This window comes from Cetorhinus maximus, chromosome 12 (genome assembly GCF_964194155.1).
Source record: "Cetorhinus maximus chromosome 12, sCetMax3.hap1.1, whole genome shotgun sequence".
NCBI classification, from domain to species: Eukaryota; Metazoa; Chordata; class Chondrichthyes; order Lamniformes; family Cetorhinidae; genus Cetorhinus; species Cetorhinus maximus.
The window spans coordinates 7708582-7780670 of NC_135890.1; positions in this window are offsets into that span (position 1 = coordinate 7708582).

Sequence of the window (72089 nt, forward strand, 5' to 3'; positions counted from 1 at the left end):
AAGATCCTTGCCTTCCTGCACATGCATGATTCCAGCAATTCACCAAGGCTCCTTACTCAGCACCTTCCAAACCCATGACCACTACCATCTAAAAGGACAAGGGCAGCAGATAGATGGGAACACCAACACCTGGAAGTTCCCCTCCAAGTCATTTGCCATCCTGACTTGGAATTATATCGCAGTTCCTTCTCTGTCACTGGGTCAAAATCCTGGAATACCCTTCCTAACAGCACTGTGGGTGTACATACATGACATGGACTTCAGCAGTTTGAGAAGGCAGCTCACCACCACCTTCTCAAGGGCAACTAGGGATGGGAAATAAATGCTAGCAAAGCCCACATCCCCTGAATGAATACAAAAACATAGACCCAGCCTGGGGTGTGGCCCTGAAGATGAGGAATATTGGGAGTGGGTGGGGTGCACAGGCTTAACAAGTAAGAACCACAATTAAACCACATCAGACCTCGTTAAAGTGCAAGTGTAGCCTATTTACAAAAGTATAATAACATTGACAATCATACTACGCCTGTGCGACCACATGTGAAATTATAGCTTCTTAATTTTTCGTTCACTACTATTCTGGTGCTTCCCAACTGTAATGAAGAGATATTAATGTGTATAATGTGATTGGAAATTATTTTTTAAAATAGAATTCTAGTGGTGGTCTGTGCCCAGGCGTATCTTAATTGAATTAAAGCCAACTAGTCTGGGTGCTTTGACGTATGGTGGTTTTGAGATGCTAATTGGGTGAACTGTAAGGGGAACAGTAAAGTAAAGTGTTCATTTGCATTTGTTGAATAAACCATTCAAGACTGCAGGTAAAATCTTGCACCTAGCTAGAAGAGGCCAAACAATGACTGGGATTTTCTGGCCCCGTTGCGGGTGGGACCCACTGCGGGCGAGGCCATGCCCCAGCCAGAAGTCCACTGATTTGCGGCGGGACAGGAAGATCCCATTGGGGGGCGGGTGTGGAAAACCCCACCCAATGTGTTTTTTTTTTCAGCTTTACTAATAAAATTGGTGCCATGAAAAGGGTTTTATTGTTAGGAGAGCTGAGGTTCAAAAGACCTAGTGACACAATGGAAAGCTTACATTCAAAGGGAAAGCTAGCTATATAAAGAAAGGAGTTTGTGTGTGTGTGAGGTAGAGGCAGTTAAGATCTAACCAGCCTGTATGTCTCCAACCAACTTGCAAAGGAACCTCATTTGGAATTCATAAGGTCAAATGTGCTTTGCCTGGTGTCTATTTAAAGTCTATGGGTCACTGTTGCCTTAGTGGAGATTTACAATGGGGGTGATTAATTTGGGGATTTGTTAAAAAGTTATTGTAGTAGTGATTTGTAGCCATGTGTATGTGTTTAATTTGTTGTTAAATTAATGAGTGTTTAATTTAGTTTTATATAAAAACCACAAGACTCGGTGTCTTATTTCGACTGAATTCAAAGTCTGCATCTCGAAATTACAAACTGCGAAACGGGTTATGACAGTTGTTTCAAGTTTCCCTCTGGGGTTTGAACAACGCAGCCTTTACCTGTGCCGTAATACTGACGCCCGCAGCAGGGTGGAGGCAACCTGCCGACCAGTTTCCCTTGAATGATCTTGGAGACCCTCCTCTAGAAACCCAAGGCTTGGGGGGACCCCTGCTTACTTTGACTGTCCTGCTGTGGGGCAGCTGCTCCCTTTGCGATCACAGAGGACAAAGCTGAAGGGGTCACAGGTAAGGGGGTTCCCAAAGGGCTGGACCACCCCTAGGGATTCTTGAGCGGAGGTCCCAGTGGTGTCCAACAGCCGCTCCTCCTCTCTTTGGGTGCACATCTCTGACAGAAGCTGGGCGCACTGTTGGACGAGGTTCTCCATGGCATTCACCATCCTCCCCATGGAGATCTCCATGTGTGCACATGTTGGAACCACTTCATCAGACAGTAGGTGAATGGACTCTTCTGCCTCATGTGCCACTCTGTTGTGGGCCTCTGCCACCTCTGCCTAATGTTCCCCCTCCTCTCACTGCATCTCATGCATCTCATGCAGGGCTGATCCCAGAGGCTTGTCATCCAACTTGGACGTCGCAGATGCCTCTTCCCCAGCAGCCCTTGGAGTGCCAGTTGGCTTGGCTGACCCTTCCTCCTCCTGCTGAAGACATGTGTCTATGCAGCGACCACCAGAATGTGAGATCCTGCCTGAACTAGACCTCGTGCCCATTGAGGTGTGTGTCTCTGGGCTAGTGGGGGGTGCGGGCGACTGTTATGATGGCTCTACAGGTGCACTTTCCTCCTCCTCCCCAATGTACTCAGTCCTCTGTGGTCAGAGTTGCTGCTGGACAGGGCTTCTTCTACTGGCCTTCCCCTCTTCTTGCTGGCATTTGTAAGCGAGAGAGGAGAGAGTGAGTGACTGCATGATCGGCCTCCAACCTGGAGGAACCCTCAGGTTCCTATGTGACTACATTATGCATGGATGCTTACTGAATGGACGCCGCCCGCTGACCTCTCCATCTGCACAGGCTCGGTCCAGCTCATCCCCTACCAGCTCAGCTACCCGCTCCTTGGACTCTGAAAGGTTCCTCAGTTCAGGCGAGCCCTCTCCCACCTTCTCTCTCTCTCTCTCTCTCTCTCTCCTGTTGTGCCATAACCTTTCCTGTGCAAAGAGTGAAGATGGGATTGAGGGCAATTGGGTTTCAGGTACCTTTCTCATGCTTCTACTCTTAGATATAAGCCATTCGATCACGTACTGCACTGCAGGTTGTCCACAAGTGTTCTGGAGCAACATCCTCCAGAGCAGTGTGCCCATGGAGATATATGGATAAGGCTCTCACAGTCATGACATTAGCAGCACTTTCTGGTGCCCTCAATGCCTAACCCCCTCCTCACCCCTCCCCAGACAGCATGTGAGCTCCCTGTGTGGAAGTGTAGGGAACCCACAGTGGCCTCTCCACCTGCAGGCTAGATGGACTGCAGTGGGGCTATGAGGCATCACCTTATCACGTTGAGTGCATGGGCTACACAGATGGTGCCCTTGCCACTGAGGCTCATGTCCCCTCTACCATTCAGTGAGGTGAGTGTGAGCAGTTGAGGGTTCACTTAATCTGGATGAGATCATTCATCCCATTTCCAGCTCTGCCGGGCAGCTCTCCGAAGGAGGCCGCGGGCGCTTGGTGCCCTGGTGACTACCTCCCATGCCGGGCTGGTCACATGACTCAGCTTCCTCCTGCCATCCTTGGGGTACAGGATCCTGGCCTCCATTGCATTGAGCAGCACATCGAGGGAAAAGTCACTGAATCTGGGGGCCAGAGCTCCCTGAGATCACTGGGCTGTTTCCTCCTTCCATGGTGTGTTCGAGACAAAGAAAGTGATGCCCAGGCGCCTTTTAAATATGGCGCCCAGGTATGACGGCGGGGAGAGCATCACCCAGCCTGCCCCGCCGCACAACATCTCGGGAGACCCCCGACTGCATAATTAATGAGCCCAGCATCGAATTCCCATCGGGCTCTGCACTCCCGGTTCCCACCCCCACCACGGGGTTTAGGTCCTAAATGGAAATCCCGCCCAAAGTAAATAAATTCTACAGGTAGGCAGTCCTGGCTGGAAGATGACAGCAGACTTTGGGAATTCTGGGGGAGGGTTTTTCCCTCGTCGGGTGGGCTCAGTGGGGGTGGGGTGGGGGCGGGAAATCTCCCGCGATTGGGGCCGAACCGCAATTTCACGCTGGGTGGGCCAATTAAGGCCCGCCCGGTGTGAAAAGCGAGCGGCAGTGCTGCCTGTGTGGGGAGAGGGGGGAGGGAGGGTGAGTGCAAACTCCGCGCATGCGAGCGTGTGGGCGCTGGAAAAGCTCCCTGAGGCACGGAGCTGCCACAGGGAAGGTGAACAGTTCAAAACCTCAAAAATAAAGATGTTATAAAATGTTATAAAACATGTCCCCTCACACGAGCACAGACAAGTTATAAGATGAAATTTTAACATTTTCTTTTCTTTTTATTTGCTGTTGGAAACCTCATCCCCCCTGTGGATGAGGTTTCCTAAAAGACGCAAAGGCCACTTGGCCTTTTCACCTGCCCGCCCAGCTTAAGGTTGGATGGGCAGTGAAAAGTTTGTTTCAATGGCCTTATTAATGGCCTTAACGGGCCTTTTAATTGTCGGCGGGCGCGCTGCTGACTCCGGCGTGTGCCTGCTAGACCGAAATATCACGCGAGCGCGCGACGATGTCGGGACGCTCACCCGACGTCACCGCGCGTCATCTTACGCTCGGTCAGGTCGGGCGCCCGCCCGCCCGGCCAGCTAAAAATTCTGGCCCTGGCTATCGGAGGTCAGCACATCTCATTCACAGGCACGCCATTTGCCATCCGTTAACAACAACCCTAAAAGTGCTGGGCCTGGATGGAAAAAAGAGAGAATACAAAACACAATAGACTATTCCCTAGGCCATCAGAACACTTACATGGTAATTATCTCAGTCCCGAAACGATTCACTAAAAGCAGTGGGACTGTCTTTTTCTGTTCTGTGGGGATATAGAGTGCAACAAAATGACAATGAGAAGGGTTGTAACAAAAGAACTTGCTGTGATCAATATAAAAGTGATAAAAGCTTATAAAAGCTCCCAAGGTATATGGAAATACATTACACAACAAATCTATTAATTCAGGAAAAGTACTGTGTAATAAGAGCCCATCAGTACCTTTTTGTCACTGTCACAAGACATTTGTAGACTTTTTGTGAACATGCTCGCACATCAACATCCTGCATGCACCCACAGCTGATGACAGGGATGACCAGCACAGAAACAAATCAGAGGAAAAACACTTCAATAAATACTCAGGACAAGACCAAGGCTATTCTTGTCAAATCAATAATCCTTTTGCCTTAATAATTCATTCATTTATCGGGGGTAACTGCGGTGAAATATTAATGAGCTTTCTATTTCACCATGTTCTGCATAATTATAGCGTGTAATCTTGCAAAATGCTAATGTTTTCATACTTTGTTTCTTGCTTCAATTTATTAATAATAAAACGTAGGAGCAAGACAAGGCAATTTAGTTCAACTGGCTAACCCTGTCAAGTTAGGTTCAATTCCACTGGTACTTTTTCATCTCGGTAGGCACAGTGGCTACTGCTGATAACTGATCTGCAGTGGTCCTGAGGTCCTGCGTTAACCTGTGCCATTGTGGAGTGCCGCACATCTTAGTATGCCTCTTCAGCCCCGTAGCTCTCCATTTTCCAGCTGCCCCTTAGACACCAGGAGGCACTGCTATTATAACTCTGCAGAGTGTATCATAACTTATAATCACAGCCAAGGTCTTGGTAGCAAGCACATTGTTATGTTTTACTGTGGGGTCACTTTGCTCGCAAACCGACTGCACACTTATCTGTCGGTAGGTAAGTCGATTACAATATACTGCAGACACAGAGAGCAATACGAAATGAAGCAAACGCTATTTATTTATACAAACAACAGAGCACTAATGCGACGTATGTTTCTCCAACCAGACCCGACCCTAGACTAACATTAACATGGTAGACTTGCTACACAGCTATTGGGTCGTATAGTCACATGGTCAATCTGCTCACAGTCTCTTAAAGGTGTATTACACATCCCTCCCCCTTTACTTGAAAGTAGGTTTTACAATATATTAACTATTTACAAAAATGATCCATTTACAAATTCAGTCCCTCTGGAGGCTTTATCAAATGTGTCGACTGTCATAGTTCTACGACTTCAGATGGTTTATCTGAGGCCTCCCTCTCAGGAATTATCTGTCCACTAGGCTCCCCAGTAGTTACCTGTAAGTTTGCCTCTTCGACTTTCAGGTTGAACGAATCCTACAGGTAAATCCAAAGCAAGAGGACTTCCTTCTACCTGTGGTGTAGACTCCAATGGGAATGATTGGTGCACCTTTTCTCGTGAATCTACTTCCCTTTTCCTGAGGTGATGTCTCCTGATCATCTAACTTCAACCGATATAGAATAGGACAGGCGTCCTGTCACTGCACTGACTTCACTTGATAGCCATTTGGGTCCATCTCCAAAATTCTTTGCAAAAACTGCTTCTCCCGCAGTGCAGTTTCTCTCACGACTGTAGTAATCGTGTTCATTTTTCTGGGCCTCCTGACTTCTCTCTACCCGCCCCCACCCCCACTCCCCCCACTTTAAATTTGGCACCATGAGGCTTAGCCATGTCCTGAGACGTCTCTTCATTAATAACTCTGTGGGGGAAATACTGGTGGCCATATGTGGCATAGTCCTGTAGCTCAGCAGGAAGCATGATAACTTCATTGCTGTAGAGTTCCCCTTTAGTTTTTTCATTCCCGCCTTGACGGTCTGGACTGCCCTCTTGGCCTACTCATTGAATGCAGGTTGGTATGGCGAGGTCTTGACCTGTGTTATGCCATTGAGACTTGCAGATCTTTGGAATTCCCGGCTAGTGAATGGCGTTCCATTATCAGACACAATTATCTCTGGTAAACCATGAAACTCTGATGCAGTCTGTTTATGGTAGCGGCAGATGTGGGTGATCGCACCTCGTATATACATTCCTCCATTTGGAGTGAGCGTCGATAAGTAAGAGGAACATTGTGTCCAAAAAAAGGCCCATGTAGTCAACGTGGAGGCGGACCCATAGCCTTCCTGGCCATTCCCAAGGATGCAGTGGGGCAGAAGGAGGCAATTTCTGCACCTGTTGGCACTGCATGCAGCTCTTGACCATGTTTTCAATTTCAGTGTCCATCCCTGGCCACCATAAGTAGCTGCGCACCAACATTTTCATTCTGGAAATGCCGGGATGAGCACTATACAATTTTCTCAATAATGGTTGTCTTCCTTTGGGAGGCACAATGACTCTCGCTCCCCACAGTAAGATGCCGTTCTGGCAGGTGAGCTCATATCTCCTGTTAAAATAGGGCTTCATTTCGTCCGACTTTGGCTCGTTAGACCATCCCTGCAAGACTTGTTCCCTGATGTGAGACAAAACTGGACCACGGTCTGTCCATTCTCTGATCTGTCTGGCATTCACTGGTGATGAATCCAGAAAGTTTAATAACAAGACAAGTTCTTGAGGGATGGGGATGTTCACATCGCTGTCCTTTAGAGGTAATCGGCTCAGTGCGTCGATGTTTGCAATCTGGCTTCCCGGCCGATGGGTAAAAGTATATTCGTAAGTAGCTAGAATCAGTGCCCACCTTTGGATGCGTGCTGAGGCCATTGGGGGTATTGCCTTATCTTCCCCAAACAAGCTTAGTAGTGGCTTGTGGTTGGATACGATGATGAAGTGGCGACCATGGATGTATTGCTGGAATTTCGTAACGTCAAATACGATGGATAAGCCTTCTTTCTCTATTTGTGAGTATCTTTGTTCTGCCACACTGAGTGTTCTTGAGACCTAGCCAATGGGCTGTTCAGAGCCATCCACCATCCGGTGGGAGAGTACTGCCCCTACTCTGTAAGGGGATGCATCGCATGATAAAATCAATTCTTTCTTTGGGTCAAAGTGTACTAACAGGGCCGATGAATGTAGTATCTGCTTTACTGCCATAAAACCTGTTGTTGGGGAGCTTGCCAAGTCCACCTGTGGTTTTTCTTGAGTAACCTGTATAATGGAGCCAGTACCGTTGACAAATTTGGGAGAAAACGACCGCCATAGTTAACCATTCCCAAGAAGGACTTGAGTTCTTTGGCATTTTATGGGGCAGGCGCATCACAAGTAGCTCTCACTTTGTCTTCTACTGGGTGAAGGCCCTGCGAGTCGACCCTATGACCCAGGTAAACCACTTCTTTTGCTTGGAAGACATATTTTCCCCTTTTCAAGGATATTCCGACTTGTGAGAAACTCTTCAATACCCTCTTCCAGGTTAGCCAGGTGTTCTTCATCAGTTAGTCCTGTTACTAGGACATCATCGAGATAAACCACCACATGGGGTAGATCTCGGAGTAAATTTTCCATAGTCCATTGGAAAATGGCACAAGCCGATGAGACTCCAAAGGGTAAGCTGGTACACTGGTATAACCCTCTATGTGTGTTGATAGTCACAAAGTCCCGAGAGGCCTTTTCTAGCTCGACTTGCTGGTACCCGTGGCTCATGTTGAGTTTTGTACATGTGGTTCCCCCTGCCAGTTTTGAGTACAATTCATCAATTTATGGTATAGGGTGCCTATCAAGTCCGGCTACTTTGTTAATGGTCAACATGTAGTTCCCCGAATATTCGCACACTCTGGTCAGGCTTTAGTATCAGAACTGTGGGCGTTGCCCATTCGGAAAGTTATACAGGTTGTAAGACTCCTAACCTTTCCAGCCTGTCCAATTCAATATCCACTTTTTCTCATAATGCATAGGGGACTAGATTCGTCTCCAAATATTTGGGGGTAGTTCCAGGGTCCATGTGGATTTTAGCCTGCTGCCCCTGAATCTTCCCAAGCCTTTCCCTGAACACAGAGCATATTTCTGTTATAATTTTTGCAGATCTTTCATTCTGAGTTGAAAAATCTCAGTCCACTCCAACTTTATTTCCTTAAGCCAATTCCGACCAAGTAGAGTTTGACTCTCCCCTACTACCACTATCAGGGGTAGGTTAACAAACTGGCTACCATATTGTACTGGAACCTTGCATATATCCTTTGCTCGTATGTTTTCACCAGTATATGTTTTCAGTCTAGCATCTGAATTTTCCAGCTTTAATGAGTGGCCTCGTCCATTCAGGATCTTAAGCGTGTGTTCCCCTATGACTGTCGTGGATGTGTCTGTATCCACCTCCATTCAAATGGGTTTTCTGTTGACCTCTCTGGTCACATGGATTGGCTCTGTTTTACCCATTTTTAAGTTGTGTAGCGAGTAAATATCTGACTCTGTTTCTTCTGGGTTCCGCCGTTATATAAATTTCACGGCTTCTGCCTTTTTATTTGAAATTTTGCCTTAATTTTTCTTTACAATATTGCATAATGTGCCCATTACGATGGCAGTAGAAACACTTGGTTCTTTTAAATTGACATTTGTTTGTACGCTGTCTGGTTCCAATTCTGCTATTGGAGCCCTGCACTTCTGCACCATTTCTAGCCGCAGCCTCCCGCCCGACATGAAGAACGGCGCTATTTTGTGCTCCCTTGATCTCTTCTGAGTCCCTGACTGTGTCTCCATTGCGAGCGCCAACTCCAGCGCCTCGCTGAAGCCTAAATTTGTTTCTGACAACAACCTTTTTTGAATGGCATCTTCATTAGCGTCCATCAGTTGTGGAAAGCTGTGTTGCCCCTGGGACAAACTATAGGAGAATGACCAGCCTCTTATCAGGATCCAACAACTGAGGGAAAGAGAGGGAATGATGAATAAAAGTTAAAGGAGCAGGCAGAAAATATGTCTGCTGACCTATGATTGTGTTTGTAGTTTGAATGCAGATTGCTGTAAGTGCTAGGCACTGGAGCTCCATTCAACATCGTTATAAGGAATACTTCTCCAAACAAAATTCAAGTTGTAAAACACATCGGCACTCAATTCCATGTAGTGCCAGTCGGTGGTGTTTGAATTATTGGATGCCACTTCAGGCATAGGATCAGTGTGGAAATCTATGCATTCTGGCCACTTCACTTCAATTTACAATTTGCATAATTACAAATTTGATTAAATTTCCATACATACATTACTTTGCTTGCTGTATGGACCAAATCGTGGTATGAATTTCACTGAAGTCCTAAGCAGTAAGGGAGTAATTCCTGCAGTTGAAGGAGCAGTGGTTGGGTTTCCATCTTTTCATTTCACAATATTTTCCTCCCCTCCCTAACTGAAGGCAATGACTCCCTGCAAGAATATGGTTCAATGGATACCCTTCATCTGTGGTACTTCATCCAATGGTCATTCTTCACGCCTAAGTCCACAGAGTGAGTGTTGGCATGCTACGTTACCATGAGTGTCACAGATGAATCAGATCCTGCCCTCTGCTGCCCTCATTCTCAACAGGGATCTCAGGTTAATTGGCAGTAATGATAATCCCTTACTATTCCCTTCCTTAACTGAGAGATTCTGGGGTGAATGGTCACATCAGTACTTCTGCCTCTACTGAGCTCAGCTAACTCAACATGAATTTTCCTTGTCTGTATCCTTTAACCTACTCAGCCATCTAGGACTCTCTGAGTTTCCACATTGCTGGAGGCCAGTCTATCATATACAATTCCGTGCTTTAAAAATTGGCCACCCTGTTTCTATACTGAAAACAAACTAGGCGCCCAGGATGGAAATACGTAAGAGAGCATCTGATTTTCATTTCCATTTCAGCACCCCAATGGCTTCAGTTCATGCTTGGAGATTGGAGTTGGCACATTGGGCTTGAATGAAAAGCAATTATTGAATATTTTAATTCCTACGTCAGGAAATTTCTGCCTAGAGCAACATCTTAAAAGTGTTTCTGAAGGCTTCGCTATCTATTTCTAGGCCACTGGTAAACAATCCTTCCCAAACAATCACACTCCAAAAGAATACACTTGCCTTGCTTTTTTCATCTGCAGCTATAAGCTGATCTATATATTGGGCAATGGTCACTTCTGAACGGTAAACAAATGCCAGATTAAGAGCAAACTCTGGAGCCCCCATGGGGAGTTCCAAACCAGTTCAAAGACTTGCTCCTTCATCTGTATTATGCAAAGAAACAGCAATGATAATAGGCAATTTTAAATGAACAAACTCAGATATGTATCTCTTTTGTAAATATGTAACCCCTAGGGTAGGAAAGCAGGATCTGTTGTTTTTGTATTTTGCCTATAAAGCAATAGCAATTTATCACAGTTAGACAATAAATTAGATAAGGTACAGCTCCTTGTGACTCTGTGATCCAAGGAAAAGCACTCATAAATTAGGGATTTCAGCATTAAATATTTGCATATTTGAATGTTCACTCAAAACAAAGATTTAAAAATTAATTCCTTATAATGATTCAATATTTCATTCTGCCTTTAACTTTGTGTGTTCCTAATTAGCTTTCTAATTATTGAGGAACCAGGCATGTATTAGACCACTAGAGGCAAAATGTTTGAATTCTAGATAGTATGCTCATTAGTTCAGTCCTGCTCCAGAGACATATCAGGTGCTTGACTGCTGAGAGATCATAAGATGATATAAGTATTGAGCAGAGATCTAGTCTATGCAGGTTTAACATGGATAACCCTCAAACACTTTATTTTGCACTAAGCAGCCTATTTGTGGAACAATTAGCAGAAACAGTTAAGGCAGGTACAATGAAATTCCTTTAAAAAGAAGTTGGATAAATATCAGGTTGGAGATGGAAGGACTCCTCATGTGGCTTGAGCATTTTCAAAGTTGCCATGGAGATTGTGGCCACCTCAAGGCGTGTAGTTTTGCACTGTTAGCTACTGAGAGGATCCTGTGTCGCATTAAATACAATGGTTCCTGTACGGTGGAGAAAGAAGGCAAAGCAAAAATGATTTAATGACCGAAGGACAGACATGAATAGAGAATGAATTGTTCTGGAGTTATCCTTAATGGCCTTTATCCCTCAGTAAGATTATAATTAGGAGTTTAAATGTAAGTTATAGATTCCATGATAGGTGTATTGTCTGCAATCCTTGGAAAGAGATGGGATTATTAGGATGAATAGCCATTTCTCTTTCTATGGTTTTTGATGTCCCTACCAACATATGCCCCATGCAGGCATAGTGATGTATCTCCGACAGTTCTGATTGTTAAATGTCATCATGAATTTTGTGCAAAACACCTTTTATTGTGATGATACAAAGCTACGTTTTGTTTGTGTAGAAACACCAAATAATATTTGCTACGGATACAATGGATTTTTCAGTTGAAACTGGAAGACTGCTGTTTATCAGCATTTTGAGAAAAATCTGTTCTTTGTGTTTGTAGATGTGGCAAGCATGTGCTTGAAAAGGTAGTATTTTTTTCATTGATCTTCCTGGTTTACTGTAGTCTGATTCTTTTTTTTTCAACTTGCTAGTTTGCTTTTCTTCTCCTTTTTTGATGGTGTTGCCTCTAAATGGAGAATGCTTCCATCAGTTCCGGGAGATCCCTGCTACCTTACCCATGTGACCATTCGTCACATGTGGATGCTGACTACATAGAGTCACAAGGTACTTTCAGGTTGCTCAGTGGATGGGGGTTCAAGAGAGGGAAGACAATTCCATTTTACTTATTCTATATTGTGGACATGGAGCCCAACACTAACATCCCTACTGCTGCCCCAACTGAGATCAGGTACCAAAACACCTGGGATAAGGAACGCAAACCAATCCTAATTTCTATGACTCCATTATTGGATTGGGCCCTGCAAATCCATTGAGGGAATATATCTGATTAACTTTTCTTTTTAAGATGTTCACCAAGTGCCAACATTCCCATACTTAATGGGAAGCAGCTGAAATGAGGCATTGTTGGTTGAAGTGATAGAGCACTTTTGTAAAGAAACCATTGAAATTGGGATTTACCAAAATGTAATTAATAGAAAGAAATAACTTGCATTTAAATAGCACCTTTCAAGGCCTCAAGCCAGTGAAGTGTAATCACTGTTGTAATGCAGAAAATGGAGCAGCCATTTTGCACACAGCAAGCTCCCAGAAACAACAATGTGATAAGGACCAAATGTGTTTTAGAAATGTTGGTTGAGGAATAAATATTGGCCAGGTCATCAGGCATAATTCTCCTGCAGTTCTTCAAATAGTGTTTTGGCACCTCTAACATCCACCTGAACTTGGTTTAATGTCCCATCAAAACCCATGATTTGGAATTTGACCCTGAAGACAATTGCATCCTTGAGATTGATTAACCAACGCTTGGAATTTCCTCCTGGATTCTCCTATTCCACCAGTGGAAGATCAGCAGAACACCTATTTAGGCACAATTGGGGAATTTCACCATACTTCCACCAAAGGTACACTGGTGGAGCAAGGAAATGCCTGGCGATTGTTTTCACAAACTGTTGGATTTTATTGATATTTATCAATGAATTATTGCTGCCTGACCAATTGTTCTCCTATTTCTTGATCAGGAGTGAACCAATCAAATTTAGGTGGCCATTAATGACTATCTTTAAACAGCTTTTGTTGCGATGTCTTGAAGATAGTTAAATGTTGTCCATAAGATCAACTGATGTGACAGAACACTACAATGAGAGGATAACTGCCAACATTTAAATTATTAGCACCTCGCCAAGAATCGCTACATTAGTTTGTTAACTAGTTTGTTGCTCTGGGAATTGATTCTCTTCCATGTTCTAACCCTGAATGGTTTCTCTGCTGCCACATTGACCTACCTTTCTTCAAAAGTGGCACAACTTACTTTATTTTGTCGTTTTTGATGGAAGAACAAATTGAGATTGAGGCTTAGTGAATGTTCATTTGATTTGCCCTTTCGTAGCTGTTGTAGAAATATTAGCTACGTGATGTTTCAGTTAAATAAGACCTTGTTTGTCGTTACAAGGAATCTGTTTCTAAAAGTCTGAGGGAAAGAAAATCAATCTAGATTTTTAAAGAAATAAAAATCAATACTGGGGTACGAAGGTTAAGAATAAAAAGAACCTTCTCCAAAAGAAAAAGTTAGAACTCTTGGGCTTAACGTGTCAAACTTCTCAATTGAATTCACTCACTTTATTGCAAAATAAGTACATTTTGCATGTAGTATACTTTTCAAAGACTGCCCTTTGAATAGCATACTGATATGTTTCTGCCTTGCCACCGACACTGTCAATATACAACGCAAACACTGTCACCAGTACATAAATATCAACGCACAAGCATCGATACAACAATTTAAATTTATATAGCACCTTTAATGTCCAAGCACTCACAGCAACTTAATGAAGCAAAATTAGACACCAAGCCACATAAGGTGATATTAAGGAAATTGGCCAAAAGCTTGTTCAAAGAGGGAGGTTATAAGGAGCGTCATAAAGTCAAAAAGTGAGGTAGAGAGTTGAAGAGGTTTAAGCAGGACGTTCCGAGTTTAGGGGCCCAGGCACCTGAAGGCATAGCCACTAATGGTGAATCGGGGATGCTCGTGAGGCGAGAATGAGATGTGTGCAGGTCTCTTAGAGGGTTGCAAGGCTGGAGGAGATTACAGATTTAGAGAGGGGAAGGATCACGGAGGGATTTGAAAACAAGGATGACAATTTTAAAATAAACTGGGAGCCAACGTAGGTCGTCAAGCTCAGGGGTAAAAGCTGAATTAGACTTGATGCAAGTAAGGCCGTAAGATGTAAGAGCAGAAGTAGGCTATTCGGCCCATCGAGTCTGCTCCGCCATTCAATGAGATCATGGCTGATCTGATAATCCTCAACTTCACTTTCCTGCTTTTTCCCATAACCCTTGGTTCCCTTACTGATTAAAAGTCTGCCTATCTCAGCCTTGAATCTACTTAACGACCCAACTTCTACAGTCCTCTGCGGTAAAGAATTCCACAGATTCACTACCCTCTGAGAGAAGAAATTCCCCCTCATCTCTATTTTAAATGGATGACCCCTTACTCTGAGATTATGCCCTCTGGTCCTAGACTCTCCCACAAGGGGAAACAACCTCTCAGCATCTACCCTGTCAAGCTCCCTAAGAATCTTATATGTTTCAATAAGGTTGCTTCTCATTTTGCTAAACGCCAATGAGTACAGGCCCAACCTACTCAACCTCTCCTCAAAAGAAAATCCCTCCATCCCTGGAATCAACCTAATGAACCTTCTCTGGACTGCCTCCAATGCCAGTATATCTTTCCTTAGATAAGGGGACCAAAATTGTTCACAGTATTCTAGGCGTATTCTAGCTAGTGCCTTGTGTAGTTTTAGCAAGACTTCACTATTTTTATATTCCATTCCCTTTGAAATTAAGGCCAGTTTTCCATTTGCCTTCCCTATTACATGTTGAACTTGTGTGTTAGCTTTTTGGGATTCACGCACAAGGACTCCCAAATCCCTCTGTGCTGCAGCTTTCTCCAGTCTTTCTCCATTTAAATAATATTCAGCTCCCCTTCTTCTTCCGGCCAAAGTGCATAACCTCACATTTTCCCACGTTATATTTCATCTGTCACTTTTTTACTCACTCACTTAACCTGTCTGAATCCCTCTGTATGCTCCTTGTGTCATCCTCACCTCTTGTCTTTCCACCTATTTTTGTGTCATCCACAAATGTGGCAATAATACATTCACTTCCCTCATCTAAGTCATTATTATATATTGTAAATACTTGAGGCCCCAGCACTGATCAAAGATATGGGCAGTAGTGTTTTGGATGACCTCAAGTTTACTAACAGCATGTTGTTGGAGGCCACCCGGGAGAAGGTTGGAATAAACAAAGTTAGAGGTAACAAAGGCATGAATGAGGGTTTCAGTAGCAGATGAGCTAAGGCAGGGGCGGTGCTGGGTGATGTTACAGAGGTGGATTTAGGTGGTCTTTGTGATGGTGCGGACAAGTGCTTTGAAGCTCATCTCAGGGGCCAAATGCCGACATTAAGTAAGTGAGCTGTCTGGTTTGGTCTCAGGCAATTGCCTGACAGAGTTGATAACTAGGGAATAGAATTTGGAATGAGGACCAATGACAATCGCTTCAATAAATAATGGGAGGAGACCTCTGCACATCCAGTAATGGATGTCAAATAAGCAGTCTGATACTTTAGCAATGGTTGAGGAGTTGAGAATGATGATGGTGATGAGGTAAAGCTGGATATTGTCAACATACATGTGAAAGCTAATGTACTTTTAGCTGATATCAGTGAGGGGCAACATGTAAATGAGAAATAGAAGGGGGCCAAGGATAGATCCTTGGGTGCCACCAGAGTTAACCATGCAGAGGCAGGAGGAAAAGTCATTGCAAATGACATTATGGTTACAATTAGATAGATAACAATAGAACCAGGCAAGTGCAATCTTATTCCGCTGGATGACAATGGAGAGGTTTTGGAGGATGATGGTGTGATTAACACAATCAGACCAGTCACTAATATGTAGTCATCAAAATGCAATTGCTAATACAGAATTGGAACACAGTCATTAATGCATAATAACAAATACACAATCGCAGTGCAATCATCAATAGTGGTGTTACAAATCACTCAGGAAGTTGCTGTGGTCTGGAGTTATGGTTAGTGATGGTAGAGGCTCCAACATTCTTTCCATCATATGGCTGACCAGGAATGTCTCCCACTCTTACCATCTGCCATGTGTTGGCAAGTGTTATAAGGATTTGTAAATTGATGCTCAAATTGTTTGGCCACATTATAAACACAACTTCCTTGGCCATCAGGTCCTGGTGTGAGACTTGAACTCAGAGCTTATGGCTCAGAGGCAGGGACACTACCCACTGCACCACGAGATCTCCTCATAACTCACCACCTGACTCCCCAAAGCCTGTCCATCATCTACAAGGCATAATTCAGGAGTGTGATGGAATATTCTGGATGAGTGCAGCTCCAACAATACTCAAGAAGCTTGACACCATCCAGGGCAAAAGCAGTCTGCTTGATTGGCACCCCATCCACAAATATTCACTCCCTCCACCACCGAGGCACAGTTGCAGTGTGTACCATTTATATGATACACTGCAGGAACTCACCACACCTCCTTAAGCAGCACCCTCCAAACCCAAGACCATTACCACCTAGAAGGACAAGGGCAGCAGATACATGGGAACACCACCACCTGAAAGTTCCCCTCCAAGTCATTCACCATCCTGACTTGGAAATATATCGCCGTTCCTTCACTGTCGCTGGGTCAAAATCCTGGAACCCCCTCCCTAACAGGACTGTGGGTTTACCTACACCACATGGACTGCAGCAGTTCAAGAAGGCAGCTCACCACCACCTTCTCATGGGCAATTAGGGATGGGCAATAAATACTGGCCTAGCAAGCGATGCCCATATCCCATGAATGAATTTTTAAAGATCACCAATATACGGTTACAAAATCAGTAATATCCAATCACAGCAGAATCATGAAGACCGAATCAGCAATGTACAATCACAGCAGTCTCAAATCAGCAATACAACCACAATACAATCACCGAATTCCCAATCATCAATTCATTCACAGGCACCATGCAAGCACAACATAAATAAGTAAATTAGATTCATGAAGTATTTCACACACAACTCCATCTGCAGGATTGTGTAATTATCCTTGTTGGTTCCCCATGAACCAGCCAGAACCAAACTGGAAGTAGAATTCTCAAATATTAAATGCAGTCACTTCTGCAGTGAGTAGCAAAAAGAGGAAAAACATCCCTGAAGGGATTGTTAAGATCACCTGAAATACTGTATCCTGATGCCTTAGTCAGTAAGCATGTATCTGAGCATAGGGTTGTGAAGGCTTTATAAATAGTATGAAGTAAAATACAAAAAGGCAATTAATGTGAGCTCTCGGGATCACCTTTAATATAGGCTACCTGTCAAAACTGAAAATACCGACTTTTAAATTATAACAAGTATAGCATGTGTTCCTCCTGCCTGACTGACAAATAACATTAAAGGTGAAATCCACTTTACAGGACTCAATTACAAACATAACACAAAATATATTTGCTGTGAACTGAATTGGTTTTACAGAATACAAGATGGTGGACAAGCCAGCAAACGTATATAACATTCCTAGGTAGCCCTTGTAGGCAAGTGCAAACACCTGCCTTGCAGTGACATTCTCCTTCTCATACGATGGATGGGAGCCTTTGGCACATACATCTCATTGTGTGATAACATCCTTTCACTTGTCTCATTCAGCAATATAGCCAATTCACACAAAGATATTACATAATCCAAAACTGTTAACTTTGCATGCAACATGCCACTGTACAAAATGTGAAAAAATGCATTCAAAATGAATAAATAATCACTAAAATGACATCAGTGGGAACTCTGAGCATTTCGTTGAATACCATGTTAGAGGTGTATTTGTGCATGAATAGGCTTTGAAAATGTTTGTCCACAAACTTTTATTTACAGGGTAATTAGGCCATTGCGAATGAGAAGTCGTAACTGCAAGTGTGAGCTGATAACAGTGCAACGAGGGCAACAGACCATCCTGGTGAACAATGGGACAAACAATATGCTTTACTGTTAATCAATCAGAATTAAGAACTGAGTAATAGACAGCAGATGTATTAAAAAGAAAGATGAATTAGAGGGGGTGAACTCAATATCAAATCAGATACCGAAAATAAATAAAAAGAGGGGAGGAGAGACTGGATAAAGAGAGAAAAAACAGAGGGTTGTGGATGCTCCATCACTAACTATATTGAAAGGTGGGATAGACAGATTTACAGTCCCTCAGGGAGTGAAGGGATAAGACCATAAGACAAAGGAGCAGAAATTAAGCCATTCGGCCCATCAAGTCTGTTCCGCCATTCAATCATGGCTGATAAGTTTCTCAACCCCATTCTCCCGCCTTCTCCCCGTAACCTTTGATCCCCTTACCAATCAAGAACCTATCTATCTCGGTCTTAAATACACTCAATGACCTGGCCTCCACAGCCTTCTGTGGCAATGAATTCCATAGATTCACCACTCTCTGGCTAAAGAAGTTTCTCCTCATCTCTGTTCTAAAAGGTCTTCCCTTTACTCTGAGGCTGTGCCCTCGGGTCCTAGTCTCTCCTACTAATGGAAACATCTTCCCCACATCCACTCTATCCAGGCCTTTCAGTGTTCTGTAAGTTTCAATCAGATCCCCCCTCATCCTTCTAAACTCCATCGAGTATAGACCCAGAGTCCTCAAACGTTTCTCATATGTTAAGCCTTTCATTCCTGGGATCATTCTCGTGAACCTCCTCTGGACCCTCTCCAGGGCCAGCACATCCTTCCTGAGATACGGGGCCCAAAATTGCTCACAATATTCTAAATGTGGTCTGACCAGAGCCTTATAAAGCCTCAGCAGCACATCCCTGCTTTTGTATTCTAGTCCTCTCGGAATAAATGCCAACATTGCATTTGCCTTCCTAACTACCGACTCAACCTGCAAGTTAACCTTAAGAGAATCCTGGACTAGGACTCCCAAGTCCCTTTGCACTCCAGATTTCTGAATTCTCTCCCCATTTAGAAAATATTCTATGCCTCTATTCTTCCTACCAAAGTGCATGACCTCACACTTCCCCATGTTGTATTCCATCTGCCACTTCTTTACCCATTCTCCTAACCTGTCCAAATCCTTCTGCAGCCTCCCCGCCTCCTCAATACTACCTGTCCCTCCAACTATCTTTGTATCATCTGCAAACTTAGCCAGAATGCCCTCAGTTCCTTCATCTAGGTTATTAATGTATAAAGTGAAAAGTTGTGGTCCCAACACTGACCCCTGTGGAACTCCACTAGTCACCTGCCGCCATCCTGTAATTTCCCATCTTTTGCCTCACTCCCTTCTTAAACAGGGGGGTTACATTAGCGATTTTCCAGTCCTCTGGGGCCCTCCCTGACTCCAGTGATTCCTGAAAGATCACCACTAACGCCTCCACCATCTCTTCAGCTATCTCCTTCAGAACTCTGGGGTGTAATCCATCTGGTCCAGGTGATTTATCCACTTTCAGACCTTTCAGTTTTCCTATCACCTTCTCCTTGGTAATGGCCATATGGGGAGTGGGTGGGAAAGTAGAGTTGAAGCCCATGCTCGTACTGAATGGTGAATCAGGCTTGATGGGTATAGTCTACTCCTGCTCCTTTCTCTCTTGTCTCTTGTCTTATCTTAAAGTAAAAAGTGTCCCTTTTTTAAAAAAATTGACATTTTTGAAATTTCCTAAAACAATTCACCACCTGAAGGAATGAGATTCTGCACTTTTAATTCTTCACTTTCTGGGCAGGAGAGGTTGCTAGGCAGTAATTGACAATTATTGTTATGCTAAAAATGTTAGTATTAATTGGGAAAGGAAGGAATTTTATATGAATGAGGCAGTTATATACTCATACCGGAATTTAGAGTTCTTTGGCTTTATCCCCCTATTATGGTCACAAGTCCTTCAAAGGCACATATAAAACTTTTTCATGGTAGTCAGCTCACTGGCTACAATCTAGAGCAAGTCTGAAGAACCAGGAATATCTCACTTGCCATGGACAAGATTCAAATAGAATGATCGATAGTTGGAAAAGCTATGTACACCAGCCAGCACAGCACTACAGTTCAGGTCACGTGTGAGAGCTGCTTCTAGGCTCCTTTGTGCTTTCAGACTGTGTTGCAGCCACTGTCCAACGTGCTTGTACTGTATCAGTTCCTACAGGGTAATTAGGCCATTGTGAATGAGAAGTTGTAGCTTTATATATTTAATGCGGCTTACTCATTGCAGCACTTGGGTAACAGGAAGCATTAAAATAGACACTGGTGTGTACAAACCTACAAAAGAATGAAGCTCTTTTGAGTAACCACTGTTAACAGTGTTAAACTGCTTAAAGGAGAGAGGTAGGCACGTAGGCAATTTTTGCTTATTGTTAATTTTAGCATTGATATCATTTTTTTTAATGGATGCACACACAGATGTTACATGTATTGAACTCAATTTCCCAGGCTACATTTCAATTGTGTTCTTAGTTCCACAAATTTAACATGTATTTCAGGTTAGCACAACCGTTACAGAAATCGAGCAAGACCCTTTACCACTAATCACTGACTTGGCTATTTCTGACAGACTTCTACCAAGCTCTGTCACTCACCTCAAGCACTATTTTGGGATGGTCTATCAGCTTTAGGAGATGTGATTATAATTTTTCCCTGCTTTGTACTCGTTTCTACTTTTCACTAATACTAGGAAAGCCAGGAAAATATTGGCTTCTCCTTCCTTTGCTTCTGTGTTTTGATCGAATGATGAATGGCCATATTACATTTTTTACAATGTGCTTGTTTTCAGGGCATGGGTGATGTTGGCAAGGCTACATTTAGCACCCACCTTTTGTTGCCCAGCGAAGACGCTGATGGGCTGTCTTGTATTGCCGCAGCTCCTGTGCTGATATCCTCACAATGTTGTAGTTGAGGAATAACAATGATGTTGATGGCACACGTCCAAGACAGGCTGGTGCACGATTTCGAGGGGATAATGTCCCCACAATCTTGCATTTTCCATCATGTAACTCCACCAGCAAACCATTCGCCTGTCCATTGTGCATTGTTGGCAAATTCCACCAAAATGTACAATGGCATTGACCTCCACAAAAGCAACGTAAGGCAGCAGTGTTGCATTGCTATCTTTAATATCTTGACGTGTCGTTGACATGTTACGGGTTTCTGACACGTCATGCTTGAAATGATGCTGACATGTCACTGGGCTCCTGTCATGTCACGGGGTTCCTGACACACCTCTGAGTCATGCTGGTCCTTGGATCTGTCCCCAGCTGCAACTGGCCTGCTCAACTGGCTGAGTCACCAACTGACCTCCTGACATTCACCCCACTGGCCTTCTGACATTCTTAAAATTTATTCTTTCATGGTTTGTGGGCATCGCTGGTGAGGCCAGTGTTAGTTGCCCATCCCTAACTGCCAACAAACTGAGTGGTTTGCTAGGCCATTTCAGAGGGCAGTTAAAAGTCAAGGTTTGGAGTCACATAGACCAGACCAGGTAAGGATGGCAGGTTTCCTTCTTTAAAGGACATTAGTGAGATAGGCTTTTATGACAATCAATGGTAGTTTCATGGTCACTATTACTAAGACTAGCTTTCAATTCCTGATTTTGTTAATTTAATATAAATTCAACCAGCAGCCATGATGGGGAAGCCCATATCCCGTGAACATTAGTCTGGATTACCAGCCCAGTGACATTGGGCAGAATCTTGCCCTCTTCCGCCGATATTTAAATGGGGCAGGATGACGTCGGGGGTTCCTCCTGATGTCATCCCGCGTCATTTTCGTGTCGGCGAGCGGGCCCCACCCCCAAATCGCCGACAGGAAAATTCTGGCCATTAGCACTATCTCCCCAAGGTCATGACCTGACTCTTGCTTGGCTCAGCTCCCATTGTGGGCCTGAGGCCTAGTGGCTCCAGACTAGACTCGCAGATGTAAACTTAACCTAAGCAATTAACCATTAAAAATAGGTTAATTTTAAATAAGAGAAAAACAGTCAGGGAGCTCAATTCCTTTCAATGTCCAGGAAATGGCACAAAACAAGTGAGAACTAAATAATCACTAAGCCCTGTAGAATCTTGACAAAAGATAAGCTTTATTTTGAAACAAGAATACCAATTAAATATCTGGATTTTTGCTATTGTGGTTATGGGTATTCCATTGGATATTTATATTTTAATTATCCAATCAGGTGAGCAGATTTTCACACTCTTGCATCAAAATGTAGTTGTTCGCAGGTGAGTAATATTTTACTTTAAAGACCTCCCCAGGATATATTTGAAAGTCAATGGTAGAAATTATAGTCGGATTTGGGTGATTTTCCCTCAAATACTGAATCATCTGCAAGCTTGATCAGCTGTGAGCAAATTATCTCAGTCCAACTAAGATCTAAAGGCCAAATTTGCATAGTAAGTGTGATTACTTTACATATTTTTCTTGGTGACATTGGCCCCAAAGCTACAATTTAAATGTCATTACTACAACTGTAATGTTGAGAATTGCTGAATTTCTCATCTTAAAGACCATCAAGATCTTTTGGCATTTATGCTCTGGCCTTTCTGTTCCATCTTAAAACAGTCATAACCTTCAAAACACTACCGCAGCACAGAACTAATTTATAGCCTCATAAATTCAAATCATGCAATAACACAGTCTGAATTTACGATGGCGTGCACGCTCCTATAAGCTTTGAATTTCTCTTTGCAATTAAAGGTTGTTGCTAGATAACTTCAAAAACTCTTGCCAGTGCAGGAATCCTTCTCCAATTTCAAACTGTTGCATTAAGAAACCAATATTCAGAATTAAAACGTCATTACCCATGCGTCCAATTGAGCAGGGAGTCTCATATGGTCCCAATGTCAGAAAACTTTTATATAGAATTTTGGCACAGCTGGTTTATGAAGCCTTTTCCTGCCTGTTTTCATTAAATCCCATATCCTTCTAATAAGTCGGGAGTGTGATGGAATACTCTCCACTTGCCTGGATGAGTACAGCTCCCACAACACTCAAGAAGCTCAACACCATCCAGGACAAAGCAGCCCTCTTGATTGGCACCTCTTCCACAAACATTCTCCCTCCAACCACCACAGATGCACAGTAGCAGCAGTGTGTACTTTCTACAAGATGCACTGCAGGAACTCACCAAGGCTCCTTAGACAGCACCTTTCAAATCCACGACTGCTACCATCTAGAAGGACAAGGGCAGCAGACACATGGGAACACCACCACCTGGAAGTTCCCCTCCAAGCCACTCACCATCCTGACTTGGAAATATATCACAGTTCCTTCACAGTCGCTGGGTCAAAATCCTGGAACTCCCTTCCTAACTGCACTGTGGGTGTGCCTATGGACTGCAGCGGTTCAAGAAAGCAGCTCACCACTACCTTCTCAAGAGTAATTAGGGATGGGCAATAAATGCTGGCCCAGCCAGCGACACCTGCACCCTATGAACGAATAATAAAAACAAATATCTTTCCAATAACTGCTGCTCACCATGCCCTGGGTTCCAATTACACATAGATTTTTAAATTCTTTGCGGAATCTTAGATGATGATAATTGACCACTTCATACACTTCACCTAGGGCATTGAACCTATAAAGTGGTAAGACTAAATCTCACAAGCCACGGAAACACAGAATCACAGGATTGTTACAATGTAGCAGGAGGTGATTTGACCCATTGTGTTGGGACTGGCTCTCTGAGTGAGTAATCTGCCTCGTGCCATTCTCCTGCCTTCTTCCCGTAACCCTGCACATTCTTCCTTTTCAGATACCACTCTAATCCCTTTTGAATGCTTGATTTGAACCTGCCTCCACCACACTCTCAGGCAGTGCATTCTAGACCTCACTCACTCGCTGCGTGATAAGGCTTTTTTCACATCTCACTTTTGCTTCTTCTGCCAATTACTTTAAACCTCGTTCTCGATCCTTTCGCGAGTGGGAATATTTTTTTCCCTATCTACTCTGTCCTAGCCCCTCATGGATTTGAATGCTCTACCAATTCTAATACTGCTGGAGGACGCTCGACAAGCATGTTCCTATGGGTAGCTACGCACACTAGCAATGTCGTCAGAAAATGATCCTGTTCAAAGTACAGTTTATGTAGTTTGCGCCAGTGAACACATCTGATAATTAACCTGATGATTATGGTAACACAAAAGCAGACAAGGCACATTCACTTAGTGGAGAAAAATGCAGAGTTAATGTTTCAGGTCAATGACCTTTCATCAGAACTTGCTTACGTTAAATGTTAACAGTGTTTTATCTTTTTACAGATGCTGCCAAACCTGATTGTTTCCAGCGTTTTCTGTTTTTACTTCATATTTCCATCATCGGCAGTATTTCACTTTTGCAAGGCACGTTTAATAGGACAAATTCCCTCCCTAAACCTCTCTGCTTCTCTGCCTCTCTCTGACTCTTAAATGCTCCCTAAAGCCTACCTCCTTGGCTAAACTCCTTCTGAGACTGGATGTCAAGTTTTGCTTCAAAACGCTCCTGTGTAGTGTCATTACATCAAAGGTGCGATATAAATACTGTTTGTTGTTGTAGATGTTGTTGTTGTGAGCAGTTTGTAGAATGCATTCTGTCCTTTTTGTGAATGGATCTTAAAACTCTGTAAATGCTGGAAGTCGGAAATAAACAGATTAAAATGCACAACAGGTCCAACAGCATCTAACATGGGAAAGGGTGGGATAACTTTTCTTTGTGGATCCTTTGACGGAACCAGAAACTGACATTCCTGGGCTAGAGAACCAGGAAACTAGCCTGGTTAGGATTAGTGTCTGATGTGGCTCAGTCAATAGAACTCTTACCTCTAAGTTGTAAGAATGTGGGTTTAAGTCCCACAACAGGACTTCAGTGCAAAACTCAAGGTTGACACTTCAGTGCTGCACTGTCAGAGGTACTGTCTTTCAGATGAGATGTTACACCAAGACCCCACCTGGCCTCTGAGATGGATATAGAAGACCCTCTGGCACTCTGGCCAATATTTATCCCTCAATCAAAACCAGATTATCTGGTCATTATCACTTTGATGATTGTGGGAGCTTCCTGCACCCAAATTGGCTGCTGCCTTTCCTACATTCCCTCTCTGTTCGGGTACCGAGCCCTAAAAGTGCTTTGGTAGCCATGGACTTCCATGTGTTGGTCTAGCAAGGTACTGTGTTGGTTTGGTGTTGTCTTCTACAGATTCTGGCTGACCAGGAAACTCTCCTGCTCTTACTGCCTGCCAAAGGCGTGTTGGAAGTATTTACAGGTTTGGCCATGTTATGAGCACCCCTTCCAAGGCCATCAATTCCTGGAGTGGGACTTGAACCCAAAGCTCCTGACTCAGAGGCAGGGACACGACCCATGCACCACAAGACACCATCATTTCTTACATTACAAAAGTGCTTCATTGTCTGTAAAACACTTCAGAACATTAATTGGTCATGAAAGGCGCTATATAAATGCTAGTCATATTTTCTTTAAGTTTATGGTTACAAAAAAGCCACAGCTGAAAGATCTACAGCCAGTATTTTAAACATATCCTTCTTTTACTGGGTTGGTAGACGTGCAGCATTTCCTGTTATTACAAATCAGTGGATTATTTCACAAGACAAATGGTCATTATACAGACCAATGAGGAAGAGTTCTCCTACAGCATGTACCATTTCCCAACTGTTACTCGCTTTCTTCACACAAACTCACCAATCACACACATAGGACTGGTAAACAATAACATGGCTTCTTTTATTTGAAGACTAGTACTAATAAATACAAGATATAGGAGAGCTCAACAAACAGGTTCTATTAGGGTGAAAGGGGAAAGGTTTAGGGGGAACATTAGGGGGAACTTCTTCACTCAGAGAGCGGTGAGAGTGTGGAACGAGCTACCATCTGACGTGGTAAATGCGGGCTCACTCTTAAGTTTTAGGAATAAATTGGATAGATACATGGATGGGAGAGGTCTGGAGGGTTATGGACTGGGTGCAGGTCAATGGGACTAGCGGAATAATATTTTGGCACAGACTAGAAGGGCCGAATGGCCTGTTTTCTGTGCTGTAGTGTTCTATGGTTCTATGGTTCTATGTCTAACTTACGGATTCAATACATTGCAGCCTGCTGGTCACATAACTTCCTTCAGCAATGACATATTCTCTTAAAGCTATATCACAAAAACAAGTGGTTAGTTGCTCCCATATCTCAGTGCTTCAGCTGTTAGGAGCAGCCAGGAATACAGCTTTCAATTCACCCTGTCTACCCCTATATCGCATTCGCTAACTAACTTCCAAAGGCTGGGAAATTGTCACGTTGGAATGGGGGTAAAGCTAATCTTACCACTTGAAAACAGAGTGCCTTGGGAGTTCAGTGCACCCACAAAACCTCCTGACTGAGAGTTTATGGAAAGGGAAGAGGCAGAATTCAAAGTACATAAACAGGTTTTTAACATTCAGAAATGCAAAAGTTCTTGTTGGTGACCTAGAGAACAGGAACCGGAGAAACATGAACTAAACAGGACTTAAGGATTAGCTATTATGTGACGCACATACAGTTGATAACCTATGGAACAGACTACCCACAGATACTCAGTTAAAGCATTAAAGAGAAGTGGACAGTTTCCAAATTTAACTCTTAAACTGCCAGCAAGCCCAAGGAATTCCTATGTGCCTGCAGCAGCCAAGTTTAGATCACAAAATATTAACAAGCAACAATATAGCAAGAGGATAAGTCAGGAGTACTTTGATTATTGTAATATTAACACGATACCAAATTTATTTTATTTCAATTTTCAGTAGAGGTTACAATATGCAAAATGGGACTTTTTGCCCAGTCAGATCATGTTGAGATACACCCTTCATACACCCTTGAATCTCATGTACATGTTCCTTTATCCCTGCAACCCATTTTCCTACATCTATCTATCTGATCTGATCTTGAATATTGACATAGTTCCTGCCTCAGCCAACAACCCATTTCGGATGTCAAATTGGCTTCCAGTTAATTGTAAGAAACATCAGGTTGTATTGTGGACATGACCAGGTCAACATTTTAATGTGTTTTAAAGCAAGGCTTGGTGCAGGAGAGCTTGGCAATTCACCTTATTGGCTGTCCTGGCAGTGCAATCACACTTAGACAAGGTAACTCATTGTCAATCAGTTAGACAGCCAATCGAAAGACTAAGGGGGTGAGTTCGGTAACAAGGAGGAAATCCGAAAATACTTTCACCCCATCTTGTGCCTAAACCTAAGCAATGGTATGATCCAGATGGGCAAAACGTTTCTTCTCACTCCTGTCACCTTATGTAAACTGCAGTTTAAGGACATAAGAAATAGAAGCAGGAGGAGGCCATACAGCCCCTCGAGCCTGCCCCACCAGTCAATAAGATCATGGCTGATCTTTGACTTCAACTCCACTTTTCCAACAGATCCCCATATCTCCAAGGATCTGTCGATCTCCATCTTGAGTATGCTTCAGAACTGATTCAGAGAATGGGTCAGAAGATCACTAATTTAAAGAAGTTGCTGCTTTTCTTGTTGCTTCAGGATGACCTGAAACTCACCGACTACTTTGTAAAGAAAGGATTTTGAAATATGTAAATGGGTGGACCAGTAGCAGATGAAATTCAACATGCATAAATGCAAAGTTTTGTACATAGGAAGAAGAAAATCTGCAATATGTGTCATGTTATTATAATGATATACTAGGCAGGGGGAGATGGTGGTGTAGTGGTATTTTCACTGGACTAATAATCCAGAGACACAGGGTAACTCTCTGGGCACCAGGGTTCAAATCCCACCTTGGCAGATGGTGAAATTTGAATTCAATATTAAAAGTCTAATGATGACCATGAAACCATGGTCAATTGTTGTAAATACCCTTTAGGGAAGGAAATCTGCCATCCTTACTTGGTCTGGCCTACATGTGTCTCCAGATCCACAGCAATGTGGTTTACTCTTAAATGGCCTAGCAAGCCGCTCAGTCCTCAAGGGCAATTAGGGATGGGCAACAAATGCTGGCCTAGCCAGTGACACCCCCGTCCAATGAATTAATTTTAACAAATGCTCTTAAGAGATTGGGTAAACATGTTGTCGGTTCATTTATTAAGACTAGGCACATAAGAACAGTTGTATATAGGCATAAACTTTGAAGACATCAGAGCTGTATGCTGAAAGCAAAAATGAAACTGAGTTGGGATCACATGACACACTTCCCTTCTAGTGATGTCATGCTGATATCCCCTAAAGGCATCTTACAACAATATGCTCATTCAAGAATAGTGTTCAAAGAGTTGGGGTGAAGTTGAAATAGATGTGGGGTGTTAGGAGACTTTATTACTCCATGTTTCCAGTCACTGCACAGAAGCAATCAACAGTAAAGTACACAGCAGGTTATATCATGGTACAACTGAAAGACGTTCCAGTCAGACCATACCTTGAATACTGCACCCAGCTTTGACCACTGAGAGGAGTTCAAGATCTGAAAAAAGAGAAAAACTTGCATTTATATAGCGCTTGTCATGATTTCAGGACATTCCAAAGTGCTTTATGGCCGATGAAGCACTTTTGAAGTGTGGTCACTGTTCTACCATGGGAAACACGGCAGCCAATTTCTACACAACAAGCTCTCACAAACAGCAACATGATAATGATAAGGTAATCTGTTTTCGTAACATTGGTTGAGGGATATTAGCCAAGACAATGAGGGTTACTCCCCTGCTCTTCTTCAAATCGTGCCACTAGATCTTTAACATCTGCTGTGGAAAGTAGATAGAGCTTCGGTTTAACGCCAGATCCAAAAGGTGGTACCTCTGAAGGTGCAGCATGGCCTCGGTACTGCATTGGAGTGTCAGCCTCGGTTTATGTGCCCAAGTCTCTGCAGTGGAGCTGTGCCCACAACCTTCAGACTCAGAGGTATAAGTGCTAGTCACTGAGTCACCGCTGGTACATAAACCCCTGGGGCAGAATTTTCAGTTTGATGTGCAGGGGGTGGGCCCCACATGTCCACGCGTAAAATGACGCACGGTGACATCAGGCAAGCGTCCCGACATCACCGCGCACAATCACGGTATTTCGCTGGGTGGGCGCGCGATGAAGTCTGACGTGTGCCTGCCACTAATTAATGGGCAAGTTAAGGCCCTTTAGTCTTCAATCGATGGCGATTTTTAGGTGCCCGTGCGATCTCCGGGTCGGCGCACGGGCACAACGGGCAGGCGGGTAGGAGACTTTTCTATGAACCTCATCCGCGGGCGGGATAAGAGGGCTCAGTGGGGTCATCAATCTGCTTTAACAAAGAACAAAGAACAAAGAAAAGTACAGCACAGGAACAGGCCCTTCGGCCCTCCAAGCCTGCACCGATCATATTGCCTGTCAACTAAAACATTTTGCAATTCCGGGGTCCTTATCCCTCTATTCCCATCCTATTCATGTCAAGCTGCCTCTTAAACACCACTATCGTACCTGCTTCCACCACCTCCTCTGACAGCGAATTCCAGGCACTCACTACCCTCTGCGTAAAAAACTTGCCCCGCACATCTCCTCTAGAGTTTTCTCCTCTCACCTTAAACCTACGTCCCCTAGTAATTGACTCTTCCACCCTGGGAAAAAGCTTCTGACTATCTACTCTGTCCATGCCGCTCATAATTTTGTAAACTTCTATCAAGTCGCCCCTCAATCTCCATCGTTCTAGTGAGAACAATCCGAGTTTCTCCAACCTCTCCTCATAGCTAATAACCTCCAGACCAGGCAGCATCCTGGTAAACCTCCTCTGCACCCTCTCCAATGCCTCCATATCCTTCTGGTAATGTGGTGACCAGAATTGCACGCAATATTCCAAGTGTGGCCTAACCAAGGTTCTATACAGCTGCAGCATGACTTCCCAGCTTTTATACTCAATACCCCTGCCAATGAAGGCAAGCATGCCATATGCCTTCCTGACTACCTTATCCACCTGCGTTGCCACTTTCAGTGACCTGTGGACCTGTACACCCAGATCCCTCTGCCATTTACTGTATAATTCCTGCCTGTATTAGACCTTCCAAAATGCATTACCTCGCATTTGTCCGGATTAAACTCCATCTGCCATTTCTCCGCCCAAGTCTCCAACCGATCTATATCCCATTGTATCCTTTGACGATCCTCTTCACTATCTGCAACTCCTCCAACCCTAGTGTCGTCTGCAAACTTACTAATTAGCCCAGTTACATTTTCCTCCAAATCATTTATGTATACCACAAACAGCAAAGGTCCCAGCACTGATCCCTGTGGAACTCCACTAGTCACAGCTCTCCATTCAGAAAAGCACCCTTCCACTGCTACCCTCTGTCTTCTATGACCAAGCCAATTCTGTATCCATCCTGCCAGCTCACCTCTGATCCCGTGTGACTTTACCTTCTGTACCAGTCTGCCATGAGGGACCTTGTCAAAGGCCTTACTGAAATCCATGTATCTAACATCCACTGTCCTTCCATCGTGGATCATCTTTGTCACTTCCTAGAAAAACTCGATCAAGTTAGTGAGACATGACCTCCCCTTCACAAAACCTTGCTGCCTCTCACTAATACGCCCATTTGCTTCCAAATGGTAGTAAATCCTGTCACGAAGAATCTTCTCCAAAAATTCCCCTACCACTAACGTAAGGCTCACCGGCCTGTAATTTCCTGGATTATCCCTGCTACCCTTCTTAAACAATGGAACAACATTAGCCATTCTCCAGTCCTCTGGGACCTCACCTGTAGCCAGTGAGGATACAAAGATTTCTGTCAAGGTCCCGGCAATCTCCTCCCTTGCCTCTCTCAGTACTCTGGGGTAGATCCCATCTGGCCCTGGGGTCTTATCCACCTTAATATTCTTCAAGACGCCTTACACTTCCTCTTTTTTGATCTCAACATGATCCAGGCTATCTACACACTCTTCCCTAGACAAATTGACCGCTAAGTCCTTCTCTTTGGTGAATACTGATGAGAGTAATCATTTAGTATCTCTCCCATTTCTTCTGGCTCCACACACAGATTCCCACCTCTGTCCCTGAGTGGGCCTACCCTTTCCCGGGCTACCCTCTTGCTTTTTACACATGTATAAAAGGCCTTGGGATTTTCCTTAATCCTGGTTGCCAGTGACTTTGTGAAGTATTTATTGGAGAAAGTATTTTAAACTTGCCTGTGTGATCTGCAGTACTTCAGAACGCATCCCAGCAGCTTTCTGTGTACTCTGAACCTTCAGGTCAGCACTCTGCAGTCAGGAATCTTTATCGGGCCTGTAGCTTTCAGGAAGCCTCCCCTTAGCCTGGGTATGGGATCTGATCTGTCCACTAAAGGCAGCTCCTCTGAGGAGGAAGGGAGGGCTAGAAGGAGGAGGAGGAGGTCAGGAGTGCACATTCAGCCTCCAGGGGAGCCATCTTTGGGAGGACAGGCGTAGGCACAAGGAGCACAGGGCCAAGAAGTAGTCCAAGGCGGAAGGGGCCGCAGAAGACGCCACTATCCTGCTGCCAGGGTATACAGGCGGCGAAGCAGTTACCTCAATATGTCTGAGGTGCAGTGCCGAAGAAGGCTCCGACTATCAAGGGAGACAGTCAACAGCATCTGTCAGATAATTGGGCCTGAGATCTCCGCTAACTGTGTAGGTGGACATCCCATGCCAGTGGCTCTGAAGCTCACTGTTGCCCTCCACTTCCATGCCTCTGGCTCCTTCCAGGGGTCGGTGGGTGATCTTTGCTGTGTCTCCCAATCAGCTGTTCACACTTGTGTCAAGCAGGTTACAGACGCACCGTTTAGGCGTGCATTGACCTTTACCCACTTCCGCTGGGACCAGGCAAGCCAGACACAGTGAGCCAGAGGCTTCGCGGCCATTGCTGGCTTCCCCCGTGTCCAGGGTGCTATAGACTGTACACATGTGGCCAACAAGGCGCCAGCAGGTGAGCCCGGTGCCTTCGTCAACAGAAGGGCTTCCACTCCATGAACGTGCAGATAGTGTGTGATCACAGGATGCTGATTCTACAAGTCTGTGCAAGGTACCCAGGCAGCTCCCACGATGCCTAAATCCTCAGACACTCCCAGGTGCCGGGGCTCTTCAGTGCTCCAGCCCAGCTGAATGGATGGCTGCTGGGTGACAAGGGCTATCCCCTCAGAAGGTGGCTCATGACGCCACTCCACCATCCAAGAACAGAAGCTGAGCAGCGGTACAATAGGAGCCTCCTCAAGGGCTGTGGTGGAGAGAGCCATTGGTCTTCTCAATGCGCTTCCGATGCCTGGACCGCTCAGGGGGCGCACTCCAGTACCCCCCAGATCATGTGTCGGTGATAGTGGTTGCATGCTGCACTCTCCACAATCTTGCCATGGAAAGGGGGGGCACAGTGGACAATGAAGACATCGACGCAGCGTCTGCGGCTGCACACGATGAGTCCAGCACTGATTCCGAGGGTGAGCATGCACAGGGAAATGCTGAGGGGGTAGACACTAACCCGGGCCTACACCAAGGAGGCAGGGACACCCGGGAGGCTTTAATACAATGAACATTCAGCTAGCACAACACAGATGGATCAGCAGGACCAGCCTTGCCTGGAGCGTCCATACTCAGCACCTAAGTGCAAAATCTGCCAGGTCATCAGCTGCAACTAAGGACCTTGGACATAAATTTGAATATCCAAAGAAACACTCATGACACTTATCTTAAACATACACATGCAGAACAAAAGAGCCACCCTCAACCATGGTAACACGTCTGAATTTTAATTTTCAAATCAGATGCTCTCCCAGTTGTAAAGCAATACTGTAAGCAAGCAAACAGAAATTCTAAGGACCTAATCTCGGGCCAACCCGTGGTGTGCCTGATGTGCCTTATGCTTACGTTTCCGGGTGCTACATCTTGGTGCCGCCCCATCACTGGGAGTGGTATCTGAGCCAGCCTGCTGACTCTGCTGTCCTGTTGACCTCGATGACCTTGGCGGTCGTCCTCTGGCCCGTGGAGCCTGTGCTGGCCCCGCCTGGGAGGGATCTGCCTGTTCCACAGCTGGCACCTCCCCAGTCGTCGCAGCCTCACCGGATGAAGCTGTCACTGGGAGAGGGGTGGAGGAGCTGATGCACTTATCTGGAGCACCCTGAGAGGAGCCCGCAGAGACGACAGGCAGCTGCTGCACCAACATGAGGTCGCTTCGGACCTCCCTGCTCACCGTCGATGGATGGGCACCGAGCTGGGAAGCTTGATGCCCAGACCATCTCCCACATTGGCACTGACCAGCTAAGGTCAATGCCGGTGTGAGGGTTTGCTGGTCCGAGCGCATCCCCAGAGAGCCCTTGCGGGTCTCCTGGAGTACGCTCTCCATGGGAGTCACCACTCTCTCCATGGAGCTCGTTTGGCGCTTGGACATGATGCTCATTGCATGGGTGATGCTCCGTGTAGACCCCTCCACCACGAACACCAAGCAAAGCATAGTCTCATGTATCTACCTCAGATGCTCCCGCACACCCGTCCACATTCCCTGCAGCTGCTGCATTGCGGACGACTCCAGAGATACATCATCAGGCACCGAATGAGCATGTGCCTGGTCCCCTGCAGTCCTCCGACTGCTGGCGCCATCGGCACTCTCTGTCTCTGCCAGCTCCTCCAGCGATTGTGAAGTGCCCTCTCCACTCTGCTCCGGGACACTAGCCAATGTTGCAATGTACACCGAGGTGCTAGTATCTGCGCTGGTGCCTGCCTCGCAGAAATGGTGTGATGCTGGTGAGACTTGAGGGTCCTCAGGTGTGAGAGGGGGCACCTGCAGCTCCTCCTGCTGGCCGTGCTCTGATGATGCTGAAAGGAACAACAAGGACAGTGGATCAGTTAGCGTCCACACGGTGACACACTTCATCCCTTTCCCCCTGGCTCATTCTGCGCTCAACCTTCCAGAACCTATGGACACGAACATTGGTGGGATGGTAAATAGTGAGGAGAGTTGCCTTACATTACAGGAGGATATAGACGGGCTGGTCAGATGGGCTGATGAGTGCCAAATGGAATTTAATGTGGATAAGTGTGAGGTGATGCACTTGAGCAGGACAAGTAAGGTACGGGAATACACAATGAATGGTAGGACCCTGGGAAGTAACAAGGATCAGAGGGACCTTGGTGTGCATGTCGACTGGTCCCTTAAGGTAGTTGGACAGGAACATATGGTGTTTAAGAAGGCATATGGCATACTTGCCTTTATTAGCCGAGGCATAGAATATAAGAGCAGGGAGGTAATGTTTGAACTGAAGAAAACGCTGCCTAGGCCACAGCTATAGCTCTGTGTGCAGTTGTGGAATGCGCTTCATGGGAGGGATGTGATTGGAGTGGAGAGAGTGCAGAGGTCACTGACCAGGATGTTGCCTGGCCTGGAGAGTTTCAGTTATGAGGAGAGATTGCATAGACTGGGGTTATTTTCCCTGGAGCAGAGGAGATTGAGGGGGGACATGATTGAGGTGTATAAACTTATGAGGGGCATAGATAGGGTAGACAGGAAGGAACTTTTCCCCTTGGCAGAGGGATCAATAACCAGGGGGCATAGATTTAAGGTAAGGGGCAGGAGGTTTAGAGGGGATGTGATGAGCAACTTTTTTACCCAGAGGGTGGTGGGAATCTGGAACTCACTGACTGAAAGGGTGATAGACGCAGAAATCCTCATAACATGTAGTAAGTATTTGGATGTGCACTTGCAATGCCATGGCATACAAGGCTATGGGCCTAGTGATGGGAAATGGGATTGGAATAGTTAGGTACGTGTTTGACCCACGCATCCTCGATGGGCCAAAGGGCCTTTTTTGGTGCTGTACACCTCTGACTCTATCACTCTGTGACTGAACAATGTTAAAACAATAACTAATTTAACAATCATCAGTGCTATGGATGTTGGGAGGACTTTGAGGATCTCATCGTTGGCCTGAAATACCTGGCTGCTCCACCCCAGCCTCACCGACACCAGTTGACCTGGGTGCATGCTGTCTCTCCAGCTCAAGGGCCTCCTGCTCGAAGCAGCTCTAGATGAGGAGGTGAGCCTGGCCGCCTCCAGTCCTCGCACGCTCCGAGGCATTATGCACATTCTTCTCCTGAGAAACAGAGAACACCGTTCATTACGGCAAATTGCACATGGACTCTGCACGCGTACGCCACACCCTAACCACAGTGGCCCATATCAGGTCTCCAGTGCCTCCTCTCCCCGCTACTGCTGATCACTCACACAAAGATAGTACGCCTGCTCCCAACCCCCCTCAACGGCCCCTTGGACACATGCTGCGTACATCACTTTAGGAACCACACAGTCTTTGCTCCCATAGCAAGGAGGCGCAACTACGTGCAGCGTCGCGGGCTGCAGATGGTTCTTTGCCACGAAACCTTGAGGCTCCCCGTCCACCATCTCATCACCCTGAATAGAACATGTGTTGGAGTTCTGAGTATGGACCTAGCTGCAGTTCCTGCAGGTTGCCCCCAGGCTAGTCATGAGCGACTAAGAGCAACACATGGTGTGTGGGAGAACTCATCTCCTCACGAACCACTCAGGTTGATCTAAGCATGGGGACTATCTGCTTGCCCACCCAGCGAAGGAAAAATGCCCAACATGATTCGATGCAGACACAACAGTAAGACTTGGGGGGTGGTGGGAGGTAGGTGGGGGGCCTCAAAGGCTAAGGCTACCTGCTGGGTTAAATGCCCAATGCCAACATGGTACTCACCCTGCCAACAAATCATTGAAGCGCTTACAACACTGGATCCAGGTGCACCGCACCACATCACGGGAGCTCAGCACCTCCACCATCTCCTCCCAGGCACGTTTGGTCATGTGGGGGGGGCCTCCTCCTCCCATCCTGGGAGACCAACACTTCCCACCGTGCTGCCACCTCCTCGAGGAGGACTGCAAGGCATTCGTCTGAAAAACGAGGGGCGCATTGGCCCCGCACTGGCCCACACCCTGCAGCCTGGCCTGCTCCTGTGGCCCACACACTGCAGCCTGGCCTGCTCCTGTGGCCCACACACTGCAGCCTGGCCTGCTCCTGTGGCCCACACCCTGCAGCCTGGCCTACTCCTGTGGCCCACACCCTGCAACCTGCCCTGCTCCTGTGGCCCACACCCTGCAGCCTGGCCTGCTGCTGTGGCAGACCCTGCAGCCTGGCCTACTCCTGTGGCCCACACCCTGCAGCCTGGCCTGCTGCTGTGGACCACACCCTGCAGCCTGGCCTGCTCCTGTGGCCCACACCCTGCAGCCTGGCCTGCTCCTGTGGACCACACCCTGCAGCCTGGCCTGCTCCTGTGGACCACACCCTGCAGCCTGGCCTGCTCCTGTGGCCCATACCCTGCAGCCTGGCCTGCTCCTGTGGACCACACCCTGCAGCCTGGCCTGCTCCTGTGGCCCATACCCTGCAGCCTGGCCTGCTCCTGTGGACCACACCCTGCAGCCTGGCCTGCTCCTGTGGCCCACACCCTGCAGCCTGGCCTGCTCCTGTGGCCCACACCCTGCAGCCTGGCCTGCTCCTGTGGCCCACACCCTGCAGCCTGGCCTGCTCCTGTGGCCCACACCCTGCAGCCTGGCCTGCTCCTGTGGCCCACACCCTGCAGCCTGGCCTGCTCCTGTGGCCCACACCCTGCAGCCTGGCCTGCTCCTGTGGCCCACACCCTGCAGCCTGGCCTGCTCATCTGCCCTTCCCTCCAGCCTGGCCTGCTCAGCCAACCCCCTGTGGTGCGCACTGGAATTGGCCATTGTCAGCAGCCTACAGGAGGCTGCCGGGCCTTCCTTTAAACAGACTACCGGGTCGCCATTGGACCCGGCGGTCTGTGCACACCCGCCGCTGCCCGCACACTCCCACTATCCACGGGAGTCGGCAAATACGTTGGGAGGGCCTTAATTGGCCTTAAATCCCCTCCCCCCACAATGGAAAATTCTGTTCCTGGAGACAATACAGAAAAGACTCATGAGATCAATTTCTATTATCAGAGGATGACATGACAAAGAAGGACTGGAGCAACTTCAGCTTTTTGGTCTAAAAGTAAAATAAACAAGAGGTGATTTCATAGACATCTGGAAGAAAGTGGAAGTGAAAGATAAATTTGGGCCTCTATGTGGGTTGCATGGTTGCAGCAGCACAAAGGAACATTGGTTCACTGGAAGGCAAATTTAGGATAAATGTCAGGAAGTTGCTTTTTACTCAGAATGAAGTAGGGTAGACAGATCGCTGTAATCATTTCGGAGAGAGTTGACTAGTCTGGTGGACAGAATTATAGGCTCTTCCTGCATAATTAGCTAGGATGAGCTTTCCTCACCTGCATCTATCTTATGTTCTACTTCTACAGATGGAGTAAAGTGCATGCTTTGTTAAAAAGTGTGCAGTGGCTGGCTTTCCGATGTCATGACTCAGCCAGTATGAGAACATGGGTTGACAACGATCATTCCCTTGATGAAGGTGCTGGAGCATAGCTGTAATACTAATGGAAATACTGATCAGAAACCAAGTGTGTCACCAAGGGGACAGAGCAAAATCCAGAGACTTAACATACCTGAGCCAGATCAATAGTTCTGTGGCAAAAATATATGGGATGCTTTAGGGAGTCTTAAAAAAAAAGAAAAATAAATAAATAGGTCAAAAGTTAAAGAAGGGGGATGATAGTGTTTAAGTGGAAATCCTGCATCTAGAAATTCTTTCTGATTTGTGAAGTGCATTAAAAAAATTAAGATCTTCAAATTACGCAATAGAACATTAACTTTGGACAGTCAACGCATTCATCGAAAATTGATTTCCTTCCTCTTATACTGGAGACATTAATCCAATTAAAATGTTTTTACGTTATTGCCCTGTAATGTATTTACAAGTTTTACGATACTTAAATATTTTAATTTCGGTGAAAGGCCTCACTCACAGGTTTGTGCCTGCTGGTGTTAACCCAGACGAGTGCATTGAAGGGTGCACTTCAAGGGTGCATTTTCTACTTTGTGGTCACTATGGTTGCCTGACATACCCTGCCTGCATCTCTTGCTGTGTTAGATGAGCAAATTGTTTGGTGGGGTGAAAGCAGCAGTTCTGCAGAACCCACTAATTAATGTAACAGTAGCAATATAAGATGGGGAGAAGATATCTCAGAGGACGTGAGGTTCTCTAAATAGTCATCAACATGACAGTATCAGGTGGAAGCCAACAGGAAGCCACTGACCTGAAAATTAACTTTGCAGTCAAAGAGGTCAATGACAACGGAATAATATGTTGCTAACCCAGCAGTTTTATATGCAACAGGAAGAGACATTTTTTTTTTTGCTGATAACTAGAACAACTGTTTCTAACCAATGTAAAAGTGATGGCAAACAGCAGAGAACCCAATGGAAACTTGTGGCTTCATGATCACTTCTTGCTTTAGTTGAGAAAAAAAAATTCAAAACACTTGGTCGAGTCTCAGCGAGCTAATCAACCTGCCTCAACGTGAACTGCTGGAACTATTCCTTATAAAGCAATGGCTCAGATTTTGCCGTGAGTGGCAAAAGAATGGCTTTTTGCCATTCACCTCGTTTGCAGTTGTCCAGAGTCCTTTCAAGTACTTGTCAGCAGGGATTTCAAGTAATCCCACATCTAACCCAGTGCTGCACCCTCTGCAGGGGTTCTGTGGTACCCATGAACAAGGCAAGCAGCAATGAGGCTCCTCACCCTATCAGATTGAGGAATTTCCACTGAGACATACACATTTCAAAGCAGGAAACAAAACATAGGAAATAGAAATGACACTTAAATTATTGCACAGGAAACAAAATAAAGATTGGGATAAATACAGCAGACTGAGGGAGAGACGTAAAACTGAAAAAAGAAAAACTAAAAAAAGTTAGTTTCATTTTAGTTTTTTAAAAGTCAGCAACATTAATTTTCTTCTGAAGGCATGAGACTTCACACTTGTAAAAAAAAAGTTAGGACCAGGGAGGTCATTCAGCAGTGATTACTACTTATTACACTGTTAAATCTCAGTTACTCCTGATTACATGAGCCCTAATTCTTTCATCCATTTTTCATGCAAGACTAGGGGTAATTACCCTAAGTTCAAGGTATCACAATGATTTCTGTGCAGATTCTATTAGCGAAGGCTACAACAGCACAGTCTGTGGAGGATCAGGTTGTCACTAAAAACAACATCCAGGTTTCCACTTGCAAAAGTTCGTGTGTGAATGCCAGGAGTTTCTGTCAGTTTTACCAGTTCTGCAAGTGCTGACAGCCTTGCCGCTAGTAGAACAGCAAAACCTGGGCCGATAGCCTATAAATACTTTTGGCCATATTAGGCGACAAATGGTTAATGTTTTTTATAGGACATTCCTATACCAATGTTGTTTGCCTTCTCAAAATAAGCGAGTTAATGTTTGTTTTAAAATGACGTAGAGGAATGTCATGATAATATGTTATATGTTCTTCTGCTAATATGACCAACAGCAATTATGTCTGATATAAGCATGTTGAGCATGGGTACCTCATGAAGTTGTTCACTATATATATTTTTTTTACTAGAATGCATCTGTTACAGTGTGCAAACCGTTTGGCTGCCAAAAGAACAAATGGTGATGAAGTGAGGGTACAATATGGTGTTAGAAGAGCAAAATACTGTGGACGCTGGAAAATTGAAATAAGCTGAGTTAACTCTCTCCACAGCTGGTGCCAGACGTGCTGAGTATTTCTAGCATTTTCTGTCTTTAGTACCATTTATGATTCAATGTTAATTTGAACTATTCTCAGGGTGGGCCCAGGCAAAATTTTACAGGCTCCTGCTCTACGTACTGGGGAAAAAGTAAATGGATTTGTTAGTCTTATCTGTCTTTAGCTGTTCCTAAAAAGCCTTGATGTTCTTCTAGCTGCATGAGCTGAAAGCAAAGTAAACTGTTTAGCCTCCGGGGTGTTGATGACTCCCTGAGTCTATTAGCACTTTGAAAATTAACTGGAAAGTAAATCTTTCCCCTATCATTTAAGAAATCCCTTAAAATATTAGCTGATCAAATTTGAAGGGAACATTTATTATATTTTAAACACCCTTCTTAACATTTATGTTTATTATATTTAATTTGCATACACAGATTAGCTTAATTACAAAATAGTCTATCCTCTGTTTTAAATACATTTGTTCATGAAATCTGGAGGATATAATTTTTTAGCTATTAGCTGTGTTAATTGGGGAACTTACATATACAAATTAGTTGGTTTTTGAAAACTTTCCAATAATTGAAAACCTGTCAACTCTATTTTGAAAACAAACTTCGATGGTATACTCATCATTCCATTAGGACCAGTGTGTTAATTAGTTATGGTAATTACAGTTAATTATATATAATTTTTTCCTACAGATAAGGGCGATCCATTAATAGGCCTTCCCCATGACTCTATTGCTGTAAAATATCTCTCACACTGGTGAAAGACAATGTGAGAGACGTTTCACACTGACAACTGAAATCCCATTGTTTGCTGGGCCTTATTCCAGTGCAGGAATGATACTCAAGGGATCAAATGTCTTCAATGGGATTGACAGGCTGGGTTGTATGGCATCAAATAATTGGGTGTAAAGTTCCTCCTGTACTAAAAGGCCAGCATGTGTACAAAATGGGAAATCAACAGAATAGACAATAGCCTTCTTAAAGCTTTGTATTTATTCACTGAATGTGGAGGGCTCTGTGAGGTTCCTGAGAGAAGTGATAAAATGGCATATAAATACAAGTCATTCATTTAAGAACAAAAGAGCAGAAGAAGTAGGAGCAGAAGAAGGCCATTTGGCCCCCTCAATAAGATTATGGCTGAACTCTATTTTCCTGCCACGTCCCCATATTCCTTGATTTCCTTAGTGCCCACAATCTATCAATCTCATTCCTGAGAATATTCAACAACTGAAGATTGTGAGGGAATCTGTGTCTTTAAATTTAACTTGTATGTTTTCGAAGCAGACCCCTAACTAGGGTAGAAACTGAACTGAAGAGGGAAACAGAAAGGGAAACAGAACAAGTAAATATGGAAAGGAAACTGGTGCTCCCTGTTTCTAAGGAAACAAAAACAAACTGAGATTTGGAAACCAAAACTTCTGGCAAACTGTTTAAAAGATATAAAAGGACACAGGTCAGTCCCGGCTAGCCTGGAGCAGTTGATAAGTCCACTGGTGCAGTTCTGTCGAGCTGACAAAGATCGAAGAAGAATGAGGACAGATCCAGAAGCTGAGAATAAGTTGCAGCTGGTTCTGTTGCTGGAAGATAACATTGGTGGGTCTACCCCATCCAGATCGAGGTGAGCAGTTTCTGCAGATGTGTGCCATTTGTGGTGAAGACTGTGCTGGTGGAACTCAGGTTGGTTTTGCGCTGCAGTTGGCTAAGGATCAGATTAGCTCCCAGAAGGAGAGGAGCTGAAATTTTTCATGAGGGGGACAGAGTTGAAGGAATTTGTGACTGAGCATAATCACCAAAAGCTGAGTGGACTGTTGAGCCAAATCATAAGATCTGTCTTAGTTGTATCTGCCATTTAATGTGCAATTTAAAGTTTATATTTGACTGCAATTTGCCTGTTAATTCATATTTAAGTCATGTTAATTTTGGATGTTAGAGTATAGGATAGATAGTATTTAGTGTTTGCTTTATTAACTCTTGTACAGTAAAAATTCTTCTGTTTTAAACCATGGAATCTTGTGACTTCATTCTTTTAGTAAAGAAGCAAGATTTTTTATTTCTTCTCTTTTACAAAATAGTTACTGGTCTCTATCGAGAGCATAACAGGATCCACAGTGCATTGGGGGAGAGAGTTCCTAAGATGCACAACTCTCTGAGTGAAGAAATTGCTTTTCATCTCTGTCTTAAATGACCAATGCCTTAGTCTATGCCCCCTAGATCTAAACTCTCCCATCAGGGCAAACAGCCTCTCAGCATCTACCATTTTGAGCCCACTAAGAATTATATATATTTCAACAAGATCACGGCCAGGATTTTATGGTCCTGCCATGGTCTGCCTCCACCCCCTGCCCCCCCCAGCGAATGCAGCGAGCCATTTAAATCTCCATTCAGTTCGACAGGACCGTAATATCTGGCCGGGCGGGGGCGTAAAATTCTGGCCCACCTCTTATCCTTTTAAACGTTAAACGAGAGTTGACACTCTGATCCCATGAATATATCTTCTATGATGGTAAGATAGTCAATCATAAATTCAGGTCTCGCCACAGGCCATGTTGCTGATTCTCACAGGTTCTGTTGTCCTTACTGTTTTTTTCTATGTATACGATCTACTCAACAGATAAAACATGCAATTATAAAAATTAAGGTTATTTTTCACTTTGCTTTTGAGCCTTTGGGTAGACTATATTTGGAAAGATTGTGGAATACAGTCTATTGTAATGTGTGGAATGTAATAAACTGTTATGCGTTTTTTAAAATATTCATTCATGAGAAGCGAGCATTGCTGCAATGTCAGCATTTGTTGCCCAGCCCTAATTTTCCTTTGTTAATATAACATATCGCAATTATTTACGGAACATTGTGCATTGTAATCCTTTCTGAAGTTAACCACAATCAGCAGAAGGTAAATCACACCGATCAGTAGGATTATTCTGAACTCTCAAATAAACTCTTCCTAAAATATTTGCTTAAGAAGAATGTGCAGCAGGGGTGGAAAAGATTTCAGCCTGTCCTGTTGTGGGAACTTGAAGTTTAAAAAAGAAAATCCCTGAAAAGCCAAGTGAAAATATAAACTATCACACACAAGTTGAGTAGTATAAATGGAATATCTTCTTCCTAGGCAGTTCCTCGGGATCGAGGATGATTTGCTACCACTCTGGTTGAATGGGTTCTGAGATGTTTGATAAGTCCAACGTGTGATTCGCAGACTCTGCCACATCTGATGCTTGAAGGGTTGGGAAGATGAGGAGTCATAGAGTTATACAGCACAGAAACAGGCTCTTCCGCCCATTGTGTCTGTGCTGTCCATCAAGCACCTAGCTATTCTAATCGCATTGTCCAGCACTTGGTCTGTAGCCCTGGCACTTCAAGTGCTCATCTAAATACTTTGAAGATTTGTGTGCACCCAGTCCAATGCCTTGACTTCACCTCTGCGCATTCCCAATGAAGTCTCTCGATATTCTTTTTTTATTCATTTACGTTCGGTTCCTTCCCGAATAAACCTTCCCCATTTTGATCAGCCACAAGCTAAAGGACACCCATGAGTCAGCGAGGATGTTTGACCTCTTCAGGGATTCTTTGAGGACATCCCTAAAGCTTTTCCGCAATCCTCCTTGGAGTCTCCTGCCAAGACCGACTTCTGAGTAGAACAGTTGTTTCTGTGCAATGAGCATATGCTGATGGAATTAGCATGATCCAGGACCTGTGAGTTGGTGACCTTGTCCTTTTTTTTCATTCATTCATGGAATGTGGACATCGCTGACTCAGCCAGCATTTATTGCCATTCCTAATTGCCCTCAAGAAGGTGGTGGTGAGCTGCCTTCTTGAACTGCGGCAGACAACGTGTTGTAAGTACACCCACAATGCTGTTAGGGAAGGAGTTCCAGGATTTTGACCCAGTGACAGTGAAGGAACGGCGATATGTTTCCAAGTCAGAATGGTGAGTGTCTTGGAGGGGAACTTCCAGGTGGTGGAGTCCCATATGTCTGCTGCCTTTGTCTTTCTAGATAGTAGTGGTCATGGGTCTGGAAGGTGATGTCTAAGGAGCCTAGGTAAGTTCCTGCAGTACACCTTGTAGATGGAGAAGCCACACCTGCTCTTTACTGTGCTAGCTGCCATATCCTGGTAAAGTAAACAGTTCAAATATTCCAAAGCTTCCTTGATAAGCTTCGTTCTGGATGGTGTTGAGCTTCTTGAGTGTTGTTGGAGCTGCACTCATCCAGGCAAGTGGAGGATATTCCATCATACTCCTGACTTGTGCCTTGTAAATGGTGGACAGGCTTTGGGGAGTCAGGGGGTGAGTTACTCGTCACAGGATTCCCAGCCTCTGACCTGCTCTTGTAACCACAGTATTTATATAGCTAATTCAGTTCAGTTTCAAGTCAATCGTAGCCCCAGGGTGTTGATAGCAGGGGACTCAGCAATGGTAATACCATTGAATGTCAAGGGCAGATGTTTGGATTCTCTCTTGTTGGGGATGGTTGTTGCCTGGCACTTGTATGGCACGAACAATATCAGCCAAAGCCTGGATATTGTCTAGGTCTTGTTGCATTTGGACATGGACTGCTTCAGTATCTGAGGTTTCCTGCCAAGAGATGCCAAGGATACATCTGAGACAATGACCTAAATCTTCCCATCAGGATCAGAACCCCTATTCCTGACCCTGATTAGACAAAAAAAACCCTCTTGTCTTCCTCCGATTTTTCTGAGCAATCTTCCAATGGTGGATCCTCCCAAACTCACCCAGCGTAGGAAACCTTGGAGACATCCGTAAAGAGAATCCGTGGAAAAGCCACACCCACTTTTCACTGTGCTAACCGCCATATTCTGGTAAGTAAACAGTTCAAATATTCCAAAGCTTCCTTGATAAGCTTGATAAGGAGAGAGGGCAAGGGGGTAGGGTGGGTGAGGTAAAGGGGTTAGGGGATGGAGTGACAGGTAGGATGGTAAGTTGGTAGGGTGGCAGGTGGGTAAGGTAGCAGGTGGGTGAGGTGATAGGGTGGCAGGTGGATAGTTGGGTGAGGTGGGTAGGGTGCATGAGTGGGTAGGTGGGTCAGGGGCTAGTCAGGTCGGGTTTGGAGAGTCGGGGGGTCAGGAGGGAGTCAGGGGGCGAGGTCGTGTCAGTTTAGGTCATCGGGCCAGGGGGAGTTGGAGGATCAAGGATTGGTGGTGAAAGTGGGGGGTGGTGGGGGGAGGTGGCGCAGTTGTATAGTCATCCAGGAATTAGATTTTTCTGCCTAACATTTCCCGGGTAACTATCCAGGTAAGTAAATCAGAACTGCCCAAAGTCTCCGACTCCTAACCGAGAGTTGAAGAATTTTTCGGAGGTTCCCAGGGAGCAGAGGAATTGCCCATTGGAACTTCTAGGGCAATTCCCACGGAGTTAGAGCATTGGGGCTTCTGAGGGGCCCCTAGCACATCTTCTGAGGTATATAACAGTCTCCAACTATTGGGACTTCAGAAGACCTGGGTCAATGACTGTAAATCACCAAACAAGTTCAATGCAAAAGTGATCATTAGTAATTTGAAAAGTAATGAACCATTGAAAAAAAAAGCGATTCATTTCAAAATAGATTCTGTTATTATTCTTGAGGTGCACACACTATGGCACAATTCACATCAAAATGCATCACAACAATCTGAAAATATCTTTTACACGCAGTGTAATTGAAATGATAATGTTCAGTAATTGTGGTTTTACTCTCTTTGTCCCTTTGTGATCCTTGTGTTTATTTTAGTCAACTTTCAAAAACTCCGATGAGTGAAAAATGAATAACAAAAATTAACATGAGCTTTAAAAGGAGGGAAACCTAATCATTTTTAAGAACTAAGGTGGAAAACCATTAAATTTAACCTCATTAATCTCATTCCAGTTTTTCTGCCTACCTCTGTGTTTTTAAAGGCATTTTTATAACCTGGGGATGCAGGTTTGGAGGAGTTACTATGATCCGAACAGTACAAGGCAGCTGATTAAAACTTCCAATTGAAATGAGGCAATTTGACACTTCAGTGAAATTGCTATTTATTTATTTGTGAGGCCCGACAATGAATGGTACTTCACAATTTTGAAAAAAGTAAAGCAAACCTAACGTGTTCGTTTTCACTAAACCATCCAGAGCATCAAGTTCCAAAGTCCTACTTCAATAATCATTCTCCCACATTTAACTCCATCCTGCATTCTAGTTCACAGAGGCACTCTACCTCCGAGAAAATAAATCGAAAATCAAGTTGGTTTTGTAAAGTAAAGGTGACCACATCCCACCACATTAGCATCTAGATGCCGGAGATGAAGATCTACCGTGCTGTACCACATCCAACTTCCCCCAACCATTGGCAGGATCACTCGCCTGGATTTTAACCAACACCACCCACCCCATTCTGTGGCAGTTTGCAGGGTTAAAATCAGCTGTAGTGTCTCCTCCAACTACCCCAGGTTATATTGCCACTCGTGTACTGCTTATTCTCAATTTAACCAAGTTCTTATGCCCTGATATTGACGAAGAAAATCTACCGTTAAGCATCTGCAAACTACTGAAGCTTGAATGTTTCCAAGCCAAACTTGGTCCTAGATGTTATTTCAAACTTCTCGGCTTTACAGCATCGGAGAGACAGATCGGTTACTCGATCATCGTGTTACATTTCTCATTTTATGTCAATGTGGATTAATTCAAAACAGTTTCACTTTAACACAAAAACACTAGCATGTCTGGGTCATAAGAGTGGCACACAGAGCATGAATTCTTAGAGAAAGATTCTCTTCTAATTTGTTACCATTCTGCCTGTTGACTAGACCTGCAAAGACTCACTGTTTACCTCAGAGCAATGCTGCAGTAGGACTGATAAGAGACTCGTACCTACCCAGCTCAAGTATCCTAGGCATTACACAATTACAAATTAAAATGCCCGGCTTGCATTGCAGGCTCTTGTTATTTCAGAGACTGCCAAGATTAATCTTTAACGCTTACTTTCATTAAGATACTATCATTGTGGAAGTGAAAACAAATTTGAAGAGGGAGCCATTATGACCCAGTTTGTATAGTAACACAGTGAATTATTAGCTGTGGCATTATTTGCTAAGCAGTGGTAAGAAAATGTTTGAAAGAATGAATGGCACCAGTAAGAGCAAGGGCCTCTCTGGCACAGATAGATTCTCTGGAACTCCTTTAAATGACACTGGGTATTAATCAACATGCAGATATACTTATAGGGCATAAAATGTTCTGTTTTCCACAGTTTGCCCCAGTATTTTCAAACTGCAGAGTTCTCTGCTGGCTAGCGGGCCATCTTACAACTAATGTAGCAGGAACCCCAACGAGTGGTGCTTGCAGTATGAAGAAATGTTAGAAATCGGCTGTGAGCTTGTTACATAAAATCAGCTTGAAATAGGTAAAGGAATGAGTTAGTGCTTTAAGTTTGTTTTACTGGAAATTGCTCACGGTTTCATTTCCATAGAAACAAGGCCAGTGGCATAATTAGTCTCGAGCAATGATGGCTAACCCAAAAACAGGTCCATGACGGATAAGGCTTCCTGCAATCATGGGAGAACAATGGCAGGTACTTAAACAACCATCGTGCAATGTTGTGCCAGGCCTTTCAGTTAACCTTGCTGAAGTATGTGAGTTCACTAGTGTAAATGTAGAATAGAACTTATTTTAGTGAACAAGACCATGGTCCAACAGCTGCATAAGGAATAAGAACAGCTGAACCGAATGGTCAATATGAACAGCTTGGTAACAGGTCTCACAAACAGTCTTAGACATAAATAACTGAGAGTGGAACACGTACAAATTATTAAACTTTTGAGAGTTAATTTGAGGCCAGAGATGAAACTGATCAGGGAGAATCTGCCATGTATTTGCCCGTGCACTCAACCTGTCGAAATTGCCTTGAAGCCTCGTAACACCCTCCTTGTCGTTCATATCCCCACCAAGTTTCGTGTTGTCAGCAAACTTGGAAATGTTACGTTAGATTGGTAAACATATTGGACTGAATTTTCACGGCCCATTAATGACAGGCTTGGTACTTGAGAGGCCAGGAAAATAAGAGGGAGCCAAGTTGGGATGGCTCCCGATGATTTCATATTGCCAAGGGACTTTCCTGGTGACGGGCTGGGAAGCTGATCAGTTGCCTGCTACAGGGAGGTGGGCAGCTAAATATGCCACAATTAGGGGTGATTTTGCCAACTCTCCACCATCTTGCCAGCAGTAGAGCAGACACAGCCGCGGGTGGAGGTTACTGGCTCAATGGAGGCAGACTCCCTATGGCAGGCCGAAGGCTCCACGCCATAAAAAGGGAGCTGCATTAATTAAAGGTCGTCATTGCGCCAAGATTGGTCCAGCGAAGGGGTTTCCCCCCCCTCCAGCCTGATTCACCTGTCGATTTTGATGCTGGTTATTTGTGGACTGATGTGGAGGCCAGTGAGGTCGCCTCCATGTTGAGGCATCCTCGGGGTAACCGACTTACCTCAGCAGCGCCCACCTCTCCTAGTGAGGCTGCTGAGGCCCCAGAGCTGCCTTCTGATTGGGCTGGCTGCATCAAGAGCACCCCCCCCACCCAAAAACGCCATCCTTAATAGGACGGTGAGCACAGCCAATTTGGAGGCCGCCTGCCGGAATCTTGCTGTGCCGATCCCGCGCTGGTGCGTGGGCTTGGGTCTCCCATTTGGTTCTGTAGAAAAGTTCCGCTGTTTGTCACACATTGTCACTCCAGAGCTGGGACCCTGTCGTAACTATGGATATATTTGATGTGTAGTGTACCTTTAAGAAGGATGTATAATGGAAAATCACATGATCTTGTACAGAGTAGCACGGGCTTACTCTGTAGTCAGCTGGAAGTGTGCAAGTGAGCAGCATATAGATGGAGTTTGTTGTAGAAGCACACAGTTGTAGCTGCTGAGTATCATGTATGTGTTTCGCCTAGTAGTGTCTGTGGGACTGCTCTACCTGAAGCACCAACTTGGTCACCCCTCAACAAGTGTGCAAGCGCGATCCACAAGTCGCCATATCCGGCTGACTACCCCACAACAGATTGGTGCCTGAGTCACAACACATTGGCAATGAGGGTGGGATAAAGCCAGGACAAAACAGGGCAAAAACCTGGAGGAAACGAGGATAAAGCGACAATAAAAAGTGAAGATAGAACAAATGACGTTGAGAGTAAAATCATGGAGAAAATCAAAAGAATCGAAATCGGGCTGTACCTCGCACGGTCGGATTAAGTAGAAGTCTTCGTTCAAATTGTCGAAGCGATACCCTCAAAGCTTGCCACAAATCGGGAGAATCGATCCATTCGACTCAGCCACGGACGATTGGGTTCATTATATTGAACAAAAACAAATACACCTGGAACAACTCAGCAGGTCTGACAGCGTCTGCGGAGACGAATACAGTTAACGTTTTGAGTCCGTATGACTCTTCATCAGAACTAAGAAAACAGAGAAATGAGGTGAAATATAAGCTGGTAGAGGGGAATGGGACAGGTAGATCTCGATAGAGGGCCAGTGATAGGTGGAGGGAAAGAAGAGATTGCCAAAGATGTCATAGACAAAAAGACAAAGGGGTGTTGACGGTGGTGATATTATCTAAGGAATGTGCTAATGGGGCCATTAAGGGTAGCAAGCAGGACAGCACCTCATCTTCCGATTAGGCACTTTACAGCCTTCCGGACTTAATATTGGGTTCAACAATTTCAGATCATGAACTCTCTCCTCCATCCCCACCCCCTTTCCGATCCCCCTTTTTCCAATAATTTATAATTTTTTTACAAATATATTTTTCTTTCCCCACCTATTTTTAAATTTATTTCGATCTATTGTTTGATCTCCACCTTTTAGCCCATTTCGATCCCTTCCCCCCACCCCACACCCACTAGGGCCATCTGCCACTAGCTTGTCCTGCTTGCTACCCTTAATGTCACCATTAGCACATTCCTTAGATAATATCACCACCGTCAATACCCCTTTGTCCTTTTGTCTATGACATCTTTGGCAATCTCTTCTTTGCCTTCACCTATCACTGGCCTTCTATCCTGCTCTACCTGTCCCACCCCCTCAACCAGCTTATATTTCATCTCATTTCTCTATTTCCTTAGTTCTGATGAAGGGTCTTGAAACGTTAACTGTGTTCCTCTCCGCAGATGCTGTCAGACCTGCTGAGTTTTTCCAGGTATTTTTGTTTTTGTTCTAGATTTCCAGCATCCACAGTATTTTGCTTTCATTATATTGAATGCCTTGCATTCTATTTTCAAGCAAATGAGATTATGGGGGAAGAGAAGAGGCGAGTGATCCTCTTAGTGACATGTGGGAATAAAGCCTATGGCTTAATTCAAAGTTTGATGGTACCCACTGCCCCAGGTTTAAAGAACTTTGACGAATTGGTGGACCTCGCGAAGGGTCATTACCAGCCAAAGCCCTCAACAAGGATGCAACTTTTCAAGTTTAATTCAAGGAATAAAGCCCCCAGGGAGACAGTTGCTTGTTATGTGACAAGTTTGAAACAGTTGACAGGATATTGCGAATTTGGTACATCTTTAACCGATATGTTGAGAGATGGTTTAGTATGTGGTGTGCGTGAGGACACGATTCAGGAGAGATTACTGCCCAAAACTAATTTGGATTTTAAGAAGGCACTAGAGATCGCACTGGCCATGGAAAGCACAGTAAGGGATTCAAAAGCCATGCAGGGAGCACAAAATGGTGCCGGCCTCCACTTCGGGAGAGAAGCCCCAGCCGAAAAGGACGTGAAAATACAAGCAAAGGGCACGAAAATACAAGGCTGTGCAGAGAAGTGGGAAACAGCCACCGCTAACTGAAAAATAAAAAGAATTGACTTAGCAGCGAAAATATGGAATAATGGCAACAGAGGTGGAAACAGTCAGGTTAGTAATTTAGCAATTTTTTAAAAATCGAATGTTTTTATTGTCATCGAAATGGGCACAATGAAACAGTGTAAGGAAAGAATCAGACAGACCTTCAAACAAAGGAGAAAACTCAGTGAAATTTACAGTGTAGAAGAGCCTGAAACAACAAATTCAGATTCATTATTTAATTTGAAGGTAGGGAAAATAGAACCAATTTATGTAACAGTAAAAGTGAATGGCATACCTATTCGGACGGAAGTGGACAGAAGAGCTTCCACTATGTTGATTGGTGAACATACCTTCTGATATTTGAAGAATGGAGAACATAATCTCAATTTAGAAGAAGCTGATGCCAAATTAAGAACATACACGGGAGAAGATATTCAAGTCAGTGGCTTAAGTAGAGTTACTGCCCATTGCGGAAGCCAATCAGCAAAGCTACCAGTGTTGATATTGAGAGGCAGAGGACCAAGCCTACAAGGACAAAACTGGCTGAGGGAAATCAACCTTGATTTGTCACAGAGATTCCAAAAGGAAGCCGAAAACGTTCCTGTTTTGGAAATGGAGTGTGTAAAGACCCAACAACCTAAAAAAAAAGTGCAGGATGTTTCAAGCAAAGGCAGGGCAGGACAACAGAAAGCATGAGGAGAGACCATCCTGAGGGACAGAGTCCGGGTTTAGCTGAACAACCTCCGAAAGAGAAGCGAAAACCTGCTGAAAGACATTCACGCACGACCAGTTTCCCTCCTGTCTAAGTATATACCTCTGGAAAAGTATGAAGAGAAACAGAAAGAGTTCTGCACTTCTCCGAGTAAAATGAAAGGTGAGTTGGCGAAGAAGACACGACAATGGTCAATTTTCCAGGAGGCAGTACATCAATGCAAAAAAAGAGATGGAAGAGCTGAAGAAGCAGCTGCCTGAAGCTAAAGAGGCTTTGGAGACAAAAGTTGCAGAATTTTCCATGAAGCAGGCAAATGAGGAAATTCTGGGAAACTCAACCACTGAGTTCACTCAAGAAGAGCTCGCATCTGAAAGTAGTTTGGCCAATACGGAAGTCGAAAAGGAGGGTGAAAATAAAGTCAGTGTTAGAAAGAAAACATCTATTGAGAGAAGACACAGAAACACAAATAATACCTTTGATCATGGCAGCATATGAGTAAACTTATGTACATAGGCCTGGCTGATGCACTGAACCGAATGCCCTTACAAGAAAAAAATCAGAATGTCCCCATTCCACAGGAACTAGTTTTGTTGTTAAATTTCTTAGATTCCTCACCGGTATGTGCTAAACAAATCAGAGACTGGACAAGTCGAGACCCAGTCTTATCCAAAGTACAAGAACAAGTGCTTTATGGTTGGTCACAAGACCCTGTAACTGACAAAATGAAACCATATTTTAACAGACGACATGAAATAACCAGGCAAGATGGTATCTTATTGTGGAGCGCATGAGCGATAGTTCCTCTAAAAGGAAGAAAGTCATTGTGAATTGAACTACATATTGCACATCCAGGAATTTCCAGAATGAAGACAGCTATCTATATGGCCTGGAATGGATGGAGAAAAAGAGAGCTTAGTGAAGAATTGTGTACAGTGTCAACAATTGCAAAAGTTACCTTCAACAGCTCCAATACACCCTTGGGAGTGGCCAGGAAGGCCATGGGTATGATTACACATTGGCTATGTGGGATCTTTCATGGGGACAATGTTTCTGCTCATTGTTGATGTCCACTTAAAATGGATGGACCTTTACGAGGTGAAGTCACCAACATCTTCTGCTACAATTTAGAAACTACGTCAAAGTTTTGCCATCAACGGACTATCAGAAGGGGTCGTATCTGATAACAGCAATACATTTGCAAGTGCTGAGTTTCAGCAGTTTATCAGCCTCAATGGTATCACTCACATGAGACTTCGCCATACCACCCTTCTTCAAATGGACTGGTGTGTGCAGGACTACTCTATCTAAAGTACCAACTCAGTCACCCTGCAACAAGCGTGCAAGTGTGATCCACAAGTCACCATATTCTGCTGACTACTCCACAACAGATTGGTGAATGAGTCACTATAGACCCAGAGTTTGAATCCAGTTTAGTTTGAAGAAATGAAAGTCTCCGATCTCCGTGCTATCTGTAAGAATGCTCGAGTAAAATGGGCAATCTGAACTCAATATTTTTTGCTCGGGCCTACAGCACAAAGATGTCCCTAAATTTTAGAAGCTTACATTAAATTGGCAATCTCATTTGGGGGAAGCCAATGGGTTGCTTCATGTGGGAATGGGAATGACATATCAATGCAGTCGATGATCTCCTCTGAGGCTAAGAAGCCTCCATTACTCATGCTGTCAGAGAATGCAGGTCACTAAGAGTGGCTACAGCTTCTATTCGTGCATTGTAATTTAGGAAATTAATACCATTCACTAAGATCATGGTTGACCTGTGACCTATCTCCATATACCCACTTTAATCTTGGGCTAACAAAAATCTACCAATCTCAGGTTTAAATTAACAATTCATCGAGCATCAATTGCTGTTTGCTGAAGGAAGTTCCAAACTTTTCCCATCCTTTGCTTGAAGAACTCTTTCCTAATTTCACTTCTGAACGGTCTGGCTATAATTTTTAGAATATGCCACCTTGAACCCCAACTAGGGAAAATAGTTTCTTTATCCACACTACCTGTTCCCCTTAATATCTTGAAAACTGTTGTAGGGTGTTAGGTACAGTTCAGTAGGTCGGCTTTAGTCTTCATAGTCATACGTAGGTTAACTGTAAGTCTTTACTGACTCAGAACTATTTACAAATATACAGTAAAGGGTATAAGCTAGGAGCTGTCTCCATGCTTGCTTATACACATGGTCTTGTTCAACACTAAACTGACCCTGGTTGTGGGTCATGTGCTCTCTTACATCACTGTGTGGGCAGTACTGTACTCAGTCCCACATTAACAATATATGTGCCAGACCCTTATACTACAAAGCTTTGATCAAATCACCCCTCGACCTTCTAAATTCCAGCTAAGTACAACCCTAGTTTGTGAAATCACTCTTTGTAGCCTAACCCTTGGAGTCCAGTTATCCATTCCAATAACTCTATACTGTACTCCCTTCAAGGTCAATATATCCTTCCTAAGGTATGGTGCCCAGAACTGCTCATAGTATGACGGTGTAGAAGGAGAAATCGCAGAAGCGGGTCAAGAATTTCTGTACTTTCCCAAGAATGAGTCCTATTATTGGGACAGAGTAAAGGAGCGTGACATTAAAAGTGCTAGACATGATCTGGACCACTGAGAGCACAAAATGCAAAAAGCTCCATTCCTCAGCATCAGCGCTCCTCATCTTGTGAGCAGTAGACTTACAAAATATAAATAAAAAGACGAGGAGAAGAAAAAGGTAACTTTTATTCCTCCAGTGCAAAAGGCTTGCACCAGGAAAGTGAAACCTGCAGTTGGTTAATGACATTTGTACACAGCACAGGGCAAGGTCTCATTTACACTGTACAGACAAATGTGAGGCTGCCAAATACATGTAAACCATAAGACCATAAGACATAGGAGCAGAAATTAGGTTATTCGGCCCATTGAGTCTGCTCTGCCATTCAATCATGGCTGATAAGTTTCTCAACCACATTCTCCTGCCTTCTCCACGTAACCTTTGATACCCTTACCAATCAAGAACCTATCTATCTCGGTCTTAAATACACTCAATGACCTGGCCTCCACAGCCTTCTGTGGCAATGAATTCCATAGATTCACCACTCTCTGGCTAAAGAAGTTTCTTCTCATCTCTGTTCTAAAAGGTCTTCTCTTTACTCTGAGGCTGTGCCCTCAGGTCCTAGTCTCTCCTACTAATGGAAACATCTTCCCCACGCCCACTCTATCCAGGCCTTTCAGTATTCTGTAAGTTTCAGTCAGATCCCCCCTTATCCTTCTAAACTCCATCGAGTATAGACCCAGAGTCCTCAAACGTTCCTCATATGTTAAGCCTTTCATTCCTGGGATCGTTCTCGTGAACCTCCTCTGGACCCTCTCCAGGGCCAGCACATCCTTCCTGAGATACGGGCCCCAAACTTGCTCACAATATTCTAAATGTGGTCTGACCAGAGCCTTATAAAGCCTCAGCAGCACATCCCTGCTTTTATATTCTAGTCCTCTGGAAATAAATGCCAACATTGCATTTGCTTTCCTAACTACCAACTCAACCTGCAAATTAACCTTAAGAGAATCCTGGACCAGGACTCCCAAGTTCCTTTGCACTACAGATTTCTGAATTCTCTCCTCATTTAGAAAATAGTCTATGCCTCTATTCTTCCTACCAAAGTGCATGACCTCACACTTCCCCATGTTGTATTCCATCTGCCACTTCTTTGCCCATTCTCCTAACCTGTCCAAATCCTTCTGCAACCTCCCCGCCTCCTTAATACTACCTGTCTCTCCACCTATCTTTGTATCATCTGCAAACTTAGCCAGGATGCCCTCAGTTCCTTCATCTAGATCATTAATGTATCAAGTGAAATGTTGTGGTCCCAACACTGACCCCTGTGGAACTCCACTAGTTACCGGCCGCCAGCCTGAGAAGGACCCCCTTATCCCCACTCTCTGCCTCCTGCCAGACAGCCAATCTTCTATCCATGCTAGTACCTTGCCTCTAGCACCATGGGCTCTTATCTTACTGAGCAGCCTCCTGTGCGGCACCTTGTCAAAGGCCTTCTGGAAGTCCAAGTAGATAACATCCATTGGCTCTCCTTTGTCTAACCTGCCCGTTACCTCCTCAAAGAATTCTAACAGATTTGTCAGGCATGACCTCCCCTTGATGAAACCACGCTGACTTTGCCCGATTTTACCATGCACTTCCAAGTATTCTGAAATCTCATCCAATAAAACTTGAATTGTTTCTTTCAGTTCGGATATATATGAATAATAGCTTGCTTACTAACGCTGACATCAGTAAATTATGGGCATGCCTGCAGCTTTCTTGATACAATATTATCAGCAGTATAAAAGATGAAAAGAGATTTCAGACCACCCCCATACAGACAATCTGAATGACACTGTCTTGCACATTTAGCTGTAAACCATATGCCTGCCTTGTGCTGTCGTCAGGTTTTCTGTATTACCTATGAAAACATTTTTAATTTGATATTGTCTAGTAGTCATTAAAGAGACATGTAATGGAAATGATCCCAGATTATGATCAGTTGCACATTAAACTTGTAAATGGTGTCTTTCTACCTTGTTCAACAGGATGATCAGGCTTGTCAAAATAATTAGCTTCGACGAGCAGAATTTATTTCACTGGTCTGTTACCATCATCTGATAAAAGACAATTGGAAATGGCAGTATCATATTAGTACAGGGTCCTCAGCCATTAATGCTCTCAGATATATTATGCAACGTTTAAGGCATTATAATTGATCTATATAAAGTTACTGTCTGCGATATCTTTGTCTTTCCAAGACACACACCTCCCTGTGGTGTATTCTGAATGACCTTCCAAAGATGATACAATTGTGTGATGAATGAATTCTTTGGAATTCTGCTTTGGATTCTGTGCTCCTCAGTGCCGCGGGCATTCAATCTTACACCAGATTTCAACAACAATGTAATGCCCAACATACTCATAATGCTGCTTTAAGAATACTCTTGGAATTGTCGCATATTTTCAACCTGTTAAATTGGTCATCTAAAAGCCCAGACAAGAAGTAAAACCAGTTGTTGCAGGGTGAATGTAGAAAAAGAAAACATATCCAGCATCTACTACTTGCAGTATATGTAGCTTCTTCATTAGAATGTCCACTATAACAGACACAGCATTGCATGCTGGATCTTCTTAGCCCCCACCCACAGAGAGGAACCTTCTCTGCCATCAACAGGCATTAGAACATTTCCCATCTTTTTGTTTTAATGAATGGAAGTTGCTCACAGATAGCAGCTGGTCAGTGAGTGCAGCTCATCAACATGTGAGCTTGGGAATTTGGTGAGTGAGGGAATTCGGTGCAGTGAGGGGTGGAGGTGCTGTTCACGTATTAGTTACCTTAACTTTGAGTTTAAAAGAGGGTGGAGAGTAGCGGACCAGGTTAAAAGAGTTAGGAGACTCAGGGTGGAATTTTCCATGCCCGCTGGCATCGGGCGTGCTCAGCTGCGTGAGCAGACAATATGGCGAGAAGGCCAGAAATTGGTTTCACAACATCGTGAATCCGGTTTGCGATCGTCTGCTCAGCCTGTCAATGGCGTGCCGCACTTCCCGCCATTGGACATCAGGAAACTTATTGTGATACATCTGTGTATCATTATAAGGCTAGTCAGCCGGACTTATCCCCCTTACACTGGATCGTCCACCCACGTTGGCGTGATTGCACACCAATGTGGTTCACAACTGCACATAAGTGATGTGCACCTGGCGAGCTGCCTTTGGCTCAGAGCTTCGAGGTTTGTTTGCCTACCTTGCTTCAGACAGCACTCACAGTCATCAGCGCCAGGCTTCACAGACAGCACCACAGCACTTTTAAGGGGAGCTCATGGGCAGGTCTCTAGCTACCAGACCAGCCATAAGGTGGGGGTAGCTTTGTATGGCTGCAGGGCTAGGCCTTGTTTGGGGAAGGGTTGGGGGGGTGGTGGCTGGTGGTCTCGCGCAAGGGAAGAGGCTGCAGGGTGAGGGCTGTACTGGGGAATGGGAGTATCCCAGGGCTTGTGTGGGCACACAAGTTGATCTGTGCAAGTAGCCTCAAGATTGTGAGGGCTGAGGAGGCAGTCTCCAGACTAGATGAGGCCAGATGGACATGTGAGGGTGTGTGTGAAAGAGTAAGTGGTGATGTCCCTTGAGCTGGCAGTGAGTGAGATGCCAGTGAATGTGTGATGGGCTTGAGTGTGTGAGTTTAATGATGAGATGGTTACCTTACCCTGGCTGCATGAATGAGATCATTCATTCTTTTTCTGCATTGGATGGTCAACCTCTTCTGTGCAGCATTGGCACTGATCACCACTGCCATCGCCTACCAAGCCGGAGTGGTAATGTTGCGGACCCCTCCTGCAGCCAGAGCGGGGGTAGAGGATATCACAGTGGGCCTCCACTGCGTCTTAAAGTTGCTCAAGGGACGTGTGACTAAAGCTGGGGGCTGCAGTCTTCTTGCCTTTCGGGGCCATGTCTTATTTGCAGCAGCCCTGGGCTGGAAACATTGAGAGGTGTGCACGCGGCTGTAATTTAAACGTGGCACCCAGCGTGATGAAGCGGTGAGGTGATGGTGTGGTGGGCGAATCAGAGCCCACCTGCTATCGAAACAGCATCTTTCCCAGGAATGCATAATTAATGCAGCGGGTTTGGGACAATACGGCGTGAGAAGCCACCATTGCAGCCGACAGGTAAAACAATGTCTTACCTGCTCGCTACCGCACTGAGTGCAAATCGGGGATGATTCCGCCCTCAGTCTGTGGAGCGGCCACATTCTGAGAAAAGTTCAAAGTGTGACATCATTGGGAAACAGGCAAGTGATTCGCTAGTGAGTATTTTGCTCACTTATCTTTCAAAACTCAGGTGATTTAGTAGTAATTATAAGATTTTATTTGTATTAATAAGGCTTATTAGCAATAGTAACACATATTAGTAGCAACAGGGTCTCGGTTTCTACCTCCAGTTTATAAGTAGCCTAAAGTAAAGTTAAGGCGTGGCAGGGCAGCTTGGGTGTGTGCAATATCCATCCTGTAGTATGGGGAAGTGTGCGGATGCTTCCTGTGGCCTGGATGACCACATGTACAGGAAGTGTCAGCAGCTGCAGAGACTTGAGCTCCGGATTTCAGAAGTCAAGCGACAGCTGGAGTCACTGTGGCGCATTCATGAGGCTGAGAACTACGCAGCTAGCACACTTAGGGAGGTGGTCACACTGCAGGTTAAGAGAGTACAAGCAAGAGGGAATGTGTGACTGCCAGACAGCCTAGGAGGACCAGACTGGTAGTGCAGGAGCCCCCTGAGTCCGTCCAGCTCACTAACCATTTTTTCCATTTTGGATACTGGTGAGGGCGATGGTTCCTCAGAGGAGTGCAGCCAGAGCTAAGCCCTTGGCTGCACAGGTTGCTTGGCTGCACAGGAGGGGAGGAAGAAGAGCAGAAGGCAATAGTGGCAGGGGGTTCAATAGTAATGGGAACAGACAAGTGTTTCTACGGCTGTAGATCTGACTTCAGGATGGTATGTTGCCTCCCTAGTACCAGGGTCAAACATACGAAATAGAAGCAGAAATAGGCCATTTGGCCCCTCAAGCCTGCTCCGCCAATTATTAATATCATGGTGGATCTGTTTATGTCTCGAATTCCACATTCCCATCTAACCTCGATACCTTCGGTTTCCTTGCCTAACAAATATCTATCAAGCTCACCTTAAAAATATTCAATGACCCCACGTCCACCGCCTTCTAGGGCACAGAGTTCCAAAGTCGCACAACCCTCTGAGAGAAAAAATTCTCCTCATCTCTGTCCTAAAAGGGCAACCCCTAATTTTAAACCAGTGACCCCTAGTTCTGTCACTGTCAGGACACGTCCTTTCCACGGCCACCTTGTCAATACCGGTCAGGATCTTGTATACTTCAATCAAGTCACCCCTCACTCTTCTAAACTCCAGTGGAAACAAGCCCAGTCTGTCCAACCTTTCCTCCTAAGACAACCCACTCATTCCAGGTATCAATCTAGTAAACCTCCTTAGAAATGCCTCCAACGCATTTACATCCTTCCTTAAATAAGGAGACCAAAACACATAATATTTGAGATGTAGTCTCACCAATGCCCTGTATAACTAATGCATAACATCCTTACTTTTGTGTTTACTTCCTCTCATCATAAAGGATAGCATTCCATTAGCCTTCTTAATTATTTGCTGTACCTGCAAACTAACTTTATGTGACTGATGCACCAGAACACCTAGTTCCCTCTGTAGCTTGGCATTCTGCAGCCGTTCTCCATTTAAGTAATGCTCTGCTTTTTTATTCTTCCTGCCGATGTGAACAACTTCACATTTTCCCAATTATACTCCATCTGCCATATTTTTGCCCACTCACTCAACTTATCTATATCCATCTGCAGCCTCCTTATGTCCTCTTCACATAATACTTTCCTATCTAACTTTGTGTGATCTGCAGACTTAGTTGCCATGCCCTCACTCTCCTCATCTAAGTCATTGATGTAAATTGTAAAAAGCTGAGGCCCCAACAGAGACCCCTGTGGAACTCCACTCATCACTTCCTGCTAATCAGAAAAAGACCCATTTATGCATACTCTGTTTCTGCCAGCCAGCCTATCTTCTATCCATGCTAATACATTACCCTCTACACCATGAGTTTTTATTTTCTGCAATAATCTTTGATGTAGCGCCTTATCAAATGCCTTCTGGAAATCCAAGTACAGCACATCTACAGGTTCCCCTTTATCCACAGCGCATGTTAATCCTTCATAGAACTCCAATAAATTAGTTGAACATGATTTCCCTTTCACAAAACCATACTGACTCTTCTTGATTACCTTGAGTTTCTCTAAGTGCTCAGCCATAACCTCCCTAATGATTGATTCTAACACCTTCCCCATGTCAGACGACAAGCTAACTGGCCTGTAGCTTCCTTATTTCTGCCTCCCTCCCTTCTTGATTAGAAGGGTTATATTTGCTACTTTTCAGTCTGATGGAATCTTTCCAGAATCTAGGGAATTTTGGAAAATTAACCCCAGCACATCTACTACCTCATCAGCCACCTCTTTGAAGACCCTAGGATAAAGTCCATCAGAACTCGGAGTCTTGTCAGCCCCAGCTCCATCAATTTGCTCAGTACCATTTCCCTGGTGATTGTAATTTCACCAAGTTCCCCTCTCCTTTCCACCTCCTGATTTACAGCTATGTTTCTCGTATCCAATACAGTAAAGACAGAAGCAAAATATTTGTTTATTTCATCCACCAATTCCCTATTATTTACTATTAACTCCCCATTGTCACTCTCTAGAGGATCAACACTCACTTCACTTACTCTTTTCCTTTTTAAATACCTGTAGAAATTCTTGCTACCTGTTTTTACATTTCTAGCTAGCTTCCTCTCATACTCTAATTTCTTGCTCCATGTTAACCTTTTAGTCATTTTCTGCCATTCTTTGTATTCTGATCAATCATCTGACCTGCCACTCATCTTTGCAGAGTTGTATGCTTTTTCCTTAAGTGCGATGCTTTCCTTAACCCCTTTAGTTAACCAGGGTGGTGGGTCATCCCTTTAGAATTTTTTTTAATAATCAGAATATACTTATTCTGAGTATTCTAAAATATCTCCCTAAATGTCTGCCACTGCTTCTGTATTAATCTATCCACTAGCCTAGTTTCCCAGTTTGCTTCAGCTAGCTCAACTTTCGTGCACACAAAGTTACCCTTATTTAAGTTTAAAATACTTGTCTTAGACCCACTCTTCTTCCTTGTAAACTGGATGTAAAATTCAATCATATTGTGGTCGCCGCTACCTAGGGGTGCCTTCACTCTGAGGTCATTAACTAACCCTGTCACATTACACAATACCACGTCTAATATAAACTGCTCTCTGGTTGGCTCCAAAACGTGCTGCTGTAAGAAACTATCTCAAAAGATTTTATGAACTCCACATCCAGGCCACTACTGCCAATCTGATTTTTCCAGTTTATATGTAGATTAAAATCACCCATGATTATTGCAACCTCTTTATCTCAAGTACTGAATATTTCTTCTTGTATACTTTGTGCTAAATTGTGGTTACTGTTAGGGGCCTGTAGACAACTTTCACTAGTGACTTCTTGCCCCTACTATTCCTCATCTACACCCAAACCAATTCTCCATCCTGATATCCTGAACCAAGGTCATCTCTAACTATTGCACCAATGCCATCCTTGATTAACAGTGTCACTTTACCAAACTTCCTATTCTTCTTGAATGTCATATAGCTTTCAATATTCAGCACCCAACCTTTGTCATCCTGCAATCATGTCTCTGCAATGGCTATCAGATCACATTTATTTACTTCAATGTGCACTATCAATTCACTTACTTTGTTATGCATAGTACACACATTCAGATATAGGGCCTTTAGTTTTGTGTTTTTGTTATCTTTGTAACATCTAGTCTTGGCTATTGGTGTATTCTTAGGTTTTTTCTCTCTGCCCCTTCCTGCTATTCTATGAGCCTCATTTCCCATATTACCATTATGGTCTCCTGCCTTGAATTTGCCCCATCTGCCCAATCTTGATCCCTCACTCCCCTGCACCCCTCCCCCCCCACCCCTCCCAGAGATAATTACCTTTGAAGTTCTGCTTCTTACTTTGGTACCTAGATTCTCATACTGATTAGGCAGGACCTCCTCCCTTATCCTGCCTATGTCATTGGTGCCTACATGGACGAGGGCAACTGGGTCCTCCCCCTCCCATTTCAAGTTCCTCTCCTGCCCTGAACAGATGTCCTGAACCCTGGCACCAGGCAGGCAACACAGCCTTCTGGACTCTCGCTCTTTGCTGCAGTCCTCTTACTATACTGCCCCCTACTACCACTGCATTCCCATTTTCTCCCCCTACTTGAATGGTTTCCTGTACCATGGTGCCATGGCCAGTCTGCTCATCCATCTTGCAGACCTCGCTTTCGTCCACACAGGTTGTGAGCGCCTCAAACCTGTTTGACAATTGTGAAGTATGAGGCTCCTCCACTACTGTCTGCTGGGTCCCATTACCTGCCTCACTCATGGTCATATCCTCCTGTCCCTCACTGCTGACCAAATCAGATAACCTTAATCGAAAAGGCACAACCGTCTTCTGGAATAAAATGGCCAGGTATTTCTCCCCCTGCCTTATGTTGCATAGGGTCTCCAGTTCGGCTTCCAGATCAATAATCCTGATCCAGAATTCCTCTAGCTGCTTACACTTTTTGCAGATATGTTTGTTCTGGACTGCCTTGGTGTCCAAAAGATCCCACATTCCACAGCTGCAACATAACATCTGTCCTGCCATTATTACTTATGTTATTTAGTTAATTTAATTACTCACTGAATAAACTTTGAATCATTCCTATGTATACCACACCTCTTTCCCCCATGCACTGAATTCCCACCTGAACCTAATTCTCCACTCACTCAGTCTTCGTCTCACTCCAGCGTCGTCGCCTGTCTCCTCGCGCGCCCCTTGCTGATCATATGGTTTGACAAGCCTGTCTCTTTTATAGATCCTCTGATGAATCGCTAGCTAGTTTAGCTTCCTGCTACAGTAATTAACACCACTTGAACCCATAGCTTTCAGATGATTGACAGATAACTGCCTATCCAGGCAGTTCTCTACTTAACAAGCTAACCTAACAATGGATAATTAGTACTATGTCAGATACTGATTCTTAATCTATGGTTAAAACCTCAAAAGGACTTACTGGACCTTACCACATGAACCTAATTCACTACTCACTCAGTCTCTGTCTCACCCGGCGCTGTCGCCTGTCTCCTCACATGCCCCTCACTGATGTCACTGAGCGGCTGCAGGACATTCTTATATGAAGATATGAATTAGGAGCAGGAGTAGGCCACTCGGCCCCTCGAACCTGCTCCGCATTCAATAAGATCATGGCTGATCTGAATGTAACCTCAGCCCCACATTCCTGCCTACCCCTGATAACCTTTCACCCCCTTGTTAATCAAGAATCTATCCAGCTCCACCTTAAAAATCTTCAAAGACTCTGCTCCCACTTCTTTTTGATGAATTGAGTTCCAAAGATTCACAAACTTCTGAGAGAAAAAATTTCTCCTCATCTCTGCCTTAAATGAACGACCCCTTATTTTTAAACAGTGACCCCCCTAGTTCTAGATTCTCCCACAAGAGGAAACATCCTCTCCACATCCACCCTGCCAAGACCCCTTAGGATCTTAAAGGTTTCAATTAAGTCGCCTCTTACTCTTCTAAATTCCAGTGGATACAAGCCTAACCTGTCCAGCCTTTCCTCATAAGACAACGGGTGTTAGTCTCTGAACTGCTTCTAACACATTTACATCTTTCCTTAAATAAAGAGACCAGTACTGTACACAATACTCCAGGTGTGGTCTCACCAATGCTCTGGACAACTGAGGCATAACCTCCCTACTTTTATAACCAATTCCCCTCACAATAAATGATAACATACTATTAGCTTTCCTAATTACCTGCTGTACCTGCATACTAACCTTTTGTGATTCATGCACTAGGACACCCAGATCCCTCTGAATCTCAGAGCTCTGCAATCTCTCACCATTTAAATAATAAGCCAGTTTTTTATTCTTCCTGCCAAAATAAAGGGGATAAAGGGGAACTGGTGGATGGACTGTACTTAGATTTCCAGAAGGCATTTGATTAAGTGCCACATCAAAGGTTATTGCATTATCATCCATTTGCCAGAACTTTGCTCACTCACTCAACCCATCTATGCCACTCTGTAGTCTCCTTACGTCCTCTTCCAAATTTACTTTCCATCTATCTTTGCGTCATCAGCAAATTTAGCAACGATTCCTTCGGTCCCTTCATCCAAGTTGTTTATATGAATTGTAAAAAGTTGAGGCCCCGGCACTGATCCTTGTGGCACACCACTCACCACATCCTGCCAACCAAAGAAAGACACATTTATGCCAACTCTGCTTCCTGTTAGCTAGCAAATCTTCTACCCATGCCAATATGTTACCCCCTACACCAAGAGCTTTTATTTTCTGCAATAACCTTTGACGTGGTACTTTATCAAATGCCTTCTGGAAATCTAAGTGCAGCACATCCACCGGTTCCCCTTTATCCACAGCACATGTGATTCATTCAAAGAGCTCCAATAAACTTGTTAAACATGGGTTGGGATTTTCCGGCCCCGTTGCGGGCAGAAGCGAGGAAGCGCCCCAGCCGGAAGTCCATTGACTTGCGGTGGGACCGGAAGATTCCGACGGTGGGCGGGAAAATCCCGTCCATGGATTCCCTTTTACAAAAATATGTTGCCTGTGCTTGACTGCCTTGGGCTTTTCTAAGTGCCTGCTGTAACATCTTTAATAATAGCTTCTAATATTTTCCCTATGACAAATGTTAGGCTCCAGTTTCCTGCTTTCTATCTCCTTTCAGTTTTGAATAAAGCAGTTATATTTGCTATTTTCCAATCTCATGGAACCTTCCCCGAATCTAGGGAATTTTGGAAAATTAAACCCAGTGCATCAGCTAGCCAATTCACTCAAGATCTCAGGGTGAAATCCATCTGGACCTGGGGGTTTGTCAGCCCCACAGCCCCAACAATTTGCTCAATCCCACTTCCCTGGTGATTGTAATTTTCCTGAATTCCTCCCTCCCTTCCATTTCCTGATTTACAGCTATTTCCAGTATGTTACTTGTGTCCTCTATAGTGAAGACCAAAGCAAAATACCTGTTTAATTCATCAGCCAACTCCCTACTTTCCATTAGAAATTTTCCCAGACACACTCTCTATAGGCCCAATGCTCACTTTATTAAAAGCAAATCAATGCGGATGCTGGAAATCTGAAATAAAAATAGAAAATGCTGGAAAAACTCAGCAGGTCTAACAGCACCTATAGAGTGAGAAACAGAGTTAACATTTCGAGTCCATATGACTCTTCTTCAGAGCTTTTTTTTAACTCCTGCTGGTCTTAACGGTCACTTTGTTAATTATTTTCTTGTTATCCATCTTTATATTACTAGCTAGCTTTCTCTCATACTCTAATTTTTCCCTCCTTATTAAACTTTTTGTCATTCTTTGCTGTTCTTTATATTCTTTCCAATCTTCTGACCTGCGTAATTTGCGTAATTATATGCTTTTGCTTTAAGTCCGATACTGTCTTTAGCTTTTTTAGTTAACTATGGATGGTGGGCCCTCTCTTGGAATTTTTCTTTCTCATTGGAATGTATATATTCTGTGTATTCTGAATGTCTGCCACTGAACTTCTTTTAACATATCCCATAACCTCATTTGCCAGTTCACTTTAGCTAGCTCTGCTTTCAGGCCCTCATAATTGCCCTTATTTAAATTTAAAACTAGTCTTGGGCACACTCGCTTCTCCCCCAAAATGAATGTAAAATTCAAATTACTCTTCTTTTATACTATGCCTTACTGTGTAGTTACAATTAGGGGGCCTGTACACTGCTCCCTCAAATGGCTTCTTGCATTTATCATTCCTCACCTCAACCCAAACCGCTTCTACATCCTGGTTTCCTGAACTTAGGTCATCCCTCTCTATTGTGCTAATACGCATTATACCAGGACCAATATTAATTAACAGAGCCATCCCTCTACCTTTTCCTAACTTCCTGTCCTTCCTAAATGTCACGTACCCTTCAATATTCTGGTCCCAACCTATGTCATCCTGTAGCCATGTCTCTGTAGTGGTTATCAGATCGTATTTATTTATTTCTATTTGCGCTATCAGTTCACCTATTTTGTTTCAAATGCCATGTGCATTTAGATAGAGAGCCTTTAGTTTTGTCCTTCTACTGGTTTTGTAGCATCTAGCCTTACCTGCTGATTTACTCTTAGATTTATACTCTCTGTCTCTTCTTGTCACAGTTTATTCATCATTTCCCAAATTAATACCTTTCTCTCTTGCCTTTTCTCTACTCTTTGGTTTACCACATCTTCCCAAATTTGATCCCTTGCCCCCACTATTCAGCTTAAAACCCTCTCTACTCCCCTAGTTAGGTGGCTCACGAGGACACCAGGCCCAGCATGGTTCAGGTGTAGATCGTCCCAGTGGCACAGGTCCCACGTTTTCCAATTCTGGTGCCAGTGCCCCACAAACTAGAACCCATTTCTCCCACACCAGCCTTTGAGCCATGCATTCATTTTTCTAATCTCATTAGTCTTATGCCAATTTGCATGTGGCTCAAGTTAATTTCTTTGAGGTTCTGCTTCTTAATTTGGTACCTAGCTCATCATACTGACTATGCAGAGCCTCCTTCCTCATCCTGCCTATGTCATTGGTACCTACATGGACCATGACCACTGGATCCTCCCACTGCAAGCTCCTCTCCAGCCCTGAGCAAATGTCCAGAACCATGGCACTGAGCTGGCAAAAAAACTGCCTGGACTCTCGCTCTTTGCTACAGAGAACAATGTCAATCCCGCTTACTATACTGTCCCTTATTACCACTACGTTCCTTTTTTTGCTCCCCCACTCGGATAGCTTCCTGTACCTCGGTGCCATGGCCAGTTATCTCACCCACCCTGCAGCCCCCACTCTCATCCAAACAAGCTGAGAAAACCTCAAACCTGTTGGAGAACTGCAGAAGCTCACACTCCCGTCCTCTGGGTCCTCTTACCTGCCTCACTCGCAGTCGCACCCTCCTGTCCCTGGCCACTGACCAAATCAGAAGACTCTATCCTAAATGGTGTGACCGCCCCTGGTACAAAGCATCCAGGTAACTTTCCCCCCTCCCTGATGTGTCGCAGTGTCTGCAGCTCAGCCTCCAGTTCAATGACTCTGAGCTGAAGTTCCTCAAGCCACAAACACTTACTGCAGATGTGTTTTCTCTGGATCACAATGTTATCCAGGAGATTCCACACATGCTGCAGCCTTGACACATCATCTGTCCTACCAACCTTAATGTGTTTTAAATAATTACTTAATTATATTAATCACTTATTTATGTTGCTTTCTTATATATTTTATTAACTTTACCACCAAATTGTGTATTATATTAAACCTTAGGGATAGAATAGAACTTACCCACTTACCAGATATTCACCAAACAGCTAGCTCCTTTCCGTGTCGTAGAGCAAGAGCCAATATCTATGGGGTGAGAAAGATAGAAAGAGGAAACAGACCAACTCCTTCTCCCCAACTCCCCTCTCACCAAACTCCAAGTCTTCACTCAGTTAGTCAGCTGCACTCCATTTGCCAAGACTGCCCTAAAGAACCCTGAATTTGTAGTAAGCTGAACTGGGGCTACAGTAACCAGATTCAACCAGAGTCAACTACTCAGCTCCTACAGCTGAGAGTAAGTTTACCCTGTCTAGACTGCAAGAAGGAAAGTACTTAGCCTGCTTACACAGTACTTTTCAGTTACTGCTAATTGTAGACTAGATTAGATTTTAAGAGCAAAATTTAGGAACAAAACTAACGCTTAAAACTCCCCTCTCACCAAACTCCAAGGCTTCACTCAGTTCGTCAGCTGCACTCTGTTTGGGGGATGGTGAACAGAGGTGGTGGTCTGCATTGGGACCAATGATAGAGGCAGAAATAAGGACAATGCCCTGCAAGTAGGTTTTAGAGAGCTAGGAAAGACATTAAGATCTCAGGATTACTCCCAGTGCCAGGTGTTAGTGAGTACAGAAATAGGAAGATAGATCAAATGAACACGTGGCTGGTGGGAGGACTTTAGATTTTTGAGGCACTGGGACTGGTCTTGGGGCAGGTGGGATGTGTACAAGGACCGGGACCAATATCCTCACCAGGAGATTTGCTAGTGCTGTTGGGAAGGGTTTAAACTCCTGGAGTATTTTGTGCAGTTTTGGTCTCCTTATCTAAGAAAGGATATACTTGCCATAGAGGGAGTGCAGCGAAGGTTCACCAGACTGATTCCTGGGATGGCAGGATTGTCGTATGAAGACAGATTGGGCCGACTAGGCCTGTATACACTGGAGTTTAGAAGAATGAGAGGAGATCTCATTGAAATGTATAAAGTTCTGACAGGGATGGACAGACTGGATGCAGGGATGATGTTTCCTCTGGCTGCGGTGTCTAAAACAAGGAGTCACAGTCTCAGGATACAAGGTAGGCCATTTAGTACAGAGATGAGGAGAAACTTCTTCACTCAGAGGGTGGTGAACCTGTGGAATTCTCTACCATAGAGGGCTGTAGAGGCCAAGTTACTGAATATATTGAAGAAGGAAATTGACAGATTTCTCTCTAAAGGCATCAAAAGGTATGGGGAGAGCGTAGGAGTGTGGCATCGAGATAGAGGATCAGCCATGATCAGATTGAATGGCGGAGCAGGCTCGAAGGGCTGAATGACCCATTCCTATTTTCTATGTTTCTGTGGGTGGAATCGTCTGTGCCCGCTGGCGTTGGGCGTGTTCAGTGATGTAAGTGGACAATATGTCCAGAAGGCCAAAAATCAATTTCATGATGTCATGAAACCAGTTTGTGATCGTCCACCCTGCCCACCAATGGCAGGCCACGTTCCCCGCCATCAGATGTCAGGAACCTCATTGTAATACATCAGCATACCATTACAAGGCCAGGCCACCAGACTCATCCCCCCAGCATTGGATCGTCCGCCCATGTTGGCAGGAAAACAGGGGGGTGTAGAACAATTGTGACATGCAGAAGTCAGGACTCACCCGCCAGGCATTGCTCACATTGTGGGCATCTGAGAAGCAGAAGGTCAGCCTCCTGGGGGGTGAACTTAGGGAGGGTGAGGTATAAAGGAATGGTGATAATGACCGAGGGCACACACCTCGGTGGGATCTAGATCTAGAGCAGGCTTGGTTTCACAATCTGCCGGTCACCGCACGGACACATATCCACAGCAGGGGGGAGGCAGGTTTGGCCGAGCTCCCCGGTGGTCGGAGGACTGCTGGGGAGGAGGCATCTGTGAACTCCGAGGGCAGAGTGAAGCGGTAGGGCGGGAGGATGAGGGTTCGACGGTAGCGATAGAAGGGGTGGCAAGGGTGGTTGGTGAGACTCGGAGGCAGACACGGACCATGGGGCTGAGAAGGTGGATTTCGGGTAGGTGAATGTGGATGGGGGTAGGATTTTCGGGAAGGGAGGGAATGTGCACGTTCACCTGGACGTCCCCGAAGGAAAAGGGTTCTGGTTGGGAAGTCACGGAGGGGAGATGGAAGGTAATGTAGACTCATAGATTCATAGACGTCTACAGTACAGAAGGAGGCCATTCGGCCCATCGTGTCCATACCGGTCAACAGAGACCTAACTACACTAATCCCATCTTCCAGCACTTGGTCTATAGCCCTGGAGGCTATGGCAACACAAGTGAATATCTAAATACTTCTTAAATGTTACGAGAGTTTCTGACACAACCACCCTTTCAGGCAGTGAGTTCCAGACTCTCACCACCCTCTGGGTGAAAATATTTCCCCTCAACTCCCCTCTTAGCCTTCGACCTCTTCCCTTAAATCTATGCCCCCTGGTTATTGACCCCTCTACTAATGGAAAAAGTGCCTTCCTATCCACCCTATCTATGCCCCTCATAATCTTATACACCTCTATCTGGTCCCCTCTCAACCTTCGTTGCTCTAAGGAAAACAACCCCAGCCTATCCAATCTTTCCTCATAGCTCAGACCTTCCAGCCCAGGCAGCATCCTGATAAATCTCCTCTGCACACTCTCCAGCGCAATCATATCCTTCCTATAATGTGGTGACCAGAACTGCACACAGTACTCCAATTGTGGCCTAACCAGCATTTTTTACAGTTCCAGCATAACCTCCCTGCTTTTGTATTCTATTTCTCAGCTAATAAAGACAGGTATCCCATATGCCTTCTTAACCACCTTATCTACCTGCCTTGCTACCTTCAGGGATCTATGGATATGTACACCAGAGTCCCTCTGATCTTCAGCACTTTCCAGGGTCCCACCATTCATAGTGTAATCCTTTGCCTTGTTAGCCCTCCCCAAGTGCATTACCTCACACTTTTCCAGATTGAATTCCATTTGCCACTGCTCTGTCCACCTGACCAGTCCATTGATATCCTCCTGCAGTTTACGGCTATCCTCCTCACTATTTACCACCCTACCAATTTTCGTGTCACCCCCAAACTTCTTGATCATACCCCCTACATTTAAGTCCAAATCATTTATGTACACCATTAGCAGCAAGGGCCCCAGCACCGAGCCCTGCGGAACCCCACTGGAAACAGACATCCAGTCACAGAAACATCCCTCTACCATCACCCTCTGCTTCCTGCCTCTCAGCCAATTTTGGATCCAACACTCAACTTTTGCCTTGGATCCCATGGGCTCTTACTTTATTGACCAGTCTGCCATGGGGGACCTTATCAAAAGCCTTGCTAAAGTCCAGGTGGACCACATCAAATACATCAGAAAGGCCCTGCCCCACACACACAGAATCATTCATTGGCCAGCTCCTCCCTCTGCAGTGACAGAGGACGAGGTTGAGGGGCTCACAGGCAAAGGGGACACAAGATTCCTGAGTGGATGACCCAGGGGTGTTCAGCTGCCGCTTCTCCTCCCATCGGGTGCCCAAGGGCTCCGGCCTGACTCCTTAGGGTGAAGGAGCGCCTGGAGGGACGTCAAAGTGTTTTGTTCCCCTCTCGCGTTGCCACTGCAGGAACTCACCCAAGGCCCCTGGCGATGGAGTACAGGTCTGCACATATCTGTGCATTCTGTGGGACCAGGATCTCCATGGCATCCACCATCCTCTCTATGAAAACCTCCATACACACACATGTGGGGACCACTGCATCAGAGAGCAGGCGGACGCACTCCTCCGACTTGCGTGCCACTCTTTAGAGGGCTTTGAACAGCTCTGCATCATGTTCCTCTGCCTTCTGCTGACTCTCCAGGATGAGTTGGAAGGCCGAATCCAGGGGTTTGTCATTTGACTCAGACCTCACAGATACCTCCTCCCCAGCAGTCCTCAGAGTGCCAGGGAGCCCGCATGAACCTGACTCTTGCTGCTGGGGACATGTGTCCCTACAGTGACCACCAGATTATGAACCCAAGTCTGCTCTAGATCTAGGTCCCACTGAGGTGTGTGTCTCTGCGCTGGTGGAGAGTATGGGTAAGTGCTGTGACGGGTCTTCCAGGCTGCTTATTTTCAGCTCTTCAATGGAGGAGGTGTCCACTTGGCTGGAGGTGAGGATGTGGATGGAGCTGAGGGACTGGCTGGCTGAGGGTGTTGGTCGCTTGGCAGAGCTCCCTGAGAACCAAATTAGAGATAATTAGTGCAAGGCAGCAGAGTCAAAAACAGGAGAGAGACACTCACAGTTGCGTTGAGGGGGTGATGAGATGGTGCAGGATCGTCAGGCAGGTTTTCGCCGCCAACCTCACCGTTGCTGCAGGCAGGGTCCACATCCTCACCAGCCAGCACAATGGCACACTCCTCAAAGTGAGCAGGGGGCCTAACATGGGCCACTCTGCCCTGCCCTGGGACCTCTCCCTGCCGATGTGAGCCGGCTTCTGCTGCATGAAAACAGATGGAGAGAGTGTGAGTAAGACACATGGCACTGCATGGAATGTTTGTGTGGTGAGCGGAGACATGGACGGGTTGAAGACGCGAGCTCGAGAGGGTATGAGCCTGATGGAGATGTGAGGGTGTGTGTGAGAGTTAGCACTGTTGTCGGTTGAAGTATGAGACCCCTGTGGATGTGTGATGGGTTTGTGAGTGTGTGAGTTGAGAGTGATGAGAAGAGTGAGTTACCTGGTGGAACAGATGAGACCATTCATCCTGTAGCGGCACTGGGTGGCTGTCCTCTTTTGCGGGGCATTGGCGCTGACCACCGCTGCCACTGCCTGCCATGCTGGATTGGTGATGTCGCTGTCCATCCTGTGGCCGGAGTGGGGGTAGAGGACACCACGGCGGGCCTCCACAGCATCCAAAAGGTATTCCAGTGTCATGTCATTACACCTGGGGGCTGTAGTCTTTTTGCCTTTCGTGGACACCTTCCCTGCCGTAATCATGGACTGCAGGCACTATGTGTGCCCTCGGCTGGACT